We start from the raw sequence: 56549 nt of genomic DNA, 5'->3' as shown, positions 1-56549 counted from the left end.
TTGTTATCTTAATACAGAGTTTTCATAACTAGATCTATTGTGTCAGTGATAACATTTTGTTATCTTAATACACAGTCTTCATAACTAGATCTATTGTGTCAGTAATAACATCTTGTTATCTTAATACACAGTCTTCATAACTAGATCTATTGTGTCAGTAATAACATCTTGTTATCTTAATACACAGTCTTCATAACTAGATCTATTGTGTCAGTGATAACATTTTGTTATCTTAATACACAGTTTTCATAACTAGATCTATTGTGTCAGTAATAACATCTTGTTATCTTAATACACAGTCTTCATAACTAGATCTATTGTGTCAGTAATAACATCTTGTTATCTTAATACACAGTCTTCATAACTAGATCTATTGTGTCAGTAATAACATCTTGTTATCTTAATACACAGTCTTCATAACTAGATCTATTGTGTCAGTAATAACATCTTGTTATCTTAATACACAGTCTTCATAACTAGATCTATTGTGTCAGTAATAACATTTTGTTATCTTTAATACACAGTCTTCATAACTAGATCTATTGTGTCAGTAATAACATTTTGTTATCTTAATACAGAGTCTTCATAACTAGATCTATTGTGTCAGTAATAACATCTTGTTATCTTAATACACAGTCTTCATAACTAGATCTATTGTGTCAGTAATAACATCTTGTTATCTTAATACACAGTCTTCATAACTAGATCTATTGTGTCAGTAATAACATCTTGTTATCTTAATACACAGTCTTCATAACTAGATCTATTGTGTCAGTAATAACATTTTGTTATCTTAATACACAGTCTTCATAACTAGATCTATTGTGTCAGTAATAACATCTTGTTATCTTAATACACAGTCTTCATAACTAGATCTATTGTGTCAGTAATAACATCTTGTTATCTTAATACACAGTCTTCATAACTAGATCTATTGTGTCAGTAATAACATTTTGTTATCTTAATACACAGTCTTCATAACTAGATCTATTGTGTCAGTAATAACATCTTGTTATCTTAATACACAGTCTTTCATAACTAGATCTATTGTGTCAGTAATAACATTTTGTTATCTTAATACACAGTCTTCATAACTAGATCTATTGTGTCAGTAATAACATTTTGTTATCTTAATACACAGTCTTCATAACTAGATCTATTGTGTCAGTAATAACATCTTGTTATCTTAATACACAGTCTTCATAACTAGATCTATTGTGTCAGTAATAACATCTTGTTATCTTAATACACAGTCTTCATAACTAGATCTATTGTGTCAGTAATAACATCTTGTTATCTTAATACACAGTCTTCATAACTAGATCTATTGTGTCAGTGATAACATTTTGTTATCTTAATACACAGTCTTCATAACTAGATCTATTGTGTCAGTAATAACATTTTGTTATCTTAATACACAGTCTTCATAACTAGATCTATTGTGTCAGTAATAACATCTTGTTATCTTAATACACAGTCTTCATAACTAGATCTATTGTGTCAGTAATAACATTTTGTTATCTTAATACACAGTCTTCATAACTAGATCTATTGTGTCAGTAATAACATTTTGTTATCTTAATACACAGTCTTCATAACTAGATCTATTGTGTCAGTAATAACATCTTGTTATCTTAATACACAGTCTTCATAACTAGATCTATTGTGTCAGTAATAACATCTTGTTATCTTAATACACAGTCTTCATAACTAGATCTATTGTGTCAGTAATAACATTTTGTTATCTTAATACACAGTCTTCATAACTAGATCTATTGTGTCAGTAATAACATCTTGTTATCTTAATACACAGTCTTCATAACTAGATCTATTGTGTCAGTAATAACATTTTGTTATCTTAATACACAGTCTTCATAACTAGATCTATTGTGTCAGTAATAACATCTTGTTATCTTAATACACAGTCTTCATAACTAGATCTATTGTGTCAGTAATAACATCTTGTTATCTTAATACACAGTCTTCATAACTAGATCTATTGTGTCAGTAATAACATTTTGTTATCTTAATACACAGTCTTCATAACTAGATCTATTGTGTCAGTAATAACATTTTGTTATCTTAATACACAGTCTTCATAACTAGATCTATTGTGTCAGTAATAACATTTTGTTATCTTAATACACAGTCTTCATAACTAGATCTATTGTGTCAGTAATAACATCTTGTTATCTTAATACACAGTCTTCATAACTAGATCTATTGTGTCAGTAATAACATTTTGTTATCTTAATACACAGTCTTCATAACTAGATCTATTGTGTCAGTAATAACATCTTGTTATCTTAATACACAGTCTTCATAACTAGATCTATTGTGTCAGTAATAACATCTTGTTATCTTAATACACAGTCTTCATAACTAGATCTATTGTGTCAGTAATAACATCTTGTTATCTTAATACACAGTCTTCATAACTAGATCTATTGTGTCAGTAATAACATCTTGTTATCTTAATACACAGTCTTCATAACTAGATCTATTGTGTCAGTAATAACATCTTGTTATCTTAATACACAGTCTTCATAACTAGATCTATTGTGTCAGTAATAACATTTTGTTATCTTAATACACAGTCTTCATAACTAGATCTATTGTGTCAGTGATAACATTTTGTTATCTTAATACACAGTCTTCATAACTAGATCTATTTGTCAGTAATAACATTTTTGTTATCTTAATACACAGTCTTCATAACTAGATCTATTGTGTCAGTAATAACATTTTGTTATCTTAATACACAGTCTTCATAACTAGATCTATTGTGTCAGTAATAACATCTTGTTATCTTAATACACAGTCTTCATAACTAGATCTATTGTGTCAGTAATAACATCTTGTTATCTTAATACACAGTCTTCATAACTAGATCTATTGTGTCAGTAATAACATCTTGTTATCTTAATACACAGTCTTCATAACTAGATCTATTGTGTCAGTAATAACATCTTGTTATCTTAATACACAGTCTTCATAACTAGATCTATTGTGTCAGTAATAACATCTTGTTATCTTAATACACAGTCTTCATAACTAGATCTATTGTGTCAGTAATAACATCTTGTTATCTTAATACACAGTCTTCATAACTAGATCTATTGTGTCAGTAATAACATTTTGTTATCTTAATACACAGTCTTCATAACTAGATCTATTGTGTCAGTAATAACATCTTGTTATCTTAATACACAGTCTTCATAACTAGATCTATTGTGTCAGTAATAACATCTTGTTATCTTAATACACAGTCTTCATAACTAGATCTATTGTGTCAGTAATAACATCTTGTTATCTTAATACACAGTCTTCATAACTAGATCTATTGTGTCAGTAATAACATCTTGTTATCTTAATACACAGTCTTCATAACTAGATCTATTGTGTCAGTAATAACATCTTGTTATCTTAATACACAGTCTTCATAACTAGATCTATTGTGTCAGTAATAACATCTTGTTATCTTAATACACAGTCTTCATAACTAGATCTATTGTGTCAGTAATAACATCTTGTTATCTTAATACACAGTCTTCATAACTAGATCTATTGTGTCAGTAATAACATCTTGTTATCTTAATACACAGTCTTCATAACTAGATCTATTGTGTCAGTAATAACATCTTGTTATCTTAATACACAGTCTTCATAACTAGATCTATTGTGTCAGTAATAACATCTTGTTATCTTAATACACAGTCTTCATAACTAGATCTATTGTGTCAGTAATAACATTTTGTTATCTTAATACACAGTCTTCATAACTAGATCTATTGTGTCAGTAATAACATTTTGTTATCTTAATACACAGTCTTCATAACTAGATCTATTGTGTCAGTAATAACATTTTGTTATCTTAATACACAGTCTTCATAACTAGATCTATTGTGTCAGTAATAACATTTTGTTATCTTAATACACAGTCTTCATAACTAGATCTATTGTGTCAGTGATAACATTTTGTTATCTTAATACACAGTCTTCATAACTAGATCTATTGTGTCAGTAATAACATCTTGTTATCTTAATACACAGTCTTCATAACTAGATCTATTGTGTCAGTAATAACATCTTGTTATCTTAATACACAGTCTTCATAACTAGATCTATTGTGTCAGTAATAACATCTTGTTATCTTAATACACAGTCTTCATAACTAGATCTATTGTGTCAGTAATAACATCTTGTTATCTTAATACACAGTCTTCATAACTAGATCTATTGTGTCAGTAATAACATCTTGTTATCTTAATACACAGTCTTCATAACTAGATCTATTGTGTCAGTAATAACATTTTGTTATCTTAATACACAGTCTTCATAACTAGATCTATTGTGTCAGTAATAACATTTTGTTATCTTAATACACAGTCTTCATAACTAGATCTATTGTGTCAGTAATATTATGTTATCTTAATACACAGTCTTCATAACTAGATCTATTGTGTCAGTAATAACATCTTGTTATCTTAAAACACAGTCTTCATAACTAGATCCATTGTTTCAGTAATAACATCTTGTTATCTTAATACACAGTCTTCATAACTAGATCTATTGTGTCAGTAATAACATCTTGTTATCTTAATACACAGTCTTCATAACTAGATCTATTGTGTCAGTAATAACATTTTGTTATCTTAATACACAGTCTTCATAACTAGATCTATTGTGTCAGTGATAACATCTTGTTATCTTAATACACAGTTTTCACAAGTAGATCTATTTTCTTAGTAATAACATCTTGTTATCTTAATACACAGTCTTCATAACTAGATCTATTGTGTCAGTAATAACATCTTGTTATCTTAATACACAGTCTTCATAACTAGATCTATTGTGTCAGTAATAACATCTTGTTATCTTAATACACAGTCTTCATAACTAGATCTATTGTGTCAGTAATAACATCTTGTTATCTTAATACACAGTCTTCATAACTAGATCTATTGTGTCAGTAATAACATCTTGTTATCTTAATACACAGTCTTCATAACTAGATCTATTGTGTCAGTAATAACATCTTGTTATCTTAATACACAGTCTTCATAACTAGATCTATTGTGTCAGTAATAACATTTTGTTATCTTAATACACAGTCTTCATAACTAGATCTATTGTGTCAGTGATAACATTTTGTTATCTTAATACACAGTCTTCATAACTAGATCTATTGTGTCAGTAATAACATTTTGTTATCTTAATACACAGTCTTCATAACTAGATCTATTGTGTCAGTAATAACATCTTGTTATCTTAATACACAGTCTTCATAACTAGATCTATTGTGTCAGTAATAACATCTTGTTATCTTAATACACAGTCTTCATAACTAGATCTATTGTGTCAGTAATAACATCTTGTTATCTTAATACACAGTCTTCATAACTAGATCTATTGTGTCAGTAATAACATCTTGTTATCTTAATACACAGTCTTCATAACTAGATCTATTGTGTCAGTAATAACATCTTGTTATCTTAATACACAGTCTTCATAACTAGATCTATTGTGTCAGTAATAACATTTTGTTATCTTAATACACAGTCTTCATAACTAGATCTATTGTGTCAGTAATAACATTTTGTTATCTTAATACACAGTCTTCATAACTAGATCTATTGTGTCAGTAATAACATCTTGTTATCTTAATACACAGTCTTCATAACTAGATCTATTGTGTCAGTAATAACATCTTGTTATCTTAATACACAGTCTTCATAACTAGATCTATTGTGTCAGTAATAACATCTTGTTATCTTAATACACAGTCTTCATAACTAGATCTATTGTGTCAGTAATAACATCTTGTTATCTTAATACACAGTCTTCATAACTAGATCTATTGTGTCAGTAATAACATCTTGTTATCTTAATACACAGTCTTCATAACTAGATCTATTGTGTCAGTAATAACATTTTGTTATCTTAATACACAGTCTTCATAACTAGATCTATTGTGTCAGTGATAACATTTTGTTATCTTAATACACAGTCTTCATAACTAGATCTATTGTGTCAGTAATAACATCTTGTTATCTTAATACACAGTCTTCATAACTAGATCTATTGTGTCAGTAATAACATCTTGTTATCTTAATACACAGTCTTCATAACTAGATCTATTGTGTCAGTAATAACATCTTGTTATCTTAATACACAGTCTTCATAACTAGATCTATTGTGTCAGTAATAACATCTTGTTATCTTAATACACAGTCTTCATAACTAGATCTATTGTGTCAGTAATAACATCTTGTTATCTTAATACACAGTCTTCATAACTAGATCTATTGTGTCAGTAATAACATCTTGTTATCTTAATACACAGTCTTCATAACTAGATCTATTGTGTCAGTAATAACATCTTGTTATCTTAATACACAGTCTTCATAACTAGATCTATTGTGTCAGTAATAACATCTTGTTATCTTAATACACAGTCTTCATAACTAGATCTATTGTGTCAGTAATAACATTTTGTTATCTTAATACACAGTCTTCATAACTAGATCTATTGTGTCAGTAATAACATTTTGTTATCTTAATACACAGTCTTCATAACTAGATCTATTGTGTCAGTAATAACATTTTGTTATCTTAATACACAGTCTTCATAACTAGATCTATTGTGTCAGTAATAACATCTTGTTATCTTAATACACAGTCTTCATAACTAGATCTATTGTGTCAGTAATAACATCTTGTTATCTTAATACACAGTCTTCATAACTAGATCTATTGTGTCAGTAATAACATCTTGTTATCTTAATACACAGTCTTCATAACTAGATCTATTGTGTCAGTAATAACATCTTGTTATCTTAATACACAGTCTTCATAACTAGATCTATTGTGTCAGTAATAACATCTTGTTATCTTAATACACAGTCTTCATAACTAGATCTATTGTGTCAGTAATAACATCTTGTTATCTTAATACACAGTCTTCATAACTAGATCTATTGTGTCAGTAATAACATCTTGTTATCTTAATACACAGTCTTCATAACTAGATCTATTGTGTCAGTAATAACATCTTGTTATCTTAATACACAGTCTTCATAACTAGATCTATTGTGTCAGTAATAACATCTTGTTATCTTAATACACAGTCTTCATAACTAGATCTATTGTGTCAGTAATAACATCTTGTTATCTTAATACACAGTCTTCATAACTAGATCTATTGTGTCAGTAATAACATCTTGTTATCTTAATACACAGTCTTCATAACTAGATCTATTGTGTCAGTAATAACATTTTGTTATCTTAATACACAGTCTTCATAACTAGATCTATTGTGTCAGTAATAACATTTTGTTATCTTAATACACAGTCTTCATAACTAGATCTATTGTGTCAGTAATAACATTTTGTTATCTTAATACACAGTCTTCATAACTAGATCTATACAGTCTTCATAATAGATCTACATAACATTTTGTTATCTTAATACACAGTCTTCATAACTAGATCTATTGTGTCAGTGAGAACATCTTGTTATCTTAAAACACAGTCTTCATAACTCGATCTATTGTGTCAGTAATAACATTTTGTTATCTTAATACACAGTCTTCATTACTAGATCTATTGTGTCAGTAATAACATCTTGTTATCTTAATACACAGTCTTCATAACTAGATCTATTGTGTCAGTAATAACATCTTGTTATCTTAATACACAGTCTTCATAACTAGATCTATTGTGTCAGTAATAACATCTTGTTATCTTAATACACAGTCTTCATAACTAGATCTATTGTGTCAGTAATAACATCTTGTTATCTTAATACACAGTCTTCATAACTAGATCTATTGTGTCAGTAATAACATCTTGTTATCTTAAGTCTTCATACAGATCTAGTGTCAGTTCATCTTGTTATCTTATACACAGATAACTAGATTGTGTCAGTAATAACATCTTGTTATCTTAATACACAGTCTTCATAACTAGATCTATTGTGTCAGTAATAACATTTTGTTATCTTAATACACAGTCTTCATAACTAGTTCTATTGTGTCAGTAATAAAATCTTATATTAATACACAGTCTTCATAACTAGATCTATTGTGTCAGTAATAACATCTTGTTATCTTAATACACAGTCTTCATAACTAGATCTATTGTGTCAGTAATAACATCTTGTTATCTTAATACACAGTCTTCATAACTAGATCTATTGTGTCAGTAATAACATCTTGTTATCTTAATACACAGTGTTCATAACTACATCTATAGTGTCAGTGATAACATTTTGTTATCTAAGTACACAGTCTTCATAACTAGATCCATTGTGTCAGTAATAACATTTTGTTATCTTAATACACAGTCTTCATAACTAGATCTATTGTGTCAGTAATAACATCTTGTTATCTTAATACACAGTCTTCATAACTAGATCTATTGTGTCAGTAATAACATCTTGTTATCTTAATACACAGTCTTCATAACTAGATCTATTGTGTCAGTAATAACATCTTGTTATCTTAATACACAGTCTTCATAACTAGATCTATTGTGTCAGTAATAACATCTTGTTATCTTAATACACAGTCTTCATAACTAGATCTATTGTGTCAGTAATAACATCTTGTTATCTTAATACACAGTCTTCATAACTAGATCTATTGTGTCAGTAATAACATCTTGTTATCTTAATACACAGTCTTCATAACTAGATCTATTGTGTCAGTAATAACATCTTGTTATCTTAATACACAGTCTTCATAACTAGATCTATTGTGTCAGTAATAACATCTTGTTATCTTAATACACAGTCTTCATAACTAGATCTATTGTGTCAGTAATAACATCTTGTTATCTTAATACACAGTCTTCATAACTAGATCTATTGTGTCAGTAATAACATCTTGTTATCTTAATACACAGTCTTCATAACTAGATCTATTGTGTCAGTAATAACATCTTGTTATCTTAATACACAGTCTTCATAACTAGATCTATTGTGTCAGTAATAACATCTTGTTATCTTAATACACAGTCTTCATAACTAGATCTATTGTGTCAGTAATAACATCTTGTTATCTTAATACACAGTCTTCATAACTAGATCTATTGTGTCAGTAATAACATTTTGTTATCTTAATACACAGTCTTCATAACTAGATCTATTGTGTCAGTGATAACATTTTGTTATCTTAATACAACTAGATCTATTGTGTCAGTAATAACATCTTGTTATCTTAATACACAGTCTTCATAACTAGATCTATTGTGTCAGTAATAACATCTTGTTATCTTAATACACAGTCTTCATAACTAGATCTATTGTGTCAGTAATAACATCTTGTTATCTTAATACACAGTCTTCATAACTAGATCTATTGTGTCAGTAATAACATCTTGTTATCTTAATACACAGTCTTCATAACTAGATCTATTGTGTCAGTAATAACATTTTGTTATCTTAATACACAGTCTTCATAACTAGATCTATTGTGTCAGTAATAACATTTTGTTATCTTAATACACAGTCTTCATAACTAGATCTATTGTGTCAGTGATAACATTTTGTTATCTTAATACACAGTCTTCATAACTAGATCTATTGTGTCAGTAATAACATTTTGTTATCTTAATACACAGTCTTCATAACTAGATCTATTGTGTCAGTAATAACATCTTGTTATCTTAATACACAGTCTTCATAACTAGATCTATTGTGTCAGTAATAACATCTTGTTATCTTAATACACAGTCTTCATAACTAGATCTATTGTGTCAGTAATAACATCTTGTTATCTTAATACACAGTCTTCATAACTAGATCTATTGTGTCAGTAATAACATCTTGTTATCTTAATACACAGTCTTCATAACTAGATCTATTGTGTCAGTAATAACATTTTGTTATCTTAATACACAGTCTTCATAACTAGATCTATTGTGTCAGTAATAACATCTTGTTATCTTAATACACAGTCTTCATAACTAGATCTATTGTGTCAGTAATAACATCTTGTTATCTTAATACACAGTCTTCATAACTAGATCTATTGTGTCAGTAATAACATCTTGTTATCTTAATACACAGTCTTCATAACTAGATCTATTGTGTCAGTAATAACATCTTGTTATCTTAATACACAGTCTTCATAACTAGATCTATTGTGTCAGTAATAACATCTTGTTATCTTAATACACAGTCTTCATAACTAGATCTATTGTGTCAGTAATAACATCTTGTTATCTTAATACACAGTCTTCATAACTAGATCTATTGTGTCAGTAATAACATCTTGTTATCTTAATACACAGTCTTCATAACTAGATCTATTGTGTCAGTAATAACATCTTGTTATCTTAATACACAGTCTTCATAACTAGATCTATTGTGTCAGTAATAACATCTTGTTATCTTAATACACAGTCTTCATAACTAGATCTATTGTGTCAGTAATAACATTTTGTTATCTTAATACACAGTCTTCATAACTAGATCTATTGTGTCAGTAATAACATTTTGTTATCTTAATACACAGTCTTCATAACTAGATCTATTGTGTCAGTAATAACATCTTGTTATCTTAATACACAGTCTTCATAACTAGATCTATTGTGTCAGTAATAACATCTTGTTATCTTAATACACAGTCTTCATAACTAGATCTATTGTGTCAGTAATAACATCTTGTTATCTTAATACACAGTCTTCATAACTAGATCTATTGTGTCAGTAATAACATCTTGTTATCTTAATACACAGTCTTCATAACTAGATCTATTGTGTCAGTAATAACATCTTGTTATCTTAATACACAGTCTTCATAACTAGATCTATTGTGTCAGTAATAACATCTTGTTATCTTAATACACAGTCTTCATAACTAGATCTATTGTGTCAGTAATAACATTTTGTTATCTTAATACACAGTCTTCATAACTAGATCTATTGTGTCAGTAATAACATTTTGTTATCTTAATACACAGTCTTCATAACTAGATCTATTGTGTCAGTAATAACATTTTGTTATCTTAATACACAGTCTTCATAACTAGATCTATTGTGTCAGTGATAACATTTTGTTATCTTAATACACAGTCTTCATAACTAGATCTATTGTGTCAGTGATAACATCTTGTTATCTTAATACACAGTCTTCATAACTAGATCTATTGTGTCAGTAATAACATCTTGTTATCTTAATACACAGTCTTCATAACTAGATCTATTGTGTCAGTAATAACATCTTGTTATCTTAATACACAGTCTTCATAACTAGATCTATTGTGTCAGTAATAACATCTTGTTATCTTAATACACAGTCTTCATAACTAGATCTATTGTGTCAGTAATAACATCTTGTTATCTTAATACACAGTCTTCATAACTAGATCTATTGTGTCAGTAATAACATCTTGTTATCTTAATACACAGTCTTCATAACTAGATCTATTGTGTCAGTAATAACATCTTGTTATCTTAATACACAGTCTTCATAACTAGATCTATTGTGTCAGTAATAACATCTTGTTATCTTAATACACAGTCTTCATAACTAGATCTATTGTGTCAGTAATAACATCTTGTTATCTTAATACACAGTCTTCATAACTAGATCTATTGTGTCAGTAATAACATCTTGTTATCTTAATACACAGTCTTCATAACTAGATCTATTGTGTCAGTAATAACATCTTGTTATCTTAATACACAGTCTTCATAACTAGATCTATTGTGTCAGTAATAACATCTTGTTATCTTAATACACAGTCTTCATAACTAGATCTATTGTGTCAGTAATAACATTTTGTTATTTAATACATAGTCTTCATAACTAGATCTATTGTGTCAGTGATAACATTTTGTTATCTTAATACACAGTCTTCATAACTAGATCTATTGTGTCAGTAATAACATCTTGTTATCTTAATACACAGTCTTCATAACTAGATCTATTGTGTCAGTAATAACATCTTGTTATCTTAATACACAGTCTTCATAACTAGATCTATTGTGTCAGTAATAACATCTTGTTATCTTAATACACAGTCTTCATAACTAGATCTATTGTGTCAGTAATAACATCTTGTTATCTTAATACACAGTCTTCATAACTAGATCTATTGTGTCAGTAATAACATCTTGTTATCTTAATACACAGTCTTCATAACTAGATCTATTGTGTCAGTAATAACATCTTGTTATCTTAATACACAGTCTTCATAACTAGATCTATTGTGTCAGTAATAACATCTTGTTATCTTAATACACAGTCTTCATAACTAGATCTATTGTGTCAGTAATAACATCTTGTTATCTTAATACACAGTCTTCATAACTAGATCTATTGTGTCAGTAATAACATCTTGTTATCTTAATACACAGTCTTCATAACTAGATCTATTGTGTCAGTAATAACATCTTGTTATCTTAATACACAGTCTTCATAACTAGATCTATTGTGTCAGTAATAACATCTTGTTATCTTAATACACAGTCTTCATAACTAGATCTATTGTGTCAGTAATAACATTTTGTTATCTTAATACACAGTCTTCATAACTAGATCTATTGTGTCAGTAATAACATTTTGTTATCTTAATACACAGTCTTCATAACTAGATCTATTGTGTCAGTAATAACATTTTGTTATCTTAATACACAGTCTTCATAACTAGATCTATTGTGTCAGTAATAACATTTTGTTATCTTAATACACAGTCTTCATAACTAGATCTATTGTGTCAGTAATAACATCTTGTTATCTTAGTCTTCATAACTAGATCTATTGTGTCAGTAATAACATCTTATTATCTTAATACACAGTCTTCATAACTAGATCTATTGTGTCAGTAATAACATTTTGTTATCTTAATACACAGTCTTCATAACTAGATCTATTGTGTCAGTAATAACATCTTGTTATCTTAATACACAGTCTTCATAACTAGATCTATTGTGTCAGTAATAACATTTTGTTATCTTAATACACAGTCTTCATAACTAGATCTATTGTGTCAGTGATAACATTTTGTTATCTTAATTCAGAGTCTTCATAACTAGATCTATTGTGTCAGTAATAACATTTTGTTATCTTAATACACAGTCTTCATAACTAGATCTATTGTGTCAGTGATAACATCTTGTTATCTTAATACACAGTCTTCATAACTAGATCTATTGTGTCAGTAATAACATCTTGTTATCTTAATACACAGTCTTCATAACTAGATCTATTGTGTCAGTAATAACATCTTGTTATCTTAATACACAGTCTTCATAACTAGATCTATTGTGTCAGTAATAACATCTTGTTATCTTAATACACAGTCTTCATAACTAGATCTATTGTGTCAGTAATAACATCTTGTTATCTTAATACACAGTCTTCATAACTAGATCTATTGTGTCAGTAATAACATCTTGTTATCTTAATACACAGTCTTCATAACTAGATCTATTGTGTCAGTAATAACATCTTGTTATCTTAATACACAGTCTTCATAACTAGATCTATTGTGTCAGTAATAACATTTTGTTATCTTAATACACAGTCTTCATAACTAGATCTATTGTGTCAGTAATAACATTTTGTTATCTTAATACACAGTCTTCATAACTAGATCTATTGTGTCAGTAATAACATTTTGTTATCTTAATACACAGTCTTCATAACTAGATCTATTGTGTCAGTAATAACATTTTGTTATCTTAATACACAGTCTTCATAACTAGATCTATTGTGTCAGTAATAACATCTTGTTATCTTAATACACAGTCTTCATAACTAGATCTATTGTGTCAGTAATAACATTTTGTTATCTTAATACACAGTCTTCATAACTAGATCTATTGTGTCAGTAATAACATTTTGTTATCTTAATACACAGTCTTCATAACTAGATCTATTGTGTCAGTGATAACATTTTGTTATCTTAATACACAGTCTTCATAACTAGATCTATTGTGTCAGTAATAACATCTTGTTATCTTAATACACAGTCTTCATAACTAGATCTATTGTGTCAGTAATAACATCTTGTTATCTTAATACACAGTCTTCATAACTAGATCTATTGTGTCAGTAATAACATCTTGTTATCTTAATACACAGTCTTCATAACTAGATCTATTGTGTCAGTAATAACATCTTGTTATCTTAATACACAGTCTTCATAACTAGATCTATTGTGTCAGTAATAACATCTTGTTATCTTAATACACAGTCTTCATAACTAGATCTATTGTGTCAGTAATAACATCTTGTTATCTTAATACACAGTCTTCATAACTAGATCTATTGTGTCAGTAATAACATCTTGTTATCTTAATACACAGTCTTCATAACTAGATCTATTGTGTCAGTAATAACATCTTGTTATCTTAATACACAGTCTTCATAACTAGATCTATTGTGTCAGTAATAACATCTTGTTATCTTAATACACAGTCTTCATAACTAGATCTATTGTGTCAGTAATAACATCTTGTTATCTTAATACACAGTCTTCATAACTAGATCTATTGTGTCAGTAATAACATTTTGTTATCTTAATACACAGTCTTCATAACTAGATCTATTGTGTCAGTAATAACATCTTGTTATCTTAATACACAGTCTTCATAACTAGATCTATTGTGTCAGTAATAACATCTTGTTATCTTAATACACAGTCTTCATAACTAGATCTATTGTGTCAGTAATAACATCTTGTTATCTTAATACACAGTCTTCATAACTAGATCTATTGTGTCAGTAATAACATTTTGTTATCTTAATACACAGTCTTCATAACTAGATCTATTGTGTCAGTGATAACATTTTGTTATCTTAATACACAGTCTTCATAACTAGATCTATTGTGTCAGTAATAACATCTTGTTATCTTAATACACAGTCTTCATAACTAGATCTATTGTGTCAGTAATAACATCTTGTTATCTTAATACACAGTCTTCATAACTAGATCTATTGTGTCAGTAATAACATCTTGTTATCTTAATACACAGTCTTCATAACTAGATCTATTGTGTCAGTAATAACATCTTGTTATCTTAATACACAGTCTTCATAACTAGATCTATTGTGTCAGTAATAACATCTTGTTATCTTAATACACAGTCTTCATAACTAGATCTATTGTGTCAGTAATAACATTTTGTTATCTTAATACACAGTCTTCATAACTAGATCTATTGTGTCAGTGATAACATTTTGTTATCTTAATACAGAGTCTTCATAACTAGATCTATTGTGTCAGTAATAACATCTTGTTATCTTAATACACAGTCTTCATAACTAGATCTATTGTGTCAGTAATAACATCTTGTTATCTTAATACACAGTCTTCATAACTAGATCTATTGTGTCAGTAATAACATCTTGTTATCTTAATACACAGTCTTCATAACTAGATCTATTGTGTCAGTAATAACATCTTGTTATCTTAATACACAGTCTTCATAACTAGATCTATTGTGTCAGTAATAACATTTTGTTATCTTAATACACAGTCTTCATAACTAGATCTATTGTGTCAGTGATAACATTTTGTTATCTTAATACACAGTCTTCATAACTAGATCTATTGTGTCAGTGATAACATTTTGTTATCTTAATACACAGTCTTCATAACTAGATCAATTGTGTCAGTAATAACATTTTGTTATCTTAATACACAGTCTTCATAACTAGATCTATTGTGTCAGTAATAACATCTTGTTATCTTAATACACAGTCTTCATAACTAGATCTATTGTGTCAGTAATAACATCTTGTTATCTTAATACACAGTCTTCATAACTAGATCTATTGTGTCAGTAATAACATCTTGTTATCTTAATACACAGTCTTCATAACTAGATCTATTGTGTCAGTAATAACATCTTGTTATCTTAATACACAGTCTTCATAACTAGATCTATTGTGTCAGTAATAACATCTTGTTATCTTAATACACAGTCTTCATAACTAGATCTATTGTGTCAGTAATAACTTGTTATCTTAATACACAGTCTTCATAACTAGATCTATTGTGTCAGTAATAACATCTTGTTATCTTAATACACAGTCTTCATAACTAGATCTATTGTGTCAGTAATAACATCTTGTTATCTTAATACACAGTCTTCATAACTAGATCTATTGTGTCAGTAATAACATCTTGTTATCTTAATACACAGTCTTCATAACTAGATCTATTGTGTCAGTAATAACATCTTGTTATCTTAATACACAGTCTTCATAACTAGATCTATTGTGTCAGTAATAACATCTTGTTATCTTAATACACAGTCTTCATAACTAGATCTATTGTGTCAGTAATAACATCTTGTTATCTTAATACACAGTCTTCATAACTAGATCTATTGTGTCAGTAATAACATTTTGTTATCTTAATACACAGTCTTCATAACTAGATCTATTGTGTCAGTAATAACATTTTGTTATCTTAATACACAGTCTTCATAACTAGATCTATTGTGTCAGTAATAACATTTTGTTATCTTAATACACAGTCTTCATAACTAGATCTATTGTGTGAGTAATAACATTTGTTATCTTAATACACAGTCTTCATAACTAGATCTATTGTGTCAGTAATAACATCTTGTTATCTTAATACACAGTCTTCATAACTAGATCTATTGTGTCAGTAATAACATTTTGTTATCTTAATACACAGTCTTCATAACTAGATCTATTGTGTCAGTGATAACATTCTTGTTATCTTAATACACAGTCTTCATAACTAGATCTATTGTGTCAGTAATAACATCTTGTTATCTTAATACACAGTCTTCATAACTAGATCTATTGTGTCAGTAATAACATCTTGTTATCTTAATACACAGTCTTCATAACTAGATCTATTGTGTCAGTAATAACATCTTGTTATCTTAATACACAGTCTTCATAACTAGATCTATTGTGTCAGTAATAACATCTTGTTATCTTAATACACAGTCTTCATAACTAGATCTATTGTGTCAGTAATAACATCTTGTTATCTTAATACACAGTCTTCATAACTAGATCTATTGTGTCAGTAATAACATTTTGTTATCTTAATACACAGTCTTCATAACTAGATCTATTGTGTCAGTAATAACATTTTGTTATCTTAATACACAGTCTTCATAACTAGATCTATTGTGTCAGTGATAACATTTTGTTATCTTAATACACAGTCTTCATAACTAGATCTATTGTGTCAGTAATAACATCTTGTTATCTTAATACACAGTCTTCATAACTAGATCTATTGTGTCAGTAATAACATCTTGTTATCTTAATACACAGTCTTCATAACTAGATCTATTGTGTCAGTAATAACATTTTGTTATCTTAATACAGAGTCTTCATAACTAGATCTATTGTGTCAGTAATAACATTTTGTTATCTTAATACACAGTCTTCATAACTAGATCTATTGTGTCAGTAATAACATCTTGTTATCTTAATACACAGTCTTCATAACTAGATCTATTATTTGTCAGTAATAACATCTTGTTATCTTAATACACAGTCTTCATAACTAGATCTATTGTGTCAGTAATAACATCTTGTTATCTTAATACACAGTCTTCATAACTAGATCTATTGTGTCAGTAATAACATCTTGTTATCTTAATACACAGTCTTCATAACTAGATCTATTGTGTCAGTAATAACATCTTGTTATCTTAATACACAGTCTTCATAACTAGATCTATTGTGTCAGTAATAACATCTTGTTATCTTAATACACAGTCTTCATAACTAGATCTATTGTGTCAGTAATAACATCTTGTTATCTTAATACACAGTCTTCATAACTAGATCTATTGTGTCAGTGTCAGTAATAACATTTTGTTATCTTAATACAGAGTCTTCATAACTAGATCTATTGTGTCAGTAATAACATCTTGTTATCTTAATACACAGTCTTCATAACTAGATCTATTGTGTCAGTAATAACATCTTGTTATCTTAATACACAGTCTTCATAACTAGATCTATTGTGTCAGTAATAACATCTTGTTATCTTAATACACAGTCTTCATAACTAGATCTATTGTGTCAGTAATAACATCTTGTTATCTTAATACACAGTCTTCATAACTAGATCTATTGTGTCAGTAATAACATTTTGTTATCTTAATAACATTTTGTTATCTTAATACACAGTCTTCATAACTAGATCTATTGTGTCAGTAATAACATTTTGTTATCTTAATACACAGTCTTCATAACTAGATCTATTGTGTCAGTGATAACATTTTGTTATCTTAATACACAGTCTTCATAACTAGATCTATTGTGTCAGTAATAACATCTTGTTATCTTAATACACAGTCTTCATAACTAGATCTATTGTGTCAGTAATAACATCTTGTTATCTTAATACACAGTCTTCATAACTAGATCTATTGTGTCAGTAATAACATTTTGTTATCTTAATACACAGTCTTCATAACTAGATCTATTGTGTCAGTAATAACATCTTGTTATCTTAATACACAGTCTTCATAACTAGATCTATTGTGTCAGTAATAACATCTTGTTATCTTAATACACAGTCTTCATAACTAGATCTATTGTGTCAGTAATAACATTTTGTTATCTTAATACACAGTCTTCATAACTAGATCTATTGTGTCAGTGATAACATTTTGTTATCTTAATACACAGTCTTCATAACTAGATCTATTGTGTCAGTAATAACATTTTGTTATCTTAATACACAGTCTTCATAACTAGATCTATTGTGTCAGTAATAACATTTTGTTATCTTAATACACAGTCTTCATAACTAGATCTATTGTGTCAGTAATAACATCTTGTTATCTTAATACACAGTCTTCATAACTAGATCTATTGTGTCAGTAATAACATCTTGTTATCTTAATACACAGTCTTCATAACTAGATCTATTGTGTCAGTAATAACATCTTGTTATCTTAATACACAGTCTTCATAACTAGATCTATTGTGTCAGTAATAACATCTTGTTATCTTAATACACAGTCTTCATAACTAGATCTATTGTGTCAGTAATAACATCTTGTTATCTTAATACACAGTCTTCATAACTAGATCTATTGTGTCAGTAATAACATTTTGTTATCTTAATACACAGTCTTCATAACTAGATCTATTGTGTCAGTGATAACATTTTGTTATCTTAATACACAGTCTTCATAACTAGATCTATTGTGTCAGTAATAACATTTTGTTATCTTAATTCAGAGTCTTCATAACTAGATCTATTGTGCAGTGATAACATTTTGTTATCTTAATACACAGTCTTCATAACTAGATCTATTGTGTCAGTAATAACATCTTGTTATCTTAATACACAGTCTTCATAACTAGATCTATTGTGTCAGTAATAACATCTTGTTATCTTAATACACAGTCTTCATAACTAGATCTATTGTGTCAGTAATAACATCTTGTTATCTTAATACACAGTCTTCATAACTAGATCTATTGTGTCAGTAATAACATTTTGTTATCTTAATACACAGTCTTCATAACTAGATCTATTGTGTCAGTGATAACATTTTGTTATCTTAATACACAGTCTTCATAACTAGATCTATTGTGTCAGTAATAACATCTTGTTATCTTAATACACAGTCTTCATAACTAGATCTATTGTGTCAGTGATAACATCTTGTTATCTTAATACACAGTCTTCATAACTAGATCTATTGTGTCAGTAATAACATCTTGTTATCTTAATACACAGTCTTCATAACTAGATCTATTGTGTCAGTAATAACATCTTGTTATCTTAATACACAGTCTTCATAACTAGATCTATTGTGTCAGTAATAACATTTTGTTATCTTAATACACAGTCTTCATAACTAGATCTATTGTGTCAGTAATAACATTTTGTTATCTTAATACACAGTCTTCATAACTAGATCTATTGTGTCAGTAATAACATTTTGTTATCTTAATACACAGTCTTCATAACTAGATCTATTGTGTCAGTGATAACATTTTGTTATCTTAATACACAGTCTTCATAACTAGATCTATTGTGTCAGTAATAACATCTTGTTATCTTAATACACAGTTTTCACAACTAGATCTATTTTGTTAGTAATAACATCTTGTTATCTTAATACACAGTCTTCATAACTAGATCTATTGTGTCAGTAATAACATCTTGTTATCTTAATACACAGTCTTCATAACTAGATCTATTGTGTCAGTAATAACATCTTGTTATCTTAATACACAGTCTTCATAACTAGATCTATTGTGTCAGTAATAACATTTTGTTATCTTAATACACAGTCTTCATAACTAGATCTATTGTGTCAGTAATAACATTTTGTTATCTTAATACACAGTCTTCATAACTAGATCTATTGTGTCAGTAATAACATCTTGTTATCTTAATACACAGTCTTCATAACTAGATCTATTGTGTCAGTAATAACATCTTGTTATCTTAATACACAGTCTTCATAACTAGATCTATTGTGTCAGTAATAACATCTTGTTATCTTAATACACAGTCTTCATAACTAGATCTATTGTGTCAGTAATAACATCTTGTTATCTTAATACACAGTCTTCATAACTAGATCTATTGTGTCAGTAATAACATCTTGTTATCTTAATACACAGTCTTCATAACTAGATCTATTGTGTCAGTAATAACATCTTGTTATCTTAATACACAGTCTTCATAACTAGATCTATTGTGTCAGTAATAACATTTTGTTATCTTAATTAAGAGTCTTCATAACTTGATCTATTGTGCAGTGATAATATTTTGTTATCTTAATACAGAGTCTTCATAACTAGATCTATTGTGTCAGTAATAACATTTTGTTATCTTAATTCAGAGTCTTCATAACTAGATCTATTGTGCAGTGATAACATTTTGTTATCTTAATACACAGTCTTCATAACTAGATCTATTGTGTCAGTAATAACATCTTGTTATCTTAATACACAGTCTTCATAACTAGATCTATTGTGTCAGTAATAACATCTTGTTATCTTAATACACAGTATTCATAACTAGATCTATTGTGTCAGTGATAACATTTTGTTATCTTAATACACAGTCTTCATAACTAGATCTATTGTGTCAGTGATAACATCTTGTTATCTTAATACACAGTCTTCATAACTAGATCTATTGTGTCAGTAATAACATCTTGTTATCTTAATACACAGTCTTCATAACTAGATCTATTGTGTCAGTAATAACATCTTGTTATCTTAATACACAGTCTTCATAACTAGATCTATTGTGTCAGTAATAACATCTTGTTATCTTAATACACAGTCTTCATAACTAGATCTATTGTGTCAGTAATAACATTTTGTTATCTTAATACAGAGTCTTCATAACTAGATCTATTTGTCAGTGATAACATTTTGTTATCTTAATACAGAGTCTTCATAACTAGATCTATTGTGTCAGTAATAACATCTTGTTATCTTAATACACAGTCTTCATAACTAGATCTATTGTGTCAGTAATAACATTTTGTTATCTTAATACACAGTCTTCATAACTAGATCTATTGTGTCAGTAATAACATCTTGTTATCTTAATACACAGTCTTCATAACTAGATCTATTGTGTCAGTAATAACATCTTGTTATCTTAATACACAGTCTTCATAACTAGATCTATTGTGTCAGTAATAACATCTTGTTATCTTAATACACAGTCTTCATAACTAGATCTATTGTGTCAGTAATAACATCTTGTTATCTTAATACACAGTGTTCATAACTAGATCTATTGTGTCAGTGATAACATTTTGTTATCTTAATACAGAGTCTTCATAACTAGATCTATTGTGTCAGTAATAACATCTTGTTATCTTAATACACAGTCTTCATAACTAGATCTATTGTGTCAGTAATAACATCTTGTTATCTTAATACACAGTCTTCATAACTAGATCTATTGTGTCAGTGATAACATCTTGTTATCTTAATACACAGTTTTCATAACTAGATCTATTGTGTCAGTAATAACATCTTGTTATCTTAATACACAGTTTTCATAACTAGATCTATTTTGTTAGTAATAACATCTTGTTATCTTAATACACAGTCTTCATAACTAGATCTATTGTGTCAGTAATAACATCTTGTTATCTTAATACACAGTCTTCATAACTAGATCTATTGTGTCAGTAATAACATCTTGTTATCTTAATACACAGTCTTCATAACTAGATCTATTGTGTCAGTAATAACATCTTGTTATCTTAATACACAGTCTTCATAACTAGATCTATTGTGTCAGTAATAACATCTTGTTATCTTAATACACAGTCTTCATAACTAGATCTATTGTGTCAGTAATAACATCTTATCTTAATACACAGTCTTCATAACTAGATCTATTGTGTCAGTAATAACATCTTGTTATCTTAATACACAGTCTTCATAACTAGATCTATTGTGTCAGTAATAACATTTTGTTATCTTAATACACAGTCTTCATAACTAGATCTATTGTGCAGTGATAACATTTTGTTATCTTAATACAGAGTCTTCATAACTAGATCAATTGTGTTAGTAATAACATTTTGTTATCTTAATTCAGAGTCTTCATAACTAGATCTATTGTGCAGTGATAACATTTTGTTATCTTAATACACAGTCTTCATAACTAGATCTATTGTGTCAGTAATAACATCTTATTTCTTAATACACAGTCTTCATAACTAGATCTATTGTTTCAGTAATAATTTTGTTATCTTAATTCAGAGTCTTCATAACTAGATCTATTGTGCAGTGATAATATTTTGTTATCTTAATACAGAGTCTTCATAACTAGATCTATTGTGTCAGTAATAACATTTTGTTATCTTAATACACAGTCTTCATAACTAGATCAATTGTGTCAGTAATAACATTTTGTTATCTTAATTCAGAGTCTTCATAACTAGATCTATTGTGCAGTGATGACATATTGTTATCTTAATACAGAGTCTTCATAACTAGATCTATTGTGTCAGTGATAACATTTTGTTATCTTAATACACAGTCTTCATAACTAGATCTATTGTGTCAGTAATAACATCTTGTTATCCTAATAACCAGTCTTCCTAGCTCGATCTATTGTGTCAGTAATAACATTTTGTTATCATAATACACAGTCTTCATCACTAGATCTATTGTGTTAGTAATAACATCTTCTTATTTTAATACACAATCTTCATAACTAGATCTATTGTGTCAGTAATAACATCTTATTATCTTAATACACAGTCTTAATAACTAGATCTATTGTGTTAGTAAAACCTTTTTGTTATTATAATACACGATCTTCATAACTAGATCTATTTTGACAGTAATAACATTTTGTAATCTTAATTAAGAGTCTTCATAACTAGATCTATTGTGTGGGTAAAACCATCTTGTTATCTCAATACAGAGTCTTCATAACTAGATATATTATGTCAGTGATAACATTTTGTCATCTTAAAACCAGTTTTCATAACTCGATCTATTGTGTCAGTAATAACATTTTGTTATCTTAATACACAGTCTTCATCACTAGATCTATTGTGTCAGTAATAACATTTTGATATCTTATTACTCAGTCTTTATAACGAGATCTATTGTGTTAGTAATAACATCTTGTTATCTTAAAACACAATCTTCATAACTATTCTATTGTGTCAGTAATAACATCTTGTTATCTTAATACACAGTTTTCACAAGTAGATCTATTTTGTTAATAATAACATCTTGTTATCTTAATACACAGTCTTCATAACTAGATCTGTTGTGTCAGTGATAATATCTTGTGATATTGTTAACTTAATACACAGTCTTCATAACTAGATCTTTGTGTCAGTAATAACATCTTGATTTCTTAATACACAGTTTTCATAACTAGATCTATTGTGTCAGTAATAACAACTTATTTCCTTAATACACAGTCTTAATAAATAGATCTATTGTTTCAGTAATAATGTTATCTTAATTAAGAATCTTCATATCTTGATCTATTGTGTTGTGATAATATTTTAAGATCTTAATACAGAGTCTTCATAACTAGATCAATTTTGTCAGTAATAACATTTTGGTATCTAAATTCAGAGTCTTTATAACTAGATCTATTGTGTAGTGATGACATATTGTTATCTTAACAGAGAGTCTTCATAACTAGATCTATTCTGTCAGTGATAACATTTTGTTATCTCAAAACACAGTCTTCATAAGTAGATCTATTGTGTCAGTGATAATATCTTGTCATCTTAATACATAGTCTTCATAAGTAGATCTACTGTGTCAGTAATAATATTTTGTTTTCTTAATACAGAGTCTTCATCACTAGATCTATTGTGTCAGTGATAACATCTTGTTATCTTAATACATAGTTTTCGTAAAAAGATCTATTGTTTCAATAAAAACATCCTGTTATCTTAATACACAGTCTTCATAACTAGATCTATTGTGTCAGAAATAACATCTCGTTATCTTAATACACAGGCTTCATAACTAGGTCTATTGTGTCAGTAATATCATTTTGTTATCTTAAAACACAGTTTTCATAACTAGATCTATTGTGCAGTGATAATATTTTGTTATTTTAATACAGAGTCTTCATAACTAGATCTATTGTGTTAGTAATAACATCTTGTTTTGTTAATACAAAGTTTTCACAAGTAGATCTATTTTGTTAGTAATAACATCTTCTTATCTTAATACACAGTCTTCATAACTAGATCTGTTGTGTCAGTAATAAAATCTTATATTAATACACAGTCTTCATAACTAGTTCTATTGTGTCAGTAATAAAATCTTATCTTAATACACATTCTTCATAACTAGACCAATTGTGTCAGTAATAACATTTTGTTATCTTAATAAGAGTCTTCATAACTAGAACTATTTTTCAGTGATAATATTTTGTTATCTTAATACAGAGTCTTCATGACTAGATCTATTGTGTCAGTAAATTCATCTCGTTATCTCAATACACAGTCTTCATAAGTAGTTCTATTGAGTCACTAATAACATCTTTTATTTTAATACACAGTATTCATAACTAGATCTATTGCGTCAGTGATAACATCTTGTTATCTTAATACACAGTTTTCACAAGTAGATCTATTTTGTTAGTAATAACATCTTGTTATCTTAATACACAGTTTTCATAACTAGATCTATTGTGTCAGTAATAACATCTTGTTATCTTAATACACAGTCTTCATAACTAGATCTATTGCGTCAGTGATAACATCTTGTTATCTTAATACACAGTGTTCACAACTACATCTATTATGTCAGTTATAACATTTTCTAATCTTAATACACAGTCTTCATAACTAGATCTATTGTGTCAGTGATAACACCTTCTTATCTTAATACTCAGTCTCGATAACTATATCTATTGTGGCAGTAATAACATCTTATTATCTTAATACCCAGTCTTCGTAACTGTATCTATTGGTAGAGTTGGTTAACTAGACAACACTTACTACAGTTTTATAGTACAGTTTGTTAACTATACAACACTTAGTACAGTTTTATAGTACAGTTGGTTAACTATACAACACTTAGTACAGTTTTATAGTACAGTTGCTTAACTATACAACACTTACTACAGTTTTATAGTACAGTTGGTTAACTATACAACACCTACTACATGTATGTAGTACAGTTGGTCAACTATACAACACTTATTACATGTATGTAGTACAATTGTTTAACTACACAACTCTTACTACAGTTTTATAGTACAGTTGGTTAACTATACAACACCTACTACATGTATGTAGTACAGTTGGTCAACTATACCACACTTATTACATGTATGTAGTACAATTGTTTAACTACACAACTTTTACTACAGTTTTATAGTACAGTTGGCTAACTATACAACACTTACTACAGTTTTATAGTACAGTTGCTTAACTATACAACAATTACTACAGTTTTATAATACAGTTGCTTAACTATACAACACTTACTACAGTTTTATAGTACAGTTGGTTAACTACACAACACTTACTACAGTTATGTAGTACAGTTGGTTAATTGCACAACACTTGCTACAGTTATTCAGAATAGTTGGTTAACTACACAACACTTACTACAGTTATATAGTACATTTGGTTAGCTACACAACACTTACTACAGTTATCTGGTAGAGTTGGTTAACTACACAACACTTACTACAGTTATATAGTACATTTGGTTAACTACACAACACTTACTACAGTTATCTGGTAGAGTTGGTTAACTACACAACACTTATTACAGTTATCTGGTAGGGTTGGTTAATTGCACAACACTTGCTACAGTTATTCAGAATAGTTGGTTAACTACACAATACTTACTATAGTTATATAGTACATTTGGTTAACTACACAACACTTACTACAGTTATCTGGTAGAGTTGGTTAACTCTACAACACATACTACAGGTATGTAGCACAGTTGGTTAACTACACAATACATAATACAGTTGGTTAATTACATAACACTTGCTACAGTTATTCAGAATAGTTGGTTAACTACACAACACTTACTATAGTTATATAGTACATTTGGTTAACTACACAACACTTACTACAGTTATCTGGTAGAGTTGGTTAACTCTACAACACTTACTACAGTTTTATAGTACAGTTGGTTAACTATACAACACATACTACAGGTATGTAGCACAGTTGGTTAACTACACAATACATAATACAGTTGGTTAATTACATAACACTTGCTACAGTTATTCAGAATAGTTGGTTAACTACACAACACTTACTACAGTTATATAGTACATTTGGTTAACTACACAATACTTACTACAGTTATCTGGTAGAGTTGGTTAACTCTACAACACTTACTACAGTTTTATAGTACAGTTGGTTAACTATACAACACATACTACAGGTATGTAGCACAGTTGGTTAACTACACAACACTTACTACAGTTATGTAGTACAGTTGGTTAACTACACAACACTTACTACAGTTTTACAGTACAGTGGTTAACTACACAACACTTTATACAGTTATTTGGTAGAGTTGGTTAACTACACAACACTTACTACAGTTATCTGGTAGAGTTGGTTAATTACACAACACTTACTACAGATATCTGGTAGAGTTGGTTAACTAGACAACACTTACTACAGTTATCTGGTAGAGTTGGTTAACTACACAACACTTACTACAGTTATCTGGTAGAGTTGGTTAACTACACAACACTTACTACAGTTATCTGGTAGAGTTGGTTAACTACACAACACTTATTACAGTTATCTGGTATAGTTGGTTAACTAGACAACATTTACTACAGATATCTGGTAGAGTTGGTTAACTAGACAACACTTACTACAGTTATCTGGTACAGTTGGTTAACTATACAAAACTTTCTACAGTTTTATAGTACAGTTTGTTAACTATACAACACTTAGTACAGTTTTATAGTACAGTTGGTTAACTATACAACACTTAGTACAGTTTTATAGTACAGTTGCTTAACTATACAACACTTACTACAGTTTTATAGTACAGTTGGTTAACTATACAACACCTACTACATGTATGTAGTACAGTTGGTCAACTATATTACACTTATTACATGTATGTAGTACAATTGTTTAACTACACAACTCTTACTACAGTTTTATAGTACAGTTGGCTAACTATACAACACTTACTACAGTTTTATAGTACAGTTGGTTAACTATACAACACCTACTACATGTATGTAGTAGAGTTGGTCAACTATACAACACTTATTACATGTGTGTAGTACAATTGTTTAACTACACAACACTTACTACAGTTTTATAGTACAGTTGCTTAACTATACAACAATTACTACAGTTTTATAATACAGTTGCTTAACTATACAACACTTACTACAGTTTTATAGTACAGTTGGTTAACTACACAACACTTACTACAGTTATGTAGTACAGTTGGTTAACTACACAACACTTACTACAGTTTTACAGTACAGTGGTTAACTACACAACACTAACTACAGTTATCTGGTAGAGTTGGTTAACTACACAACACTTACTACAGTTATCTGGTAGAGTTGGTTAACTAGACAACACTTACTACAGTTATCTGGTGCAGTTAGTTAACTATACAATACTAACTACAATTATCTGGTAGAGTTGGTTAACTAGACAACACTTACTACAGTTTTATAGTACAGTTTGTTAACTATACAACACTTAGTACAGTTTTATAGTACAGTTGGTTAACTATACAACACTTAGTACAGTTTTATAGTACAGTTGCTTAACTATACAACACTTACTACAGTTTTATAGTACAGTTGGTTAACTATACAACACCTACTACATGTATGTAGTACAGTTGGTCAACTATACAACACTTATTACATGTATGTAGTACAATTGTTTAACTACACAACTCTTACTACAGTTTTATAGTACAGTTGGTTAACTATACAACACCTACTACATGTATGTAGTACAGTTGGTCAACTATACCACACTTATTACATGTATGTAGTACAATTGTTTAACTACACAACTTTTACTACAGTTTTATAGTACAGTTGGCTAACTATACAACACTTACTACAGTTTTATAGTACAGTTGGTTAACTACACAACACTTACTACAGTTATGTAGTACAGTTGGTTAATTGCACAACACTTGCTACAGTTATTCAGAATAGTTGGTTAACTACACAACACTTACTACAGTTATATAGTACATTTGGTTAACTACACAACACTTACTACAGTTATCTGGTAGAGTTGGTTAACTACACAACACTTACTACAGTTATATAGTACATTTGGTTAACTACACAACACTTACTACAGTTATCTGGTAGAGTTGGTTAACTACACAACACTTATTACAGTTATCTGGTAGGGTTGGTTAATTGCACAACACTTGCTACAGTTATTCAGAATAGTTGGTTAACTACACAATACTTACTATAGTTATATAGTACATTTGGTTAACTACACAACACTTACTACAGTTATCTGGTAGAGTTGGTTAACTCTACAACACATACTACAGGTATGTAGCACAGTTGGTTAACTACACAATACATAATACAGTTGGTTAATTACATAACACTTGCTACAGTTATTCAGAATAGTTGGTTAACTACACAACACTTACTATAGTTATATAGTACATTTGGTTAACTACACAACACTTACTACAGTTATCTGGTAGAGTTGGTTAACTCTACAACACTTACTACAGTTTTATAGTACAGTTGGTTAACTATACAACACATACTACAGGTATGTAGCACAGTTGGTTAACTACACAATACATAATACAGTTGGTTAATTACATAACACTTGCTACAGTTATTCAGAATAGTTGGTTAACTACACAACACTTACTACAGTTATATAGTACATTTGGTTAACTACACAATACTTACTACAGTTATCTGGTAGAGTTGGTTAACTACACAACACTTACTACAGTTATATAGTACATTTGGTTAACTACACAACACTTACTACAGTTATCTGGTAGAGTTGGTTAACTCTACAACACTTACTACAGTTTTATAGTACAGTTGGTTAACTATACAACACATACTACAGGTATGTAGCACAGTTGGTTAACTACACAATACATAATACAGTTAGTTAATTACATAACACTTGCTACAGTTATTCAGAATAGTTGGTTAACTACACAACACTTACTACAGTTATATAGTACATTTGGTTTACTACACAACACTTACTACAGTTATCTGGTAGAGTTGGTTAACTCTACAACACTTACTACAGTTTTATAGTACATTTGGTTAACTACACAACACTTACTACAGTTATATAGTACATTTGGTTAACTACATAACACTTACTACAGTTAGCTGGTGGAGTTGGTTAACTACACAACACTTACTACAGTTTTATAGTACAGTTGGTTAACTATACAATACATAATACAGTTGGTTAATTACATAACACTTGCTACAGTTATTCAGAATAGTTGGTTAACTACACAACACTTACTACAGTTATATAGTACATTTGGTTAACTACACAATACTTACTACAGTTATCTGGTAAAGTTGGTTAACTACACAACACTTACTACAGTTATATAGTACATTTGGTTAACTACACAACACTTACTTCAGTTATATAGTACATTTGGTTAACTACATAACACTTACTACAGTTAGCTGGTAGAGTTGGTTAACTACACAACACTTACTACAGTTTTATAGTACAGTTGGCTAACTATACAATACGTAATACAGTTGGTTAATTACATAACACTTGCTACAGTTATTCAGAATAGTTGGTTAACTACACAACACTTACTACAGTTATATAGTACATTTGGTTAACCACACAACACTTATTACAGTTATCTGGTAGAGGTAGTTAACTCTACAACACTTACTACAGTTTTATAGTACAGTTGGTTAACTATACAACACATACTACAGGTATGTAGCACAGTTGGTTAACTACACAATACATGATACAGTTGGTTAATTACATAACACTTGCTACAGTTATTCAGAATAGTTGGTTAACTACACAACACTTACTACAGTTTTATAGTACATTTGGTTAACTACACAACACTTACCACAGTTATCTTGTAGAGTTGGTTAACTACACAATGTTTTTCAATTTTTTCAAAGAATGGAAATGAAGGAAGGAAAAGAAGAAACATTTGGATCAAAGACGAAAACTTTCTTAGGAGACACCATATCGGCAGCAGGATGTTCCAGAATAGTCTATTCTAAATGTGGGTTCCGAAAGCTTTTCTGGCTTTTCGTTCTTTTATCTAACCTGGGAGGTCTTTCTGTTCTCACTTTCAGAATAGTTAAAGATTACTTTACTTACCCAACGTTGATAAAAAATGAGGTAGGCAAGTAAAGTGACTAATATCATGAGCTCTTCATAAGAAGTTATGTGTACTTGGGGTTATTGTTACTTTAAAATATAACCTGATTATTTCACACAACTGTGTAGGTGTCAAATTTAACAAAATTAGTTAATCAAACAAATTAATTTATTATTTGCTATCATCCGGTAGTTGATGTACTTTATTATGACCCAATAATTGATGGTCCAATAGTTGATGTACTTTATCATGATCCACTAATTGATACATTTATTATGTTTCAATAGTTGATGTATTCATTATGTTACAGTAGTTGACGCACTTTATTACGTTCCAATATTTGAAACATTTATTTTGTTCTAGAAGTTGGTTTTCTATATTATGTTTCAATAGTTGATATATTTATTATGTTTAGTAGTTGATGTACCTTATAATATTCAAGTAGTTGATGTATTTATTTTGTTCCTTTAGATCATGTTCCATAGTATGTTCCAATATATGATGTATTTATTATGCTCCAATATATGATGTATTTATTATTCTTCATTATTTCATGTACTTTATTATGCTTCAATAGTTGATTTATTTATTATGTTCCAATAGTTGCTGTTTTTTCATTATGTTCCAGTACTTGATGTATTTATTATCCTCACGTACTTGATGTACTTTAACATGTTCTACTATTTGATGTATTTGTTTTGATCCAGTAGTTGTTCTTCTTCATTATGTTTCAGTAGTTGTTCTTTTTCATTATGTTCCAGTAGTTGATGTATTAATTATGTTCCAATAGTGGATGTATTTTATTATGTTCCTGTAGTTGCTATAGTTATTATGTCCAAGTAGATGATGTTTTTTTTATCCTGTAGTAATTGATTTTTATATTATGTTCCAATAGTTGATGTATTTTATTACGTTCAACTGGTTGATGTACTATATTTTCTTCAAGTAGTTGATGTTTTTATTATGTGTCAGTAGTTGATGTTCTATAATTTTCCATTCGTTGATATACTTTATTATGTACCAATAGCTGATGTATTTATTTTGTTTCTGTAGCTGGTTTTCTTCATTATGTTTCAGTACTTGATGTATTTATTATCCTCCAGTAGTTAATTCATTTATTATTTTCCATTAGTTGCTGTACTTTATTATGTTCCAATAGTTGATGTGTTTATTATGTTTCAAGAGTTGATGTATTTATTATGTTCCAATAGTTGATGTTTTTCATTATGTTCCGGTACTTGATGTATTTATTATTCTCAATAGTTGATGTACTTTATTATGTTCTAACATTTGATGAATTTATTTTGATACAGTAATTTATTGTACTTCATTATGTTCCAGTACTTGATGTATCTGTTATGTTATAATAGTTGATGTACTTTATTATGTTCCAATACATGATATATTTATTATATTCAAATAGTTGATTTATTATATTATGTTACAATAGTTGATGTTTTTATTATGTTCCAATAGATGATGTACTTTATTATGTTCCAGTAGTTGATGAAATTATTATGTTGCAATAGTTGATGTATTCATTTTGTTCCAGTAGTTGATGTACTATATTATGTTGCGATAGTTGATGTTTTATTATATTACAGTAGTTGATGTTTTTAGTATGTTCCAGTGCTTGATGTATTTATTATCCTCAAGTATTGATGCACTTTATTATGTTCCAATAGTTGATATACTTTATTATGTTCCAAGAGATGACGTATTTATAATGTTTCAATAAATGATATTCTTGGTTATGTTCCAGTAGTGATGTGTTTATTATCTTCCAAAAGTTGATGTATTTATTATGTTCCCATAGTTGATGTATTTGTTATTCTCAACGTGTTGATGAACTTTATTATGTTCTATAGTTGATGTATTTTTTATTCAGTAGTTGTAGTACTTTATTATGTTCCAGTAGTTGATGTATTTATTATAATAATAATAATAATAATAATAAATTTATTAAGCAATAAATTAGACACAAAAAATCAAATATCAATATAAAACCATCAACAAAGAGTTAACTCGTCCTGTGATGGTTAAACACATAATAATGTAAAATCAAAACTTACAAAATCAATATAAAGTTCCCAGAATATTATAATCAGTATTTAAGATCCATTGTTTTAAGTATTTCTTTTGATTAACACGATTAATAGAAGATCTTATACTATAAGGAATAAAATTATGAATACGAGGTGCCAAATAAAGATATTGATGAAGTGTAACTGTTTTACGTGGTGTGGGTACATTAATTGGAAAAAAAGATTGAAGTCGTGTAAAATATGAAGTGACTTTAAAAGGCCTATTAAAAGAAACATGCAATGTAGATAAAGCTAAAAAATATAAATAAAGTTTATCATATGAAAGTGGGGAGTTAAATTTACTGAAATCGGTATCAAGCCTATGAGTAAAAATAAGAGAGAAAACACTTTTTTTGCAACTTGTGAATAGGAATTAAAAAAGTCTTATATGTGCCACCCCAAATTGAAATACAATATTGTAAGAAAGATTGAAAGAGAGCATAATATACTTAACAAAATATGATAAGGAGCACAATGACTAAGTTCAAAATTAGCATAGAACTATATTTTAATTTATTAACTAAAGAATTAATATGAAATTGCCAATTTAATTTTCGATCTAAAATAATTCCTAAATATTTAACAGAGGAAACTTGAGTCAATTTGGGACACTTACAATTAGGGTAAGTATAACAATCACTAGAATGATAAAAATAGAAGGAAAAGCTGGAATGACACCATAAAGGTTAAACTGAAGAAGAAAAGATTTAGACATATTTAAGGATAAGTCATTACAGAAAAGCCAATTTTAATTTTATTAAGATCACTAGAAATAATGGCTTCATTAATTAGATTTGGCTTACTATAAACAACAGCAATATCATCGGCATAGGCTTGGATATCTCCAAAAAACTGTTGGTAAAGAATATCATTTATATAAATGAGAAATAATAAAGGGCCCAGAACAGAACCTTGTGGTACTCCAACATTAATTGTAAGCCAATCACTATAATTATTATGGATACAAACTGATTGCTTTCTATTGTGAAAGTAAGAAAAAAACCAATCAAAAACAATGCCTCTAAAACCATAATAAGATAATTTATTTAACAATATTTTATGATTAACAGAATCAAAAGCTTTGGCTAAGTCAAGAAAAACAGCAATTGGATGAAGATCAGAATCCAAAGCTTCTGTAATATTTCCCACAAGTTTAGCAACAGCAACCTCCGTTCCAAGCCCAGGCCGAAAGCCAAATTGAGAAGGAGACAAAACTGAATGTCTATCAAGAAATGATAAAATTCTAATCTTCATAGATTTTTCAAATAGTTTAGAGAAATGTATTAATAAGGAAATAGGTCTATAATTCGTAAAATCAGAAATATTACCAGATTTATAAATAGGAATGACCAATGATAACTTTAAAGCATTAGGAAACTTCCCTTGAGTAAAAGATAAATTAATTAAAAAGTCAAAATTGGTGCAAAAGATTAGCATTAGCTTTCAAAATCTTAACCGAAACACCATCTACACCATTAGAAGCTGAATTTGATAAGGAGAAAATATTATTCATAGTTTCAGATACAGTAACAGGATATAGGTAACAAGAAGAAGAAGGAGCAGGAGGCATGCCCTGAGAACAAAATTTAGGATTGGAGCAAGTAGATTTAGCAACATTAACAAAAAAATAATTCAAATCAGATAAATCAGTAGTACCAAAATTACAAAATTTCTTATTTTTTTTTTAACATCAATAATAGAGTTAACAATATTCCAATTCTGTTTAATAGTTTTAGCATTCTTAAACAGGTTATGATAATAAGTCCATTTAGTCTTACGGGTCAAGCTAACAACATAATTCCTTAAACACTTAAATCTAATCTTTAGATAAATATCATCAGGAAATTGATGTACTTTCTTTTTTAACTTATCTCTTTTAATCATTAACAAAACCAATTCACTGGTAATCCATGGCTTAATTTTTCTAAACTTTCGTGACACAGAAACAGTAGTAGTACAACTTTGAATACAATCAGTTAACACTTCAGCAAAATTATCATAAGCAACATTAACATCAGAACAATTCATAACACAGGACCAATCTGAAAAATTCAAACAAGAACTCAATTCATTAAACTTAATCTTTTGAACATTTGAGACATGTTCTAGATCCGATAAAATGTCTATACATAAAACAATTGGAAAATGATCGGTCAAAAAACTCTCAACAATATAAGAATAACAATTTTAATAGTATTTCCACTAATTAAAAAAATGATCAATACAAGAATTAGTAACATTGGTTATCCGTGTAGGAGAAGAAATAATAATACGAAGATTGTTCTCAGACAAAAAACTTAAAATATGCATTTTTATAACAAACATCATCAAATGCCAAAACATCTATATTAAAATCACCAACAAGTATATTAATATCATATTTGTATAAATTCAATTCTAATGAAAGCTCATCAATAAATTTCAATACAGGCAATCTAGGAGATCGATAAACAACAAAGAGATTAAATTTCTTATTTTGAATCATACAAAATAAAATTAAAGCATCAGACTTAATGTACTGCACTTCTTTTATCATAGTCAGTATCTCAAATTTAACAAAACTGCCACTCCACTAGCCTTATTTAGACCAGAAGATGAAGAATAAAAGGAGTAACCTGGAATCGAAAAGGAAACAAATCCATCCTCAACAAACCAAGTTTCAGAAAAAGCTATTATATGAAATTTAACAACGCTTGATTGTAAAAAAAACAAGAAATTGGTCAAAATTTTGAGTAAGACTTCGAATATTAACATGTATTAAATTTAAATGACCAACAGAAAAACATTTGGTAAATCAGAAAGAGAAGACAAAGTTGGTGTAACACCAACAATATCATCAAAATCATCAGCCATTGCAGTATTTATAAATTATTAAGATCAATCAAGCAACGTAAAACAATGGGCTGAGTAGTTTCTGATTTCCTAATAAGAATATTACCATTCGATACCCAAAGAAATTTATAGCCAAGATCTTTCTGTTTTCGTTTTGCTTGCATGAAAATATCACGATAATATGGGGAGAGATGTTCGTTAACATAAACTGGATAAGATTCATTACAGACCTTAATATCATTAGTATTAAGAGAGCGAAATTTAGTTTTCTTAAGTTTAAGCAGATCAAATTTAATTTGCTTACGACAAAACTTAACAACAATCTGTCTCGGACTCTTATTTTCAGTTGTTTTCTTTCCTATACGATGAACAGTGTCAATATCTGTAGGAGCACAGTCAACCCCAAAAGTAGTTGTAATCTTCTCAACAACTTCTTGCAAATTCTCATTAGGCTTCTCTGGAATACCTCCAATCAAAACATTATAGTTATAAGAATATTGTTCCGCTTCACACATCTTCCTCCGAAAACTTGCCATCTCCTTCCACAATTCTTCATTTTCATGCTTTTAATGTTTTATTTTCCTGTTTACACTCCTTAACTTCAGCTCTCAAAGTTGTGATATCCTCACTCATAGTTTCTACCTTCTCTGAATAATATTGAAAGAAGTCACTAATTCTTCGACCTTTACTTTAATTAAGTGAAAGTCATCAAGTCTTGACAAAATTTCAGTAACTTTTGTCTTAAGCCACTTCATATCTGCCTCCCCCATATTTAAATCAAGCTCACTATTCTCAACAAGATTAACTGTCTCCCCCTCTAACGAAATGGACACAGTCCTTCTTAATGGAGTTTCACTATTTAGGCTTAACTTTCTTTTTCTCATACAAAAATCACATTCATAACTTTTCCCAATTTCATTTAAATATTCCAAATCCTGTTCAGTTAAGTTCTTACATGTTAAATGATACCATTTTTGACACTCACCAGAGCAATGAAGGGCTTTATCACCAACTTTAATATAAACTTTACATTGAGCACAAAATCTACGTGGCATACTAGTCAGCCATTATGCTCCAGTAATTGATGTATTTATTATCCTCCAGTAGTTAATGTAGTTATTATGATCCAATTGTTATGTATTTATTTTGTTCTAGTGGTTGATGTATTTTATTATGTTCCAATAGTTGATGCATATATTATATTCTAATAGTTGACATGCTTTATTATGTTCCAATAGTTGACGTATTTATTATGTTCCAATACATGATATATTTATTATATTGAAATAGTTGATGTATTTATTATGTTCCAGTAGTTGATATATTTATTATGTTCCAATTGTTGATGTTTTTCATTATGTTCCGGTACTTGATGTATTTATTATCCTCAAGTAGTTGATGTACTTTTTTATGTTCTAACATTTGAGGAATTTATTTTGATCCAGTAATTTATTGTACTTCATTATGTTCCAGTAATTGATGTATCTGTTATGTTTTAATAGTTTATGTACTTTATTATGTTCCAATACATGATATATTTATTATATTCAAATAGTTGATGTATTTATTATGTTCCAGTAGTTGATATATTTATTATGTTCCACTAGTTGATGTATTTATTATGATCCAGTAGTTGATATATTTTTTTATGTTCGTGTAGTTGACATATTTATTATCCTCCAATAAATAATATTATTGATTTTGTTTGTTTATCCATTTGTTTTTGCGTAATTACTGAAAATAACTATTATTTCTAAAGTTGTAATATTATTGGAAGTACATTGCAAATTAATACAACATTGTACCGAAAGACAGTTGTGATTAAATGAATTTTTTATACATTAGTGTTATTCGGGAACCTTAGAAATCTACGAGTTTGTTTTTGGAACTAAATTATAACCCCACCTTCCTTTCTGGCTGAACTTGAATAGTTAAACATCGGTTTTAGATATTGAGGCGATCAAAGCGTAGTGAGCTACAGAATTTCACTGTTTTAAGGCGATCAAAGCATAGTGAGCTACAGAATTTCACTGTTTTCAAGGCGATCAAAGCGTAGTGAGCTACAGAAGTTCACTGCTTTTAATCACAGGTCCTCAGGTTTACTCTTAATTTTTATTAGATCCGACTCGCTTCTGTTCAAGTGTTTCCTGCTGTCACAGTCTGTCCTCTGAATCCTCTGAAGCGGCAAGAAGTCGTAAAAGACAGCTTAGCTCACAAAGCTTTGGAGGTCGAGAAATTGGTGTACCAGTGTAACAAAAACAGGTAAGTAGGTTGTTTTGTTATAAAGACGAAAATCTAATGATGGGGTTTAAAATCAGGTATCTTCGTTGATTTATTTTGTTATAGCGAAATTAGATGCACGTGTAATGTTAAAATTAGATAGTTTTAAACAAAACTTTTATTGATTTTGTAAAATTTCCTTGTGAAGGCATAACTACAGAAATGTGAAAGTTTCCTCTTTCAGGGCGATATATATGGAGAATAGTGACTCTTATATGGAGAATAGTGACTCTTACCCGATTTAAGAGAAATATTTATGAATAATGCTTTTTTTGCCATGTTTATAGAGATGTATGTGGAGAATAATTGTTTTGTTTTCGATTTTAGGGACAGTTATGTAGAGAACTCTGACTCTGAAAATAATTGTGTTACGAACAGTCTTTGTACATGGAATCTCTTTGACAACCAGTGCTACTGTCAGAAGAACATGTGTGATACGAACAACGATTTTTGTAGTCATAAAATTAATTCGAATGAGATAACTTCTACAGGATCTTCAGGAACTTCCGAATCCCAGATAGTTACTACAGAATCTACTGGATTTGAGATAGTTACTACAGAATCTACAGAAACTACTGGATCTGAGATAGTTACTACAGAATCTACAGAAACTACTAGATCTGAGATAGTTACTACAGAAACTACTGGATCTCAGTTACTCACCACAGAATCCACAGAACCTTCTGAATCTCAGTTACTTAGCACAAAATCCTCAGAAACTCCTGGAACTCACTTACTTACCACAGAATCCACAGAAACTTATGAATCTGAGATAGTTACCACGGAATTCACAAAAACTCTTAGACCTCTGTCAGTTAGCACAGAATCCACAGAAACTTCTGGATCTCAGTTACTTAACACAGAATCCACAGAAACTCCTAGATCTTTGTTTCTTCGCACAGAATCCACAAAACTTCCCGGATCTTTGTTACGTAGCACAGAATCCACAGGAACTCCTGTATATTCATTATTTACCACAAGATCTACAGAAATTCCTGATTCTTCAGTACTTTTCACAGAATCCAGAGCGCTTTCTAAGTCTCTATTTCTCCACGCAGGAGAAAAAATATTTCATAAATCTGAGTTGCTCAACACAGAATCCACAGCACATCCTGAATATTCGTCACTCAATACAGAATCCACAGATCCTGAACATTCGTCACTCAACACAGAATCCACAGCACATCCTGAATATTCGTCACTCAACACAGAATTCACAGCATATCCTGAACATTCGTCACTCAACACAGAATTCACAGCATATCCTGAACATTTGTCACTTAACACAGAATCCACAGCATATCCTGAATACTCGTCACTCAACACAGAATCCACAGCATATCCTGAATATTCGTCATTTAACACAGAATCCACAGCATATCCTGAACATTCGTCACTCAACACAGGATCCACAGCATATCCTGAACATTCGTCACTTAACACAGAATCCACAGCATATCCTAAATACTCGTCACTCAACACAGAATCCACAGCATATCCTGAATATTCGTCACTTAACACAGAATCCACAGCATATCCTGAACATTCGTCACTTAACACAGAATCCACAGCATATCCTGAACATTCGTCACTCAACACAGGGTCCACAGCATATCCTGAATCTTCGTCACACGAAGCAGGGTCTACATCATATCCTAACGTATATAGTACCTATAATTATCCATGGTTCTTATCTACTGAAGATATTACAGGTGATAACATTCTAAGAGTTATAAAAATGTCCAAAACGTACGACCTGACTGATATGGGAGTGATATTAATACCAAACACTGACGACATATATAAATATGGACACAGATTTAACACATTCGTTGCTTCCTGTAGTTTCAATGGAGCTGATTGTCTTAAAGAAACGTGAGTAAATGTTCTGACCAGTTTTAACTGCTATTATTTACACACGTGAATAGAAGTGGGGTTGACCAGTTATAATCAAGTTGGTTTACACACGTGAATACAAGTGGGATTGACCAGTTATAATCAAGTTGGTTTACACACGTGAATAGAAGTTGAGTTGACCAGTTATAATCAAGTTGGTTTACACACGTGAATAGAAGTGGGGTTGACCAGTTATAATCAAGTTGGTTTACACACGTGAATACAAATGGGGTTGACCAGTTATAATCAAGTTGGTTTACACACGTGAATAGAAGTTGGGTTTACCAGTTATAATCTATTTGGTTTACAAATATGAATAGAAGTTGGGTTGACCAGTTATAATGAGATTGTTATACATACATGAATAGAAGTTGGGTTTATCAGTTATAAAACGGTTGGTTTACAAATATGAATAAAAGTTGAGTTGACAAGTTATAATCAGATTGGTTTACACACGTGAATACAAGTTGAGATGATTAGTTGTAATCAGGTTGGTTTAAACATGTCATTAAAAGCCGGGTTTACCAGTTGTAATCAGGTTTCTTTACACTCGTGAATAGAAGTTCATATTAGTGATCTGTTAAAGATATATGTAAATCATAACGTTAGTGATCTGTTAAAGATATATATAAATCATCATATTAGTGATCTCTTAAAGATATATATAAATCATCATGTTAGTGATCTGTTAAAGATATATATAAATCATCATATTAGTGATCTGTTAAAGATATATATAAATCATCATGTTAGTGATCTGTTAAAGATATATATAAATCATCATGTTAGTGATCTGTTAAAGATATATATAAATCATCATGTTAGTGATTTGTTAAAGATTTATAAAACATCACATAATCCTAATATTAGTTATCTGTTAAGGATTTATAAAACCGAATATAATGCTGATGTTAGTTATCTGTAATAAATTTATAAAACATCATGTAATCCAAATTTGGTCATCAGTGAAAGATTTATTAAACATTATGTAATCCTAATGTTAGTAATCTCTAAGATTTTAAAACATCATCTAATCCTAATGTCAGTGATATGTTTAAAATTTGCAAAACATCATATAATAACATCATATAAGTGATGTGTTAAAGATTTATAAACGATCATGAAATTATAATGTTAGTGATGTATTAAAAATTTATAAACGATTATGAAATCATAATGTTAGTGATCTAGTAAAGAATAATAAAACATTTTGTAATCCTAACATCAGTGATCTGTTAAGGATTTATTAAACATCATGTAATCTTAATGTTAATTATTTGTAATAGATTTATAAAACTTCTGATAATTCCAATATTAATGATTTGTTAAATATTTTTCACATCATATAATCCTTACGTTAGTGAATTGTTAATGGTTTATAATGCATAATGCAATCCTGATGTAATGACCTGTTTAAGATTTATAAAACATCATCTAATCCTAATGTTAGCGATAAGTTTAAAATTTGCAATACATCATATAATTCTTATATTAGTGATCTGTTACAGATTTATAAAACATCATGTAATATTAATGTTAATGATGTCTTAAAGGTTTATAAAACATCATGCGACCCTAATGTTAATGATGTCTTAAAGGTTTATAAAACATCATGTAACCCTAATGTTAATGACCTGTTAAAGATTTGTAAAAACAACATGTAATCCTAATGTTAATGATTGTTTAAAGATTTATAAAACATCATGTAATCATAACGATAGTGATCATTTAAATATTTATAAAATATCATATAATCCTAATGTTAGTTATTTGTTGAACATTTTTAATACTACATGTAGTCCTGATGTTTGTGATCTGTTAAAATTTACAAAATGTCATAAATTCATATTTTTTATAGATCATTTAAAGATTTATAAAACTTTGTTTAATTCTAAGGTTAGTGATCTGTTAAAGTATAATAAAATGTCATGTGATCCTGATGTTAATGATCTGTTAAAGTTTTATAAAAACATATGATCCTTATGTTACTGATCTTTTTAAAAATCATTAAACATCATATAATCCTAATGTTAATCATCTGTCAAACGTTTATATAACTTTGCGTAATTCTAATGATAATGATCTGGCAAAGGTTTGTAAAACGTCATGTAATCCTAATGATAATGATCTTTTCAAAATTCATAAAACATCATATAATCCTAATATTAGTGATCTGTTATAGATTTATAAAACATAATGTATTCCTAATATTAAAGATGTCTTAAATGTTTATAACACATCATGTAACCCGAATGTTAATTATTATCTGTTAAAGATTTATAAAACATCATTTAATCCTAATGTTAGTGATATGATAAGGATTTATAAAACATCTGGTAATCCTAATATTAGTGATTTTTTAAAAAAATTATAAAACGTCTTATAATCCTGCTCTTAATGATTTCTTAAAGATTTTTTACATCATAGAATCATAAAATACTAATGTTAGTAATCTATTAAAAATTATAAGATAACATGTAATCCTAATGTTAGTTATGTTTAAGACCCGGCATGGGCAGGTGGATTAAGGCGTTCGAAGGTCACGGTTTCGAATTCCCGTCGCACCAAACATGCTCGTTCTTTCAGTCATAGGGGCGTTATAATGTGACGGTCAATCTCACTGTTCGTTGGCTAAAGAGTAGCCCAAGAGTTGGTGGCGGGTGCTGATGACCATTTTTTTCTCTCTAGTCTTACACTACTAAATTAGGGACGGCTATCGCAAATAGCTCTCGAGTAGCTTTGCGCGAAATTCTAAAACAAACAAACGAACAAGTTAAGTTTAAAGATTTGTAACATATACAAATATCATGCTTGTGTCTTTTAAGGATTTATGACACTTCGTCTAGTCCTAATGTTAGTGACTTGTTGAAAATTGATAAAACATCATGTAATTCTAATGTTAGTAATATTTTGAAGATTTATAAAACAATATATAATCCTAATGTTAGTGATCTTTTTTTTAAAGATTAATAAATGGTCCTGCAATTGTGTTGTTAACAATCTGTTAAGGATTCTTTACATCATGTAATCTTAATATGAATCATATGCTAAAAGACATAAAACAACGTATAATACTAATGTTAAAGACCTGTAAAAAATTATAAAACACCGTATAATCCTATTGTTAATGATTTGTTAAAGATTTATAAACATCATGTAATCCTAATGTTTGTAATATTTTTAGTATTTATAATAGATCATGAAATTCTAATTTTAGTGATATGATAAATATTTATTAATTATCATGTCATCCTGATGTTAATGATCTGTTACAGTTTTACAAAGGATCATGGAATGCTAATGTTTGTGAATTGTTAAATATTTATAAAATCATGTAATCTTAATGTTCGTGATCTGATAAAGATTTATGAAACATTACGTAATTTTCATGTAATGATCTGTTAGAGATTTATAAAATATCATATAATCCTAATGTTAACGATCCATTTAAAATTTGTACAACATCATGTAATCCTAGTGTTAGTGATCTGTTAAAAATTTATAAAACATCATGTAATCCTAGTGTTAGTGATCTGTTAAAAATTTATAAAACATCATGTAATCCTAGTGTTAGTGATCTGTTAAAGATTGATAAAACATCATGTAATCTTAGTGTTAGTGATCTGTTAAGGATTGATAAAACATCATGTAATCCTAGTGTTAGTGATCTGTTAAAAATTTATAAAATATCATGTAATCCTAATGTATGTGATCTGTTAATTTTTTAAACTTCATGTGGTCCTGACGTTTGTGATCTGTTAAAGATCTAAAAAAAATACCTAGGAAACAAAATGATAACATTCTTAGTCTTATCTTATACACTTGATTATTTTCTACCCCGATTTTACCCTACTAGTTTTATTTAAGGCCTGCAATCTGTGGTTATCATGCTATGTAGTATAGGTTATCAAATTCACATAGAACATTTAGTGTAAACTCTCATTGTTAAGTAAAGGTGCTGCTAAGATACTAGCGGAATGTTATCTAACTGTCTAATTGTCGTTTTCTTGTGTATTTGACAATTTGTTGCAATTTTTATCGTTAAAGGTGGTTTGATTTTTTTGTCCAATATTATTGATACAGCTAATTAATCGAATTTACTGACACCGTGAAATCAGAACTGCTGGTCCTAACAATTAACACTTTCGTGGGTCACTATGAAAGAAAGAATTGTCAGGATAAATGCTGGAAGCCTTTGTTAATTTATATTCATGACCTGAATTTGTTTGAAACTGTGTATTGTAGATGTAGCACCTATATTATAATTTATTAATAAAGTTATTTTTTAAGGATATTTTACTCAATACCTACATTATAATCATTTATACAATGGATTATAAGGATTATGTTATTCAACACCTGCCCCCCGCTAGTACAAAGCTACTCGAGGGCTATCTGTACTAGCAGTTCCTAATTTAGCAGTGTAAGACTATAGGAAAGGCAGCTAGTCATCACCACCCACCGCCAACTCTTGGACTACTCTTTTACAAACGAATAGTGGGATTGACCGTCACCTTATAACGCCCCTACGGTTTGGAGGGCGAGCATGTTTGGCGCGACGGGGCTGCGAACCCGCGACCCTCAGATTACGATTCGCACGCCTTAACATGCTTGGCCATGCTAGGCCACGCCTGACGGAAAATTATATATACAACGAGTTACAAGGATTATGTTACTCAACATCTACATTAAAAATTAGTTATAGAATGAATAATAGGGATTATGTTACTCAACACCTACAATATAATTATTTGTACAATGGATTACGACGATTATGTTATTCAACAACTAACTTGAAAATTATTTATACCTTGGATTATTATGATTATGTTACTGAAGACCTACATTAAAATTATTTATACAATAGATTATAAGGATTACATTTCTGAACACCTACATTATAATTATTTATATAATAGATTATAAGAATCATATTACTGAACAGCTACATTAAAAATTATTGATACAGTGGATTATAATGATTATGTTGCTAAGCAGCTAGATATAAAATGTTTATGCAAGGATTATGTTACTTAAACCTATATTGAAAATTATTTATACAATTTATTATAAGGATTATGTTTCTCTATACCTACATTAAAATTATTTATACAGTTTATTATAATTATTATATTACTCAACATCTACCTTAAAGTTACTTATACAATAAATTAATAAGTTATTCAACACCTACATTAAAATTGTTTATACAATGAATTTTATAGATCGTTACTCAACCCCTACTTTATAATTATTTATACAATAGATTATAAGGATTATGTTTATCAATACCTACATTACAATTATTTATACAACAGGTTATAAAATAATTTTACTCAACAGCTAAATTAAAAATTATTTATACAATGGGTTATAATGACTTTGTTACTCTTCACTTACATTACAATTATTTATGCAATGGATTATAAGGATCGTGTTACTAAACGCCTATATTAAAATTATTTAAACAATGGATTATAAATATAATGCTCCTCAACAGATATATCAAAATTATATATATAATTGATTATAAGAATTATGTCATTCAACACCTATTATAAAAAGTATTTATAAGACATTACTAGTATTATTTACTCAAGTCCTACACCAGAAATTGCGCTTTAAAACAAAAAATAAGTAAATTTGTGTTTTTAACATCTTTAAAATTCATGTTAACAATATTGGATCGTTTATTCAAGTACAGTTGATAGGTCAACATCTTTTCTGACCTGAAGTGTAGGAAAACTAAATTCAAGTTTAATATTGGAGTATTCATCTTAAGAAAGTGATAGTTTTTGTAATTACAATTTTTTATATTTAAAACGAACCTTTTGAAACATTTCATTTTGTGATATTTATAATTAATGAATATTTTATGTGTCGATTGAACTTGTTATGTAATTCATCTTTCTTTATTTTATTACCATACACTGACTGATCTCCAACGATGAACAAAACTGTTCCTAAATCCACAGAGACTTCTATGAGTTCGTTGATCCAGAATTCGGTAAATGTTTTTCGTTTAACCACGGAAAAAGTGCAAGTGGTGGACACAAACATACGACTGTTTTCGGTAGTAACTGGGGTAAGTTTCTTCATCAACGAAAGTAATTCTTTTAAAATAATTTCTAGCTTTAATAACGTTGAAAAACAGTTTGTAGCATGATATTAAAAAATACAGTAACTACATCCAAAACAGATAATTCTACTCAGAGAAAATGTAAAAGATTAATACTCACAACGAAAAATCACAGATAGATGGTTTGGGAAGTTTTACACTTAGAAAATAAGGTTTTAAAACCACTGTGAAGACAATTATTGTAGAAAATATATTATGGTAACATATCTGTGAGATAATGTTTTATTAACATCGTTAATACAAGAAAGTGTCTATATCTAACTTTGTAATAAAAGTACCTTCTTCTAATAAGAAAGTATTCTTTTCTGCGACTCAAGAATAGTAACTTGAAAACGTTACTTTCGTTAGCCTTTGCACCAATAACTGAAATGAATCAAGAATTATTGTTTCTGTAACGGAAGTCAATAATCGAAGTATATTAATTAATTACAAATAATTATATATTCAATATATATTATTCAGTTTACTTTCTATATTTCAGAAGTTATAAGAGCGAGTGCATATGAGTATTCAGATTTAATTCTTCTTATTAGAAATATATATTACAAGTTCAAAACATAAATCTTCAAATCTCTGCATTAAGATAAGACACTAGTTACGTCAGGAACTTACACTCTATATCTTTCACTAACTCCAGAAAACAACTTACAGGTTTACGCCTTCTCCTGACTGGACAACCTGGAAATGAAGACTACTTAGATCTCTATAGTCGTCAGATGGGAGTCCGAGTGGCCATCCACGAGCCAGATATTACTCCTCTCATGTCTGAAACTGGCTTCAACATAAAATACAACGACCAGACTGAGCTCGAAGTTAAAATACACGATATAAACAGGCTAGGCGAGCCATGGAGCAAATGTTTCAGGGACTTTTCTAATCTGAAGTTTAGTTCCAAAGAAGAGAAATATAGGACTTCTGTAAGCAATTATATTCTATCAGTTAAAATACACGTGTGACTTAGGTCGTCACATCCAAATAACATATAAATTTCACAATTTTATGTCGTTCATATTCATATTCAGATTTCATTAAAACACTTGAATTGTTAGATTTTTAGTAAGATTCAGAATATATCAAAATACTTATATTCATGGTTTTTAGTACGAGTCAGTATACATTGAAATAATTGTACTCTTCCTTCATAATAAGATTCGGAATATTTTAATGTTAAAAAACAAGTATTGTTAGACTTTAGTAAGATTCACATTGCATTAAAACACTTGTATTGTTACATTTTTAGTAAGATTCAGAGCACATTGAAACACATGTTTTGTTAGTCTTTAGTGAGATTAAGATGACATTAAAATAAGTGTATTGTTAGATTTTTAGTAAGATTCACAATATATCAAAATACAAGTACTGATATATTTTTGGAAAGATTCAGATTACATTAAAATACTTGTATTGTTCTTCATGAGAATAAGAACATACAAAAATAAATGTATTGTCAGGTTCACAGTGAGATTCAGAATACATTAAAATACTTCTATTGTTAGGATTTTAGTTACATTAAGAATATATTAAAATAGTTGTATTACTAGGTTCATAGTGAGGTTCAATATACGTTAAACACTTGTATTGCTACAATTTTAGCAATATTCAGTTTACTTTAAAATACATGTATTGTTAGGTACTTAGTAAGGTTCAAAATATGTTTAAATACTTGTTTTGTTATGTTTTCGGTAAGATTCAGATTACATTTAAATACATGTATTGTTAGGTTTACAGTAAGTTTCAGAATATATTAAAACACTTCTATTGTTAGATTTTTAGTAAGATTCAGAATACATTAAAATACTTTTATTCTTACATTTTTAGTAAAATTGTTAGGTTCTCAGTGACATTCAAAATATATTAAAATATTTATACTATTAGATTTTTAGTTAGATTCAGAATACATTCAAATCCTTGTGTTGTTAGATTCTCAGTAAGGCTCAGAATACACTAAAACACCTGTACTATTAAATTTTTAGTAAGATGCAGAATACACTAACACACTTGAATTGTTTGATTTTTAGTGAGATTCAGAAGACATTAAAATACGTGTATTGTTAGTTTATGAGTAAGAATAAGAATACATTAAAACACTTGTATTGTTACGTTCTCAGTAAGATTCAGAATATATTAAAATAAATGTATTGTTAGGTTCTTAGTAAAATTCTGAATACATTAAAATATTTTTGTTGTTAGGTTCTCAGTAAGATTCAGAATACATTCAAATACTTGTATTATTAGATTATCAATAAAATTCAAAACACATTAAACCTCTTCTTCTGATATCGGAATCAAAACCTTTGTTTATAACATCTTGATTCATACCAGTGGGATATCTACAGAAATGATCACAAGTAGGATTCAACCCAGGCTGCAATAAATAAGAGACTGATGTAAAGATAATGGCGTGCTGATTAATCCAAAAAAGGTCAAAGCACTGTTTTTTACTATCAACAACCGTGCTGACACATCAGATATTCCCATTACAACCTTTGGAAGCACAGAAACTACAGAGGAGGGCTCATTGTGCTATCTAGGCATTGTGTTTGACATACAAATGAACTTTTAAGGCATGTGGATGAACTCATTGTTAGAGCCACGAAAGAAATGAATGGTCTTCGTTCCGCAAAAGGTACGCATGCTAAGGAATGTCACTTCAACATGCTCTATAGTAGCCTTGAGCTTTCAGTGGTTGATTATGCATTTATCTTTGTACAACTCAGCAAAAATCAACTGAGTAAGGATCATTACGGGTTGCACCAAATCAAGTCCAGTGCCAGCACTCCATCAGCTCGCTGGATTCCCAAGTATCATAGAAGGCAAACATCATTAAGAGCCATACAGTTTGTCAAATCTTGGCAAAATATTAGGCATGGACTTCAAATCCTTATAAGGGAGTACTCTTTCACTGCTGAACTATCCAACCAACAACGACGTTCTCTACGCCACACAAGACTTGAAGTAGCTTCTAGGTCTCATCTAAAGAGGATGTCGTTGTTTAAAGAAACTTCTCTGACTTGCAAGAAAATCTGCAATTTATATTCCCTATCCAACCAACTTCCATGACTTTGCTCTGCATAAGAGGAATATCCGTGGGAACCTGCAGTAATTGTCAGGTTTAGCAGAGACTGTAGAGAGTGGTCTCATGGTGCAGCGGAGCGGTATGCCAGGAGATGTTCCAGGAACTTGTCCAGAAGGGATATCTCATCATTGCAACAGACGGCTCGTACACACCAGCGATAATCAGAGCATGTTGGGTATTTGCTACTTTTCTGGTTGGCACACCCATAACTGAGAAGAATGGAGCATGCACCTGTACACAACCAGCACAAGGATGGAACTTGATGCTGTCAAGCAAACTCTTGGATGGCTTGTTCGAGAATCCCCTAATGTCACCACAGTTGTGTTTGCCACCGACTCCATGGCAGTGTTGCGGAGAATCCAGAGTATCTGGCTACCTGATGGATGGAGAGAGGCTGCATCTTATCTCCATGATAAATATCCCACCTTTGTGTATGTTTCAGACCACAATGGTGTCAAGTTTAATGGGAAGGCTAATCAACTTGAAGTAGCAGCAGAACCAACAAACATGTCACTCTTTCCTCAATATATAACACTCTTGTCCCTGCAATCAACACACCAGAGCATCAGAGAGTCTCTCATGCACTCAGAAGAAATAATTATAATTCTCATCCTCAGGACCACTTTTGGGATCTCTCGTAACATCCATAACAAAGTCCTATACAGATGTCGCAGGAATCAGCTGATCATCGGTAACATTAGCAGAAGTACATTCGACCTTCTGTTGACCGGAATGGATAAGGCGAAGAGTATTTGTGGCCCGCTAGACACACTCTCCAGAATGCCCACTGGCCAACGCAAGTAATCAAGTAACTTGTATTGTTAGGTTCTCAGTAAAATTCGGAATACATTAAAATATTTTTGTTCATACGTTCCAATTAATATTCAGAATACATTTAAATATTTGAATTGTTAGGTTCTCAGTGAGGTTCACAATACATTAAAACATTTTTATTGCTAGATTTTAGAAACATTCAGAATAAATTCATATTCTTATATTTTAACATTCTCAGTATTTTTCTGAATACATTAAATTTATTGTACTGTCAGGTTCTCAGTAAGATTCAGAATACATTCGAATACTTGTATTCTTAGATTTTCAGTAAAGTTCAAAACACATTAAAACACTTGTATTGTTAGATTTAAAGCAAGATTCAGAAAACATTAAAATACTTGTATTTTTAGGTTATCGGTAAGATTCAGCATATATTAAAATAATTGTATTGTTACGTTCTCAGTAAGATTCAGAATAGATTCATATTCTTACGTTCTCTGTATTTTTCAGAATACATTACATTGCTTGTTCTGTTAGGTTCTCTGTAGCATTCATAATATATTCAAATACTTGTATTCTTAAGGTCTCAGTAAGATTCAGAATACATAAAAATATTTGTATTTAAGGTTCTCAGTAAGATTTATAATACATTAAAATACGCATATCGTTAGGTTGTCAATATGGTTCAGAATACATTAAAAACTTGTATTGTTAGATTTTTAGTAATATTCAAAATACATTCATATAGTTATATTGTTAGATTCTTCGTTAGATTCAAAATACATTCAAATACTTGTACTATCAGGTTATCAGTAAGATTCACAATACATTAAAACACTGATATTTTTAGATTTTAGTAAGATTTAGAATACTTTGATATTCTGATATTGTTATGTTCTCGGTATTTCTCATAATACATTAGACTGTTAATATTCTTAGGGTGTCAGTAAATTTAACAATGCATTCAAATACTTGTATTTTTGATTCACAGTAAAATACGGAATACAGTAAAATATATTTTTTTCTTATTAGCTTCTTAGTAAGATTCAGAATACATTCAAATACTTCTATTGTTAAGTTATCAGTAAAAAATAGAATACTTTAAAATACTTGTGTTGTTAGGTTTTTAGTATCATTCAGATCTCATTAAACACATGTATGTTCCATTTTTAGCTATAATCAGTTTACATTAAAAAACTTGCATTGTAAGGCTCTTAGTAAGATTCAGAACATTTTGAAATACGCGTATGTTACATTTTTAGATAGATTCATTTTTCATTGTTGTTAGGTTTTCAGTAAGATTCAGAATACATTCCAATACTTGGATTGTTGGGTTGTCAGTAATATTTACAATGAATTCAAATACTTGTATAGTTAAGTTCTCAGTTAGGTTCACAATGCATCAAAACACTTCTATTGTTAGATATTTAGTGAGATTCAGAATACATTCAAATACTCTTATGTTTAGGTTCTCAGTAAAATTCAGAATACAATAAAATGCTTGTTTTGTTAGATTTTTAGTAAGATTTGGAATATATTAAAAAATTTGTATTGTTAGGTTCTCAGTAAGATTTAAAATATATTAAAATACGTATAGTGCTAGGTTCTCAATAAGGATCAGAATACATTAAAATCTTGTATTATTTGATTTTTAGTAATATTCAGGATACATTCATATACCTCTATTACTAGGTTCTCAGCTAGATTCAGAATACTTTCAAATACTTGTTCTGTTATTTTCTCAGTGAGATTCAAGGACATATTAAAATACTGGTATTTTTACGTTCTCACTAAGAGTCAGAATACATTAGAACATATGTATAATTACATTTTTAGTAAGATTCAGAACACATTCAAATTCTTCTATTGTTAGGTACTCAGTAACATTCAGAATGCATTAACATACTTGTATTGTTACATTCTCAATAATATTCATAATACATTCAAATACTTGTATTGTTCACTTATCAGTAAATTTCAGAATATATGAAAGCACTTCTATTGTTAGGTTCTCAGTAAGATTTAGAACACATTAAAACACTTGCATTGTTAGATTTTAGTAAGATTTAGGATACATTCAAATACTTGTATTATTAGATGGTCAGTAAGATATAGAATATATTAAATTCCTTGTACTCTTAGTTTCTCAGTAGGATTGAGAATACATTGAAATACTTATATTTTTGGGGTCTCATTAAGATTCGGAATACATTCAAATACTTGTGTTGTTAGGCTCTCAGTAAGATTTAAAATACGTGTATTGTTAGGGTCTCAGTAAGATTTAAAATATGTATTGTTAGGGTCTCAGTAAGATTTAAAATACGTGTATTGTTAGGATCTCAGTAAGATTTAAAATACGTGTATTGTTAGGGTCTCAGTAAGATTTAAAATACGTGTATTGTTAGATTCTCAGTAAGGTTAAAAATATATTAAACCACTTGTATTGTTAGATGTTAGAATGATTCAGAATATATATAAAACTTGTATTGTTATGTTATCAGTAAGATTCAGAATACATAAAATATTTATATTTAAGGTTTTCAGTAAGATTTAGAATATATTAAAATACGTATATTGTTAGGTTGTCAATAAGGTTCAGAATACATTAGAAATTTGTATTATTAGATTTATAGTAATATTGAAAATACATTCATATACTTATATCGTTATGTTCTCAATTAGTTTCAAAATACATTCAAATACTTGTACTGTTAGATTATCAGTAAGATTCAGAATACATTAAAATATTTGTATTGTCAGGTTCCAGTAAGATTCAAAATACATTAAAACATTTGTATGGCTAGATTTTAGTAAAATTAAGAATACATTGAAATACTTGTATTGTTTGGTTCTCAGTAAGATTCCAAATACAGTAAAACACTTATATTTTTAGATTTTAGTAAGATTCAGAATAATTTCACACTCTTATATTGTTATATTCTCAGTATTTTTCATAATACAATAAGTTGTTAGTATCGTAAGGGTTTCAGTAAGATTCAGAATACATTAATATATTTCTTACTTTATCAGTTAGATTCGAAAAACATCAAAATACTTTTATTGTTACGCCGTCATTAAGTTTCAGAATACATTAAAACAATTATATTGTTAGGTTCTCAGTAAGATTCAGAATACATTAAAACACTTTTATTGTTTGATTCTGAGTAAGCTTGAGAATACATTAAATACTTTTATTATTCATTTATCAGTAAGATTCAGATTACATTAAAACATTTCTATTGTTAGGTTCTTAGTAAGATTCAGAGAACATTAAAACACTTGTATTGTTAGGTACTCCGAAAGATTGAGACTACATTAAAATACTTGTATTCTTAAGTTCTCAGCAAGCTTGAGATTGGATTAAAACACTTCTATTGTTAGGTTCTCAGAAAGTTTAAGAATACATTAAAATACTTGTATTGTTATATTTTAGCATGATTCAGAATACATTAAAATACTTGTATTACTAGGTTCTCAATAAGTTTTAATATACGTTAAAACACTTGTATTGTTACATTTTCAGTAACATTCATAATACATTAAAACATTTGTATTATTACATTTTTATTAGGATTTAGAATACGTTAAAAATTTGTATTGTGAGGTTCTCAGTAAGACTCAGAATACATTCAAATACTTGTATTAATAGATTCTCAATACAATTCGGAATACATTAAAATATTTTTTGTTATCAGGTTCTCAGTAAGATTCAAAATACATTAAAATACTTGTATTGTTAGGTTCTTAGTAACATCCAGAACACATTATAATACATGTATGTTAAAATTTTAGCAAGATTCAGTTTACATTAAAATACAAGTATTGTTAGGTCCTTAGTAAGTTGCAAATTACGTTTAAATAATTGTTTTGTTAGGTTTTCAGTAAGATTCAGAATCATTTAAATACTTGTATTGCTAGGTTTTTTGTAAGTTTCAAAGTACGTTTAAATAATTGTTATGTTAGGTTTTCAGTAAGATTCAGAATACATTAAAATACATCTATAGTTCGGTTTATAGTAAGATTCAGAATACATTAAAATACTTCTATTGTTAGGTTTTAGTAATATTCAGAATACATTAAAATACTATTGTTACATCATCAGTAAGATTCAGATCACATTTAAAATAGTTGTATTACTAGGTTTTTAGTAAGGTTCAATATACGCTAAAACACTTGTATTGTTACATTTTAGTAACATTCATAATACATTAAAACACTTGTATTGTAAAATTTTCAGTAAGATTCAGAATGCTTTCAAATACTTGTATTGTTAGGTTCTTAGTAAGACTCAGTATACATCAAAATATTTGTATTGTTAGATTATCAATAAGATTCAGAATACATTAAAATACTTGTATTGTTAGGTTCTTAGTAAGACTCAGTATACATCAAAATATTTGTATTGTTAGATTATCAATAAGATTCCGAATACTTTAAAATACTTGTATTGTTAGGTTCTTGGTAAGACTCAGTATACATCAAAATATTTGTATTGTTAGGTTATCAATAAGATTCAGAATACTTTAAAATACTTGTATTGTTAGGTTCTCACTGAGATCCAGTATACACCAAAATATTTATATTGGTAGGTTCTCAGTAAGATTTAGAATACATTCAAGTACTTCTATTGTTAGGTTATCAGTAAAGATTAACTTAAAACATGTGTACCGTTACACTTATAGTAAGATTGAGAATACATTAAAACACCTGCATTATTATGTTCTACTTCGTTTGGTTTAGAGTACTTTAAAATAATCTGCTGTTTATTTTCATTTTTACAGGTGTGCGAGAGAACGTGTTTAGGATATCACATAGAACTTGAATGTGGATGTTTTCATCCTGTTTATAATGGCAATACAGCATCAATGGCACTCGACAGAATTTGTGATGTGTTGGCGAAAGAAACATGCAAGTTGAAAAACGAATTATTTACAGATTAACTGAACAAGCACTTTATATACTGTATCAATTTTCAGTTATTTTAAATTAGATATTGCATTTATTTATTTTAATAATTATTAGTTTTAATATATCACATGTTTCTGTTTCTTTAAATAAACATCTCTTTTAGTTAACAAATATACCACTTTTTAATACTTTATTATTTCTAGTAGTTTATTATTATTTATCGTTATCTTATTGAAGATTGTCTTTGTTTCTTTGGATCCACTCACAGAGCTACACCAGTAGCTGTCTGTGCTTTGCCCACCATAGGTATTTGAAATTGGTTTAATGTGGTGCTACTAGGTGGCATTTTGAAAAGTTATTTATTTTGTAATTATATCATTTAAGCTGTCAAAGTTTGTTTGTTTTCGCGTGAATTGAATTTCGCGTAAAGCTACATGAGGACTACCTGAGCTAGCTGTCCGTAATGTAAGATAAGTGAAGCTACATGAGGACTACCTGAGCTAGTTGTCCGTAATGTAAGATAAGTGAAGCTACATGAGGACTACCTGTGCTAGTTGTCCGTAATGTAAGATAAGTGAAGCTACATGAGGACTACCTGAGCTAGTTGTCCGTAATGTAAGATAAGTGAAGCTACATGAGGACTACCTGGCTAGCTGTCCGTAATGTAAGATAAGTGAAGCTACATGAGGACTACCTGAGCTAGTTGTCCGTAATGTAAGATAAGTGAAGCTACATGAGGGACTACCTGAGCTAGTTGTCCGTAATGTAAGATAAGTGAAGCTACATGAGGACTACCTGAGCTAGCTGTCCGTAATGTAAGATAAGTGAAGCTACATGAGGACTACCTGAGCTAGCTGTCCGTAATGTAAGATAAGTGAAGCTACATGAGGACTACCTGAGCTAGCTGTCCGTAATGTAAGATAAGTAAAGCTACATGAGGACTACTACAGCTAGCTGTCCGTAATGTAAGATAAGTGAAGCTACATGAGGACTACCTGAGCTAGTTGTCCGTAATGTAAGATAATTGAAGCTACATGAGGACTACCTGAGCTAGCTGTCCGTAATGTAAGATAAGTAAAAGCTACATGAGGACTACCTGAGCTAGTTGTCCGTAATGTAAGATACGTAAAAGCTACATGAGGACTACCTGAGCTAGTTGTCCGTAATGTAAGATAAGTGAGCGACATGAGGGACTACCTGAGCTAGCTGTCCGTAATGTAAGATAAGTGAAGCTACATGAGGACTACCTGAGCTTGCTGTCCGTAATGTAAGATAAGTAAAGCTACATGAGGACTACCTGAGCTAGTTGTCCGTGATGTAAGATACGTAAAGCTACATGAGGACTACCTGAGCTAGCTGTCCGTAATGTAAGATAAGTGAAGCGACATGAGGACTACCTGAGCTAGCTGTCCGTAATGTAAGATAAGTGAAGCTACATGAGGACTACCTGAGCTAGCTGTCCGTAATGTAAGATAAGTAAAGCTACATGAGGACTACCTGAGCTAGTTGTCCGTGATGTAAGATACAGTAAAGCTACATGAGGACTACCTGAGCTAGCTGTCCGTAATGTAAGATAAGTGGGAAGGCAACTACTTATCATTACCCACCGCTGTCTTTCACCAACGAATAGTAGCATTACCGTCACATTATAAGGCCCTTACAGCTGAAAGGACGAGCATGCAACAGGGATTCGATCCCGCGACCCTCAGATTAAGAGTCGAGCGCCTTAACTACATGTCCAT

The 56549-nt window shown here is 29.2% G+C and overlaps 1 protein-coding gene across 1 annotated transcript; it reads left to right on the top strand.

Moving 5' to 3' along the window:
- Nucleotides 1-30617: 30617 nt before the first annotated feature.
- On the top strand, nucleotides 30618-54808 carry LOC143224659 (uncharacterized; the record flags this gene model as incomplete). The annotated part of the gene is given in 6 exon segments (XM_076452801.1): nucleotides 30618-30838; nucleotides 37854-37996; nucleotides 38342-39889; nucleotides 45886-45995; nucleotides 46701-46966; nucleotides 54681-54808. Coding segments are annotated over 6 exon segments (2414 nt in total), but the record flags the coding sequence as incomplete, so codon positions are not given.
- Between the last annotated feature and the right edge of the window lie 1741 nt (nucleotides 54809-56549).

This window comes from Tachypleus tridentatus, chromosome 9 (genome assembly GCF_004210375.1).
Source record: "Tachypleus tridentatus isolate NWPU-2018 chromosome 9, ASM421037v1, whole genome shotgun sequence".
NCBI lineage: Eukaryota > Metazoa > Arthropoda > Merostomata > Xiphosura > Limulidae > Tachypleus > Tachypleus tridentatus.
This window is presented reverse-complemented; position numbering and strand designations above follow the sequence as displayed.